The sequence below is a fragment of the Macaca fascicularis genome, chromosome 6 (assembly GCF_037993035.2).
Source record: "Macaca fascicularis isolate 582-1 chromosome 6, T2T-MFA8v1.1".
NCBI classification, from domain to species: domain Eukaryota; kingdom Metazoa; phylum Chordata; class Mammalia; order Primates; family Cercopithecidae; genus Macaca; species Macaca fascicularis.
This window is the reverse complement of record NC_088380.1, coordinates 181,139,879-181,211,967: the sequence shown is the minus strand read 5'-3', so window position 1 is coordinate 181,211,967 and position 72,089 is coordinate 181,139,879. Positions and strand designations below refer to the sequence as shown.

The 72,089-nt window shown below is 47.3% G+C and overlaps 1 long non-coding RNA gene across 1 annotated transcript; it reads left to right on the top strand.

Annotated features, from left to right (window-relative positions):
* Nucleotides 1–38,665: 38,665 nt before the first annotated feature.
* On the top strand, nucleotides 38,666–44,161 carry LOC123573907 (uncharacterized). Its single transcript, XR_006698613.2, has 3 exons — nucleotides 38,666–39,481; nucleotides 41,625–41,845; nucleotides 43,367–44,161. It is a non-coding gene; the product is annotated as an uncharacterized lncRNA (long non-coding RNA).
* The last annotated feature ends 27,928 nt before the right edge of the window (nucleotides 44,162–72,089 follow it).

Below are 72,089 nucleotides of genomic sequence, written 5' to 3'. Positions count from 1 at the left end.
TCCCAAGTAGCTGGGACTACAGGCGCCCGCCACCACACATGGCTAACTTTTTTGTATTTTTAAAGTAGAGACAGGGTTTCACCATGTTAGCCAGGATGGTCTCAATCTCCTGACCTCATGATCCGCCCGCCTCGGCCTCCCAAAGTGCTGGGATTACAGGCATGACCCACCGCGCCGGCTAAGCTCCCCTTTCAATGTTTCCCCAAGTGATCTCAGGAAGCTCAGGGTGGGGGAGTCTCACGTGCACTCACAAGAGGCCCCGCCTGTTCTGTGCCCACCACGCTGTCTCCTACTTAGGAAACATCTCCCGGCCTCGGTCGATGCTGTCCGTGTCAGTGCCCACTACGACAGTGGTGACATCTGAAGCTTGCTTTCTGGCACCACGGAGGGAACGACAGTGATCCTGTGTCCTCAGAACCCCCACTTAACTCCATACTACACAAAGACATGGAAAATGCTCCTAATCTTTATTCAACATCCCTGCGTGCCCTCTGAGCCTGCTGCTGTGCTGCTTGGGCCCTGGTCACACTGAGTCCTTGAGCACAGCTCCTTCAGTTTCTGCCTGAGGCCCCTTTTTATTGTTCAGGTATGTGCTCACGGAGCTGGCTGGGGGGCTACAGGTATTTTGCCGTCCTCTCCACATCCCTTTCCCATTTCTCTGTCAAATGTCCTCTTTGATGTTTTCTTACCCCCATTAAGAAAAACTCATGCAATTAAACACTTGCTTAATGAGTTTCTCTAACATGGAAAGACAGGTCTAAATCCCAGAGGTTCAGGCTCAGCTGGGATACAGGCTATTTTTATAAAATTGGAATCTTATTTTATCTGTGCTCTGGCATCATGTGCAAGTCAGCCTGTAATCAAAGATTCTCCTAAAATATAATTTTAAAATTTGCTACTAAGTAGTACTACATATAATTTTTCTACTCTGTTTTATTTGAGCAATACCATATTCTTGGACTTTTAGAGCCTTTTTTGGTGTTTATGAAAAGGGTTGCAATAAATGTTTTTGCATATTCATGCTACCGTGTGAGTATTTAACTAAGTTCCAATGGTTCCTCCGGTTTTCTCTGTGACTGGAGAGACACAACCCCTCCTAGAGGGTTTACTTTCTCATTCCTAATGGATTTTTTCCAAGCTCCCTTCTACTTCTCCAGCTCTTAAGCTGAAAAGCAGGCGTTTTTCAAGCTCTTGGAACAGAAAGTCTTATTTAAGGAGGAAAGGCATGTCCTCAATGGAGTGCGAAGGTCAAGCCTTTAGAATAAGGATTACAAACTGGCAGCCCCTGGGCTGAATCTGGCTCACAAATTGGTTTTGTTGGGTCTGTACCACCCTTTCAGTATTGAACTTGAATCCTTTAGCCACATACTCTCTACTCATTTGCCACCTCCATACCTCCATGCTTCACAGTCAGCCTTTCCATTACAGAGCCTGGCTGGCTCCCAGCGTCATTTGACTTGACTGCCCTGCTTTATAGTTCAGTCAATTACTCTTGTCTTGCCTGCATAGGCTTCCAATTAATTAGTCAATTTATCAAATGAATCAAATACTTATTGAGCCCTTTCTGTGTTGGTTTCTGTGCTTGGTGCTGGGGACGTGACTATAAACAGCAGGTCTGTGCTTTCAGAGAGTTTACTGACGGGTAGAAAAGACTGACAACACACAGACAGACATATGCCTCAACAAGCAGGAAAATATTGGGTAATGGTAAGAGCCACGATGAAAATAAAGCTGGGTGACATGGTACAGAGTCGTGGGGAGGATGAGGTTAGGGAGGGACTCTGAAGATGTGATGAGTAACCTGGAACCTGAATGACAAAGAGCATCCTGCTCGTGAAAACCTAGAGTAGCCATTCTCAAACTCAGGTGAATCACACACACCTGGAGTGCTAAGTAAAACCCACATCTCAGGGTCCCACCTTCAGGGTTTCAGATTCAGTAGATTTGGGGTGAGACCTGAAAACTGAATTTCTAACAAGGTCCCAGGTGATGCTGCTCCTGCTGGCCTAGGGACCATACTTTGGGAGCAACTGGACTAGAGGAAGAGTGCTTTCAGTAGAGAAAATAACTGGTGCACAAGATCTGATAGACTTAAGTTTGGTGAGTTGAAGGAATAGATGGAAGAAACATGATGAGCAGGAGAAGGAGTGGGGGACTCAGAGTAGCAGGCAGGGGACAGATCTAAGAGGTCACTGGAGGTCAGGGTAAAGGGCTAGGTTTTGGACTAGTCTAAGTGGAATGAAAAGTCTTCAGGGAGGTTTAAACAGTGAGTGTTGTGATCTGTAATATGAGGATAATAACAGTATCAACCTAATAGTTTGGCTGTGAGAATTAAGAGAGTCAATAGACGTAAGGTGTTTACAACAATGCTTAAGAAATAAGAGAGTACTCAGTAAATGTCAGGTATCATCACTATCACTGTCACCATCACCACCACCACCATCATCACCATTACCATCATCATCACCATCACCACTACCATCATCATCACCACCACCATCATCATCACCACCATCATCATCACCACCATCATCACCATCACCATCATCATCACCATCACCATCACCATCACCACCACCATCATCACCATCACCATCATGATCACGACCACCACCATCACCACCACCACCATCACCATCACCATCATCATCACCATCATTATCACCATCACCACCACCACCATCATCACCATCACCATCATCATCACCATTACCACCCTCAGCACCACCATCATCATTACCATTACCACCCTCACCACCACCATCATCATCACCATCACCATCACCACCACCACCATCATCATCACCACCACCACCATCAGCATCATCATTACCGCCACCATTATCATTACCACCACTACCTCTTTGCTCTTACCAGTAATGCCTCAGGAACATCTTTGTACCTGTTTAATTGAGCATGTGGGCTGGTGTTTCTCTAAGGTACATGCCTGAAAATGTCATTGCCAAACTTCAAAATGTGCTCAAGTTTTATTTTCTACCTCTGACTGTTTTCCACAATCCCTGGCTGTTCTTACTTTAACAACACCTCAGACTCCAATAGCACAAGAAGAATTCTGGAAGACAACAGCCTGGATGACCTCCTTTCCTGCAAAGGATGGAAAGTCTTATTTCAAAGCTTCCATTGACAAGATGATGGGTATGTTGTGGGCTCCTGATAATGCCAGGTAGGCATTTTAGGTAAGACTGCACTTGCTCCTGGGTTTTCCCCTGCTCTAATCTCTGAAAGCTTGGTTCTCTCACTTGTGCTCCCGATTATATTTTCATGAATGTGTGACTTTAAATGAACTCTGAAGGCTATTTATACAAAATTCTGTCATTGCAGAATAAAATTAATTTGACATATTTGGCATTTTCTATTTCCTAAATATTTTTTTGCTCTCATAATGACAAACCTAAAAATATATATTTTTTTCTGATACAGTTTTTCTTTCTCTACAATCCCTCTGGAACTGTTAGGGTCATCATTCTTCCAGTCTGTCAACTGATCATGATAATAATTGTCACCTTCATTGAGCATGTACTCTGGGCCAGGCATGGTATTCAGTGCTTTTTATGCATTCTCTCATCCACCCCCATTTTACAGAGAAGGAAACTGAAGCCCTAAGAAGTTAAGTAACTGGTTCTGGGTCTCAGGAAACTCCAGCAGGCTGCTTTTGAACCTTTGCTCTTAGCCATTATACCCTACCATCTTCTGGATGTAACACAAGATACATAAGAGTTCTTATTTTATTTTATTTTTGAAAGCATTATTGCTTTTTTATTTATTATTTTAAAAATGCATGGTAGGTATTATAATTCATATGCCACACAATTCACACACTCAAAGTGTAGTATACAATTCAATGGCCTTTATTATATTCACAGAGTTGTGTACCCTTTGCCACAATCAATTTAGAAACATTTTCATTACCTCAAAACAGAAACCGTACCCCTTGGCTGTCATACACTTTCATTTGCTCATCATCCTCTGCCCCTGGCAGCCACTAAACTTCTTTCTGTCTCTTTGGATTTGCCTATTGTGAACATTTTATAGAAATGGAATCAAATGCTATGTGGTTCTTGGTGTCTGCCTTCTTTTACTGAGTATAATATCTTTGAGGTTCATCCATGTTGTAGCATGTATCAGCACTTCATTCCTTTTCATGGCTGAATAATATTCCATTGTATGGACATACCACATTGTGTTTCTCCACTTGTCTTGTTGATGCACTTTTGAGTTGTTTCCACATGCTTGTTATTATGAATAATGTTGCTGTAAACATTAGTGTACAAGTTTTTGTGTGCACATATGTTTTCAATTCTCTTGGCTATATAGGACTGGAATTGTGGGTCATATGGTAACTCTATGTTTAACTTTTTGAGACACTGGCAGACTGTTTTCTAAAGTGGCTGTGCCATCTTACATTCTTCCAAGCAGTGTTCAAGGATTCCAATTTCTCCACATCATCACCAACACTTCTTATCTATCCTTTGATGATAGCCATATGAGTAGGTAGAGAGTGGTATTTCATTGCAGCTTTAATTTACATTTCTCTGATGGCTAGTGATGTGAAGCATCATTTCATGTGCTTTTAAGCTGTTAGTATATTGTATTTCTGGAAACGCCCATTCTGATCCTTTGACCATTTTTGGTTATTTCTCTTTTTAAATAATTGAATTATAATAGTTCCTTATGCTCCAGATTAAATTCCCTTATCAGATACATGATTGGCAAAAGGTTTCCCCCATTACATGGGTTGTCTTTTCACTTTTTTGATGGTGCCTGTTGTCCATTATGATTCTGTTGTCCAGTTTATGTTTTCTTCTGCTGCTTGTGTGTGTGGTATCATCTCTATCTTCTTTCTCTCTCCCTCTGTCTGTCTCTCTCCTCTTTGCTTTTATGCACACTTTCCTCTTCCTGTTTTCATCTCCTACTCATCCGCGGGAAGTCAGTTTAAAATCTCCTCCCGGCCGGGCGTGGTGGCTCAAGCCTGTAATCCCAGCACTTTGGGAGGCCGAGGCGGGTGGATCACGAGGTCAGGAGATCGAGACTATCCTGGCTAACACGGTGAAACCCCGTCTCTACTAAGAAATACAAAAAAAAACTAGCCGGGCGAGGTGGCGGGCGCCTGTAGTCCCAGCTACTGGGGAGGCTGAGGCGGGAGAATGGCGTGAACCTGGGAGGCGGAGCTTGCAGTGAGCCGAGATCATGCCACTGCACTCCAGCCTGGGAGACACAGCGAGACTCCGTCTCAAAAAAAAAAAAAAAAAAAAAAAAAAATCTCCTCCCTTCAGCAAACTTCTCTGGTTTCCAAGACAGCTGGGATCCTGCTGGTAATCCCACAACCTCCTGCCCTGCCCCTGTTGGATCTGATTGTTTACTCACCCCTCTCTCCTGGCAGACTATGTTCTCCTTTAGAAAAGGACTGGGCCTTCTTTACCACTGAGTTAGATCACCAGGCCGGGGACAGAGTAGCTCTCTATAATGCCAAAAGAAAGAAGGAAGGAAAGAAGACAGAGCACCCTGGGAGAGGGTGAGAGAGGACAGGACGGCAGGTGCCTGGGACAAGGAAGGGGCCTTTGTGGCTGGACAGCAGGTTTTACGTAGAAGAAAAAGCCAGCAGGTCTTTATCTTTGTGGGAGATAAAGCTGGAGACATGGGAGGTGATTATGTCATGAAGGCCTTGAATGCCAGCTTTCATGTCTACAGATTTCAGACCCAAAATGAAGCTACTCACGTTTTGAACGAGAATTTCATTTGCTTCTATAAAGTGGACGGGAAATCCAAGAGGATGAGAAAAGGGCAGAAATCAAGGTGTATTCCTAGAACTCCCTATTTTAAAAAAAATCTCTAGGTGCTGTGCAAAGAGTTCTGAACTTGGAATTAATTGACTCTACACCCAGATCCAACAAATTTGCTGTGTGACCTTGTCCAGGTCACTTAATTTCTCTGGCTTCAATTTTTTCACTGTGGTGTTAATTAGTATGCCTTGGCTGTAAGCTAGCTATTAAAATGGGATTATATTGGAAGGCTTTCAGGGACCAGCAGACTCAAGGGGTAGTTGTACAGCATGCTGGAACCATGGAAGGGATTCAGGGTTCCTCCTTCCAGAGGCTGGAAAGCAGACACTCAGGTAGGGCCCAACAGCAGAACAACCTGCCCAAGAGCCTGTGCCGGCGTGGAGCCCCCGCCTTCCCCACCCTGCCATTCTATATCAGCCTTTTCATTTTTCTGTTTGGGATTCCACTTCCAGGAAGGGAAGGCTCACTTCACTGGCTTGGGAGTTGTCCTTGCCACTTGACTAGGGCAGGATGCACACCCCAAGTAGCCCCATCAGACTGTACCTAATGAGGAAGATGTAATTCCTCAAAAGGAGACTGAAGTGAAGGGAAATAGGTATTGGGACCACAGAAAACAATGAATACCCATTATAGCTACAAAAATGAGCAGGGGGCTGGCGTTACCACCTTCAAAGTCCCTTCCACATCTAATAATTTGTGGTTCTATAATTCCAGGGGTAAAGTAAACATCTTTCCTTTTTTCTTTAACCTGAGAAAAGCCAATATTAGAATGAGTGGTCTCAAATTTTGAGGATTTTGCTGAACTCAATATCCTCACCCCCAAAGAAGCAAGGTGATAGCAAAGCCCACTCCTGTTATCAAAGGTGAGAAACGCCATCAGTTTCACTTATCTCAAGCCAACATGTTGTGAGCATATGTTACGTATCAGCCACTGTATTACGTAATATTAAGTATTGCTGTACATATTTTCTCATTGACTCTCCCAAATGACCTTGCATAGTAGGAATTACATATTTTACAGAAGAGGAACCTGAGGCTCAAAGCATGAAGAAACTTGCCAGCCGGGCGCGGTGGCTCACGCCTGTAATCCCAGCACTTTGGGAGGCCGAGGTGGGCGGATCACAAGGTCAGGAGATCGAGACCACGGTGAAACCCCGCCTCTACTAAAAATACAAAAAATTAGCCGGGCGCGGTTGTGGGCGCCTGTAGTCCCAGCTACTCGGGAGGCTGAGGCAGGAGAATGGCGTGAACCCGGGAGGCGGAGCTTGCAGTGAGCCGAGATCGCGCCACTGCACTCCAGCCTGGGCGACAGAGCGAGACTCCGTCTCAAAAAAAAAAAAAAAAAAAACTTGCCTAAAGTCACAGAATGAGTAGGTGCTGGGACCAGATTTTGACCTGAGATGCATTTGTCTTCCAGCTGGGACTTGTGTCATACTTACGAGCTTTCAATAGCCTCACATGAGAGTAGAAATCCTTAACTGATCCATGTGACCCTATTTGACTCGATCATTGCCTCATCTTATATTGCAGGAGTCTTTACCCTCTGCCCTCAAATCGCACTGGCCTTCTGTGAGTTTATTAGACATGACCTACTGGCTCCCATGATGAATTTTGGCCTATGCTGTTCTCTCTGCTGCAGACACTGTTCTCAAGTTTCTCCCTCTGGCTTCCTCTTTGTATCTTAGCCAGATTACTTCCTTTCCTGATTTGCCAACTAGATCAACAGTTCACTTGTAAGTTCTTATCATCATCTTTGCTGTGTGTGTGTGTGTGTGTGTGTGTGTGTGTGTGTAAAAAGAGAGAGAGATTATTTTATTAATATGTTTTCCCAGGAATCTGTGAGGTCTGGAGGGAAGATGCCATGTAGTATTTGCTCTCAAATATGCCTCTAGTGCCTACCAGGTGCCCAGAGCAGAGTAGGTACTCAAGAAACAAACTGAATGCATGGACTAGGCTACTACAGTTGGTCCACATTGCAGTTGGCTGAGCTCTCCCAGAAAAAAATAAGAGTAACTAGGAGAAAGTTGCTTTCCATATCCTTTCAATGTTCAGCCCCAACACATTCTGAGATTGTGTCTGAAGAGTGTCAGGCATCATTTTTCTGTTAAAATTAGGCTGAAAAGTCACCCTCTACCCCCAAGAGAGAGTACAAGTATATGTCATATTGGCCCAGATTCTTGACTGGGTTCATTAAGAATCAAGCAGTTGACAGTTATTAATTCCTTTTGTTCTGCTCTGTCTTTCTCTCCCCAGTCCCATAAACATTTTCAAAATCTATGAACAATTAAAGAAGAACGAATAAAGTGACTAGCTGCATAATCCCAGCCTTTGAACCCCCTCTGGGCCAGCACTGAGATCCTGCTAGCTGTTCATTTGCAAGCGGTTTAGAAATTGGAGTCCCAGGAGAAGTTGTTGTGTCAGATGCGACATTTTGATCAGAGACAGTTGTTGGCCACCCATTGCTTGTGGTACAGTTTTATGTATACTCTAGACTTCTTTGGCATCTGTGCTTTTTAAAATATTTTGCTCTGAAAATTTGATTAAACAAAGTGAGTTAAAAACAAATCAGCTACTGTTTGCATATCCAGTGCCTACGATTCCACAAGTGATTGGTGAAAAAAAAAAATTACTGAATAATTTTACAAAAGAGTGAACAATAAAATTAGTGAATTCCTTAAACAAATTAAACTTTTACAACACCGAGGCACACTCACAGATCAGACCAACAGACTAGGGTGCTAAGCAGACACAAGCTCCTTGAGCCAAACTGCTTTCAAAGAAAACCATCCATGCCTTTGTAAAACTGAAACTGCCTTTAAACTGTCCTCTAGCCTGTGTTTCTTTTATGTATCTTAGCCATTTCAGTTGACAATAAATCTGTTTGGGCCAATTAAATAAATGTCAGCTATTAACTGAAAGCACTATTTTTTTTAAACAAAAGTAATGTTCTGTGAGAATATTCTCAGCAAAATCTATTTGCTCTGGTCAAACTTGCAGAGTGTTAACCCCGAAGTTCCTGACACCGTTGTAGAAATGAGCATAACTTTTTGCTACAGAGGTGGGGTTGCTGCAATTACATGGAAGGCCCACTTGCACTTTCCCATAATTGCAACACAATCACCATCAATCCCTGCTTTTTGTAAAGGTCTTTCATTGTTCAAAGTCATTTCCCTTTAGATGACCTCATTTCACAGAATGGTCTTTTAAAACTAAAAATAAGCTCTGAAATTATCCTCTCTAAAACATCCTCTCCCCATCCAAACATTTTGTAGATGTGAAGCTGGGATTCAGGGCAGTTGAGGGGGATGATCAAGGCCACACAGGCACAAAGCTCATAACTAGAACAATGTCCTCCTAGTTCACGCCCTCCCACAACCTCTCTATATGACCTTGGCACATGCATTACTCTGTTTTGTTTTGTTTTGTTTTGTTTTGTTTTGAGGCAAGGTCCCTACATGACCTTGGCACATACATTACTCTGTTTTGTTGTTGTTGTTGTTGTTTTGTTTTTTTGGGGGGGTAAGGCTCTTGCTCTGTCACCCATGCTGGGCTGCAGTAAGTGGCACAATCATGGCTCACTGCAGCCTCAACCTCCTGGGCTCAAGCCATCCTCCCACCTCAGCCTACTGGGTAGCTGGAACAACAGGCATATGCCACCACACCTGGCTAATTTTTGTATTTTTTATAGAGACAGGGTCTCCCTATGTTGCCCAGGCTGCTCTCGAACTCCTGAGTTCAAGTGATCCTCCTACCTTGGCCTCCCAAAGTGCTGGAATTACAGGCATGAGCCACTGCTCCTGGTCTGCTCTTCCTTAAGGCAGTCACATCCTCAACAAAATGAGCACAAAGCCATCTTTCCCCGTGAAAATGAAAGACAGTAACTGTGGGGGTGTCTCTGCAGAACAGAGACTCAAAATATGTTGATTTTAGGGCCCATGCCTTGGGGAGGAACTCCCAACAACCAACTCTTTGCAACCTGCAAAATATCCTCATTATCTATCAAGAATCGTAGCAGATATTTTTTATCAGGCTCCCCCCTATAATAACAGCACCTGCATTTATTCAAAACTTACAGTGTGCCAAGTGGTGCCTGGGGTGGAAAATTCCCATGCCAATCAGTGTCTTCGTTGTCTCCTTCTCTCAATGCCCACAACTAAACCCCATTTTGAGCCACTCTTCTGGGTTAGCTGTGGCCACTGGACGATGATGTTTATCCCCTTATATCTAGGACTGGCCATTCCTTCCATGACCCTTGCTCCTTCCCTATCTGCCAGCTCTAGGGAGAGAAATCTCAGGACCCTGAGGAAGCTGAGTACCAAGATGGAAAGAGCCTGGATCCCTGAAAGACTCTGTGGAGGGGATGCACTGAAATGTGACCATGAGTCACTGGGACTAGGAGTTGACTTGTTACAGTAGCTAATGTTGCTCATGCTGTCTAAATCGTAGTTGCATTTGTAAATGACTGTCATGTACTGACTTATTCATCCTCACAAGTATTTTCATTCTCAGTTTGCAGGTGAGGAAGTTGAATACAGGGAGTTTAAGCAACCTCCCCAAATTCTCATAGTTAGTAACAGAGCAGGGGTTCAGCAGACAGTCTGCTCCCAGCATATATATTCTTGGCAACACTCTGGAGACTTTGACAATAAGGAACAACAGATGCTTTCTCTATTTCTTTTAGAGAATTCACCCTTCCTAGCCCCCCCTCACATGCTCACTTCATTCTTCCCTTACTAATTTTCTTTCACATTTCTGTATATCTACTATGTGCAAAGAGTTGAGACATGCAATAGCCTGGGGCTGTTATGAGAATAGGCCATGGTCTCTGCCCTTCTGATATTTACTGCCTAGCAGAGAGAGAGACTTGAGAACAGATAATCATCACTGATGTGACAGGTGCTCTGATGGGACAAACAAATAGTACCAGGAGGTCACTAATAGGGGACATAGTGGTGCTGTTGGGGCCATGTAGAGGTCGTAGGCTAGAGAAAGGCAGATGCTTAAACTGGATCTTGAGGGCAAAGAGAAGTTTATAAGGCCAAAGAGCTGGGGAAGGTCATTCCAAGTGGAGGGTATAGCTTGAGCAAGGGCATAAAGGCACCAAATGCTGTGCCATGCATGTAGACTTGCCAGCCTGGAGAGAAGGGACAGGAAGAAGAGGAAGGGAGGACAAAGATGATGAAGGGGTTGGAAGGGGCTGATCATGAGGGACTTGCATGACTAAGTTAAGGACTTTTGACTTAATCATGGAGGCAAGGGGTGTTGGGGTCAGATTCACATTTCAGAGAGATTGCTCCTGCAATGACACAGGATATTCAGGGCTGGAACTGCCTGGTGCTGGTGCAGAGCCAGGAGTGTCACCAACATCCCTGCCAGCTTCCCCTGCCATCCAGCCCAAGCTGCTAGGCTCCTCCCATCCATTATCATGAACAGGGTTGCCAAGCAGTTTATCTCCTCTCTTCAAGAGCCTTCTAAAAACAGACTGAGGGGATGTAACAACTTCAGACGGCAGCCTGCCATTAAGGCAGCCCATCTCCCTTGCTAGATGAGACCAGAAAGCCAACAGTGCTCAAGTAACTGCTATCAGAAAACATTTAAAAACTTTTAAAAAGCTTCTCCAAGAACAGGAGGATGTTTCTCAAGTCCAAGAGCCTAGTCGTTGAGATCCAAACCACCTCAAGTAACTCCCACTTCAGTTTAGAGCTGACAGCCAAAGTCAAATGTTTGAGGACTGACTTTTAAGCTCACAGAATAAATAGAGGTTGTGCAGTCACCGCTGAAGATTCCACTCAAGGACAACACTAGGGGAGCCTGGTGGCTTTAAGAAAGCAGTATTCCCTGGCCGGGCGCAGGGGCTCACGCCTGTAATCCCAGCACTTTGGGAGGCCGAGGCGGGTGGATCACGAGGTCAAGAGATTGAGCTCATCCTGGCCAACATGGTAAAACCCCGTGTCTACTAAAAATACAAAAAATTAGCCAGGCATGGTGGCGGGCACCTGTAATCCTAGCTACTAGGGAGACTGAGACAGGATAATTGCTTGAACCTGGGAGGCGGAGGTTGCAGTGAGTCGAGATTGCACTACTGCACTCCAGCCTGGGCAAAAAGAGTGAAACTCTGTCTCAAACAACAACAACAACAACAACAAAAAGGCAGTATTCCCTGATCAGCCCAGAAAGGAATCCTTTTCTATAATCCTTGGAATCCATAAATGTCAGATTTGGAAGGAGGTCCAAAATCAGCTGGATTCTACTGGAAGTGACATCATGATGCTCAGGGCCTGCCCTTCCTGGACTCTTCTGAGGATGGCCACTGGGATTTCTGCCTTGTGCAACAGGGTCTATCTCTGATTAATTTTGGTCTCACAGATGTGGAGCAGAGGTGGGAAGCAGAGACCCTGGACCTGAGTCACCAGAGTTTGCCTCCCAGCTTAGACTCTTATTGTCTTATTGGGCTGTAAAATTTTGAGGGTTACGTAAGCTCCCTGAACCTCTCCTTCTTCTGTAACATAGAGAAAATAGCATTGCCTCACCATACTACCATTGTGAGGATGACGTGAGATATTAGCTATGAAATGACTCAGCTGAATGCCTGACACATAAATGTTAGTTCCTTTCTCTCATTTGTGAAATTCAAGTGTATCTTACAGGCTTTATTGTTAATTATGATGAAAATTTTTTTAATGTCCCAACATTTACATTTGCATGGTACCATGCAGTATTTGGACTGCATTCCCATTCCACGTGGATCTCATGTGCAGCTTACTTACCTGCAGCTCTACAAAGCTGAGAGGGCAGGTGCAGTCTTTATTTTACAGACCAAGGGACTGAGAGTCTTACAGGGCATTTGACTTGCCAAAGTCCATTGTTTGGGCTGGGCCTGCTGTTGCTATTGTTGTTTATTTCCGTTCCGTTTTGAATCGTGGTGGATAGAAAGAGCTGTGTGTTGGAGAATGTTCCCTCTCGGGGAAATGCTAGGCTCTGGCTACCAGGCTCACACACATCATCAGGTGGCCCTCATGTCTGGGCATCTGTGGAAATCTAAACCCACAACCCCATGATGCCACAAATTCGTCATTGCTTCCATGGCCACTTTGGGCTGAGTCTCAGTTCTCAGCAGGGCTCTCCTGTTTCCTCCATGTCTGGAAGAAGAGAATCATCCCATCTGTCTCCACAGACAGAAACCAAGGCCAGCGTGGCCCTTGGCCAGGAATATAATCAAGTTCTTCCCAGAATGGCCTGCTCACATCAACTTTAGCATAGGGCAGGAGTCTTTAAGAGGCTATAAAACAAGCTCTTTTCTTCCTTCTAGCAGGCCCAACGGGGCCCAATTTGAAAGTAGGATGATGTTCAATGCATGAAGAAAAGTAATCAAATGCTATTCAAAATAATAACATAGAGTCTGACTGTGTCAAGAAAGAGGCATCACACACATTATTTAATGGTTAGGAAAAACTTTATTTCCCTCCTTTTAACTTGGGACTCCATTTTCTCTGAGAATTCATGAGTTTGTTCATGAGTACACATGATGCATTGTACACATGATGCGTGTGTACAAGTGTATGTGTTTGCATGTGTGTATGTGTGCACAGGTGAGTATGCCATGTTTAAGACAACAGTTGCCCTCTGTGCAACTGGGCAAATGAGAAGGCAGACCTGCAGCTCATGGGGAAGAAGAGTACCAGGGCTCTAAGTACTAGGGTTCCAAGTGGTGACCTCATGCCCAAGCTGACCTGTGTTTTGAGACTTAGAGAACCAGAGTAGTGCTTTCCCAACTGAACCCTCACATCCACTTCCACACAGGTAGCCATGAAAATGGAAGTTTCTCCTAAGGAGGAGATGCTATCCAGGAGTACCAACTGGTGACCACTGCCACATGAGCCTGCTGATTTGGGGAAACACACAATGATGTGCTAAAGAGGAGACAAAAGAAAATAGGATCCTTCTTAAGAAAAAGTAGAGGCCGGGTGTGGTGGCTCACGCCTGTAATCCCAGCTCTTTGGGAGGCCGAGGTAGGCAGATCATGAGTTCAGGAGATCAACACCATCCTGGCTAACACGGTGAAACTGCATCTCTACTAAAATGCAAAAATTAGCTGGGCGTGGTGGTGGGTGCCTGTAGTTCCAACTGCTCAGGAGGCTGAGGCAGGAGAATGGCGTGAACCCGGGAAGTGGAGCTTGCAGTAAGCCAAGATCACGCCACTGCACTCCAGCCTGGGTGACAGAGTGAGACTCCATCTCAAAAAAAAAAAAAAAAAAGAAAAGAAAAAAAAGGTAAAACTGGAGCAGGCCAGGTGCAATGGCTCATGCCTATAATCCCAGCACTTTGGGAGGCTGAGGCAGGTGGATCACAAGGTTAGGAGTTTAAGACCAGCCTGTCCAATATGATGAAATCCCCGTCTCTACTGAAAAATACAAAAATTAGCCAAGTGTGGTGGCACACACCTGTAGTCTCAGCTACTCGGGAGGCTGAGGCAGGAGAATTGTTTGAACCAGGGAGGCGGAGGTTGCAGTGAGCCAAGATCACACCACCGCACCCCAGCCTGCGTGACAGAGTAAGACTCTGTCTCAAAAATAAATAAATAAATAAAATAAAATAAAAAATAAGAAAGAAGAGCAACTTTTTCAAACTGGAGAAATAACATACGAGTAGGGACATCCATTTAGTTGTTTATGATGAGCTTTCAATTTAAAACAATACTTAAAGAAAGAAACAGAATAAACTAGAATGTATTGGATGAAGTGATGGTAACTTTTGTTCTTGAAACTTTTGTTTGATGTAGACTATAACTTGAAAGCCCATGGCTAAAAGACACTAACCTTTGAACGGAAGTAAGGTAGAGATATGAGTAATATAAAAACCAATGTGTTCAGTGCTATTTTTATTTTGGAAAGTTATGGGCCATTTAAACTTTTACATTTTTTTTTTAAAGTCGTTGACTCAATAATTGAGCATCTACATGTTCTGTAATCTGCGCAGGTTCTGGAATCACCAAGCTAAATAAAATACAGCCTGTGACATGGAAGAGCTCACCATTTGCTAAGAAAGACTGATGCAAAAACAGATGTAACAGAGACAACAGTAATTAATGAACTAATATTCATGATCTTCTACCTTCTCCCACGGCTGTTGGGAGAGAGATATTTGCTTGTTGAGCCAGCATCCAGAAACTGGCTAAGGGAGAAAAAGTCAGAGATACTAAGTTGATATACGCAGAACAGAGCTGAGAGAGGAATGAGAGCAGATCTGCTGTGTTGCAGGGAACACCATTCATATGGTATTCTATGGAAACAGCATCCTTGGAAGCTCCACTCCAAAGACCATAGTGGGAATGGTGTCCGTCATGTGTATAAGTCAGTGGCCTTGATGAGAAGGCAGAAATAAACAAACATGCAAGGTAGATGTCAGAGGTAGCTTTAGAAAGTTAGGATTTGGGAGAGAGAAAATGAATGAGTTAGTTTAGAGAACAACTGTTGACTGAGAAGGATATTGAAAGAGTCAATCATTGGGAGATAATTTTTTTTATTATTATACTTTAAGTTCTAGGGTACATGTGCACAACGTGCAGGTTTGATACACAGGTATACATGTGCCATGTTGGTTTGCTGCACTCATCAACTTATCATTTACATTAGGTATTTCTCCTAATGCTATCCTTCACCCAGCCCCCATCTGCCAACAGGCCCCAGTGTGTGATGTTCCCCGCACTGTGTCCAAGTGATCTCATTGTTCAATTCCCATCTATGAGTGAAAACATGCAGTGTTTGATTTTCTGTCCTCGTGATAGTTTGCTGAGAATGATGGTTTCCAGCTTCATCCATGTCCCTGCAAAGGACATGAACTCATCCTTTTTTATGACTGCATTTATCATTGGGAGGTAATTTTAAAGATGTGTAGTATTAATTGGAAATTCATTCCCCTCTTGGTCATTTCCATGGCAGGGCCCAGCAAAGATTTTAACTACTTTTCACTACTTGTGGGTTGCATAGTTGTGCTTTTTGGAACTTAAGACTGGGCTGACAGTGGACCACCGTGTTGTCTGAAATTTGCTTGAGTTACAGAACCATGGTAAACTGATGGTATAGTGTATTAAAGTGACAATAGTGCCTGAGAACACAGATGGAGCACCAATTATTTTATTCTTCCTGGATGGGAGGAACAGGATGGGCTAGCTAAAGGAGAAGCTTTTTGAGCTAGGGCTTCAAAGAAAAAATAAAAACTTACCTGGTAGCATACGGAAGTAAAAATTCCAAGCAGAAATAATACGATGGGGCAGACATGGAAATGTGAAAGTTATGACATGTTGAGAAAATGGGATGGCTTGATAAGGTTGGGTTCCGGGATGATATGGTTAGGCTTTGTGTCCCCACCCAAATCTCATCTTGAATTGTAATCTCCATAGTCCCCATAATCCCCATGTGTCAAGGGAGAGGCCAGGTGGAAGCAACTGGATCATGGGGGCAGTTTCTCCCATACCGCTTTCATGATACTGAGTGAGTTCTCACAAGATCTGATGGTTTTACAAGGGGTGCTTCCCCCTTTGCTGAGCATTGCTCCTTCCTGTTGCCTTGTGAAGAAGTGAAGAAAGTGCCTTGCTTCCCCTTCACCTTCCGCCATGATTATAAGTTTCCTGAGGCCTCCCCAGCCATGCTGAACTGTGAGTCAATTCAGCCTCTTTCGTTTATAAACTACCCAGTCGGGAGGCCGAGACGGGCAGATCACGAGGTCAGGAGATCGAGACCATCCTGGCTAACCCGGTGAAACCCTGTCTCTACTAAAAAATACAAAAAACTAGCCGGGCGAGGTGGCGGGCGCCTGTAGTCCCAGCTACTCGGGAAGCTGAGGCAGGAGAATGGCGTGAACCCGGGAGGCGGAGCTTGCAGTGAGCTGAGATCCGGCCACTGTACTCCAGCCTGGGTGACACAGTGAGACTCTGTCTCAAAAAATAAAATAAAATAAAATAAAAAACTACCCAGTCTCAGGTAGTTCTTTATAGCAGTACAAAAATGGACTAAGACATGGGGTAAGTGAAGGAGAGTGGAGATTATTCCAGAAAGTTCATTTATTAACAGATCTGCAGATCAGAGATGTTGAAAACTCTTTATCCTGAGGAAAATGGGAATCAGTGAATGACTAGTGCATGGTCAGATTTCCATTTTGGAATGGCCGCCCTGCAGTGTGGGGAAGGTCAGAAGCAGCAACAAAGAAGGGAGAGGACAATTCTGGGGCTGGCACAGCTCCCCTGAAAAAGCTGAGGTGGTTCAATTAGAGTGATAGCAGTTGTGATGGGGATGAGAGATTGGACGAGAGGGTCATCAAGGATGGCTTTAAATATGGGATTGAAGGACAGGGAATAATCACCTGGGTGAGGTTGTTGGGCCATTCTGAGAACACTGGATGGGGAGAAGGCTTTGTAGAGAAGATGGCCAATTGGATTTTTGACATATTTTAAAATCTGTTTTGGTGGCTAGAAAGGAGTTGGTTGGGCTGGTCCATCTGATTCTCCAGCTAATGTTCCTCTACTTAACCCTGCACCATCATGCAACACGGCCCCATGAATCTGCCATTTCATCTGCCACCCTGACCCCTTTAACGCATAGCTCTCTCTGCCTAGAGGGTACTTCTCTCCTTCCCTCACCTAGCAAACTCCTCCTAATCTTGGACATTCCAGGTGTTTATTGCCTTCCCTGGCTTACCACTTCCCATAGTTCCACTCGAGGTTGGGCTTCACTCCCTTCCCGAAGGAATTCTTGGTTGTCCTCTTTTGTGCGTGCCATGTTAGCCCAGTGCCCATGATTTGCCTGTCTGTCTCATTCATAAGACTGTAAACTCTTTGAAAGAAGAAATCAGGCATTTGCTGAATCCAGAAAAAGGCCTGCGGCAGAGTTGATGCTGAATCCTTACAGAATAAATGAGTTATAGTATTTTTGATTATCTTAGTTGAGTCCAGACTAGCTAACGTATTTTCTCTTTCCATAGCTACTCTGCCTCAGTGCCTTTTCCAAGTGACTATTTACACATACTCATATGGATGACAGTTTTGGGACACTGAGAAATGGACATCTTTGTTAGAAGACATACAAGGAGAGCTGGATGGATTAGGAAAAGGCAATGTTTGCCTTCCTCGGGGTTCTTTGAACTGGCTTGGAGACCCTTGAGTGGAAGAGTAGAAAAGGAATAGGAGTTTCCATGACACCATACTATCATTAGAATAGGTATGGTCTTTGTTTGTAGACAAAGGTTGATAAGGCGTGGAACATTAAAATTAATTCCACCGGTTTCTTTGTACTTTTTTCTAATGTGGCTACTAGAAAACTGACTGGCATTATATTTCTACTGGACGGCACTTCTATAAACTAGAATATAACCATTAAATGAATGAGGTACCTCTATAGATACCAGCAAGGATGATCTCCAATATAAATTCACTATTAAGGGAAGAAGGAGAGTTGTGTTGCTCTAGATGCTAAAGTGACTCCATCTTGGAAGATAATCTGCCATGTTGATCTCTGATTAATGCAGGTTCTGGGAATCTCTAAGATTTCCAGTTTCTCTATTGTTCCCTGTAAATCTGCCTTTAGATCAAATCAACCTTGATAAACTTATACTTAGCATAAATTCTGCCCTTAGGTTACATTAAAAAGGTACACCCTTTCCCTATAGTATGTAATTCCTGGGTCTGGGAGCAACGGTGTCCATAGGTTTCCCCATAAAATCACGCTATAAAGACAAGCTGGACTTGTTTGCCTCATTCTCTGGTTTCTTGATCCATTTTGTGTTTGGGGGCAGCTTTGCATATATGGCCCTTTCATGGAACAGTGGCTAATTATATTGCCCAATTAAAAAAAGAACAAGTATATACACATTTCAAAGAGAGAGAGGAAAGATGAAGAGAGAGTATCTGAAAGGGCCCAGAAGGGACCCGATAGTGTTCCCAAAGCTGGCAAGTGAGCAGTAGTTAACAAGAAGACTCTTGACAAGCTTTAGCAGAATTAGGAAAAGTCAGTAGAATGGTGAACCATCCTGGGGAAAGGTACAGGTTTGAGGAAGAGAGATATGTGGGAATTTGATATTTTACTAGATTTTATGATAATGACATGTACGCATTCTGTAACTTCTGAAATAAAAATTGATCATAAGACAGGCAGATCATCATTGTTCAGCTGACGCTGGTTCTCGAGGTTGTATCAGGACTCTTCAGAGGCTGGCCTGTTTCACCTGGCTCCCACGCACTGCCTCCTCTAGTACTAATTCCACGGAGGCAGCTGCATGCCCCATTTGATAAATGCCTTGTCGATAGCTCAAGCCAACTGAAATAATAATGGAAGAAACTTCTGCTTCTGCCAAGAACTGAGAAGTGGAATGATGCTAGTGAGTGTTTCCTGAAGCCAAAGGCAGGTTTCCTATAATTAGAAGCAATTTGCTGGCAAGTTTACTAGGCTCTTCCAAAGCATACAATATGGCAGATTGTTAAAGGTTTCTTTATTTTTCCTTTCCTCTTCATGACACATTGCAGATGGAGAGTGTGAAATACTCCCTTTTCTTGGGCTGGGGTTGTTATTTTAGAGGATCACATCTTTGCCGAGTCAGTGGAGTGGGAAGAATGAACCAATTTTTTTTTTGTATCATTGTGGGAAATGGGAGCAAATTCAGAGTCATATTCTAAATATTTTGAAGCTCAAGCCTTTCCAACTCTGTCCACTGAGAGACCTCAGCTTTAGCCAAGCAGGATCTAGAAAGTGAAATATAAACCAAGACCAAGCCCATCAAATTTCCATTCCAGTGTATAAGAAAATAGGAAACTCAGCATGTATTTACTCAAAGAGATATTCCCATTTTTGTATTCCGAAGTCCGTCTCAAAGGCCAGAGGTGCAGAAATGGATAGACTGACATCTTCTGAGCACCTAGGATTTTTCCAGCTCTGTGCCAGGAACCTGGCCCATTACTATGTAGTGTAGTCCCCACTATTGTCCCCACCCCCATAGCCCCTCAGCCCTGTTGTAGGTAATAACACTATTCTCAATTTATGGACAAAGAAACCGAGACCCAGCAAAGCTAAGAAATTTTCCCAGGGTCAGAGGCAAAGCTAAGACTCAACCCCAAGTCTGATTGACTCCTAAACCAGTGCTCTTCCCCCTGCACCTGTCTGCCCTGCTCTTGGCGTCAGTCTTAAAAAATGGAGGGTTGGTTCCCAATGTCAGAACTGACTATAGGATTCTCAGACCCTCCTAGTCTGTAGCATCTAAGAGAGGGAGTCAGAGTAGGAGTCATAAGACTTAAGAAACCCCCTCCCTGGCCCAGGAGTCGTGGCTTTACAGGATTTGTAACAGTCACATTTCTAGGAGTCTTTTGGTCTGGATTTCGCTGACCACTTTACTCAACAATGGAAGCAAGTGTTCAGCCAAGCAGTCCTGGAAAACCCATGACTCAGGATGCCATTGTTCTCAGTCCTGCATTCTAATCTTGGTCATGTTGATGTCCTTAAACACCAGGAAGATGGTCTCCTCAATCTTGCTTTCCCATTTCTCTAGTGAAGAGAGAAAGGCAGTGACTGCTGGGGGTTATGCAGTGTGTACGTACAGCATGACTCAGAATGAGAGGGGCATTATTCCAGGAGAAGTCCTCCATGCAAAGGAAAAGAAACTGGTTAATTGATTAGCCCAACATCCCATCTGCTACCTACACACCCATCCATCCATCCATTGACATTCTTCCATTCATCCACCCACTCATCCATTCACATGTTTATCCATCCATCCACTCATCCATCCATCCATCCATCCATGTATCCATCCACCCATCCATCCGTCCATCCATCCATCCATCCATCCATCCATCCATCCATCCATCTACTCACCCCCCCATCCATCCACACCCATCCATCCACTCACTTGCCCATCTATCGATCTACCCATTCATTCATCTATTCAGCCAGTGCAATGTCTGAAAGAGAGCAGGCAATAATTGAGGTAATAGTCCCAAATGAAAAGAGATTAGGGTGATAAGATAGTAGACTCTTGATTTTCATTTAAAAAATTTTTGATGATTTTTAAAAATCTAGAGCCTTAAAGAAACTGAGGAAGATCATCAGGACAGAAATATGGGTTTTGGCAATAGAGAGGCATGAAGTCAAACTCTGACTCTGCCCTTTACTGGCTGGGTGAAGCTTGAACACTTTTCTCGGTTTTTGTTTCCTCGTCTACCTTACAGAGGCAGCAACATCCACCTGGTGGTGGTGAAGGATGATTGAGATACCTGGATTGGAAAGATTATAGCCAAGGCTAACACATAAGGAAGATTTTAGGATGCATTTGTTGAATGGATAGAGGAGGAAGAGCATGGTATATGGGGTCTCTGTTACCCTGAATGATGAATTTCAATTGATGTTGTAACCAGATGCCACCTTCTCTTTTTCATGAGTAGATAACACATAGATTACCCACCTACAGGATGGAAGCTGTTAGAAGTTGGCCTTTAGGAGAGCAAGTGGGGAGGCAGGTGACAGTGTTTCAACACCTCGCTCTAAGCCTCTTTATCAAAGTGGTTACATATTCCGCCCAAATTGCCTTTGAAACTTGGCAAGTTCACTTGACCTGAGAGGTTAAGTGCTACTGGAGCCCCAGCTGACCACATTGTCCTGGGAATGGAAAAGTTTTGCCAGTTATGCCTTCCTGCATAGGAAGGTTTAATCTGCTTATAGCTCTCCCACCCTTAAACCGGTTGGAGTGTGGCTTCTCTGGGTACCTAGAGAATAAAGAGTGTGGCTTCTCTGGGTACCTAGAGAAGAAAGCCACTCCAGGATTTTGGTGAACCTCTTGACTGAGTAGCACATGTCTTACATTTTGGGAAATTCATGGTAGAATCAATTTAGCAGGTGAGGAAAGAAACAAACAAGAGAGGATGGTGGCCTGGTGGTGGCGGTGATCAAGGTTATCACTCATGAATTCATGTCATCAGCTGTACTATAATGGTATCACTTTTGGATTTGCCCAACTGTGTTGCACAGGCCTTTGGAGAATACCAGCAGCTCAGAGTCCCAGGTTACCCCTGAAAGCAGCCTCTGGGAAGCCAAGCTGCATCTCATTAATCAAGATTCTAATTATTCAGAGGTTCCAGCTGTCTTTTTTCATAACATAGGAGGCTTAAAGCTTCTGCAGGCCTGGGGTGGGTGTGTGTGTGTGTGTGTGTGTGTGTGTGTGTGTGTGTGTGTCATTGGAGCACAGGTGAGTCACGCTTGCATCAGGAGGCTCCTGCAGGTGTGTTCTTGTAATGGTAAGAAACTAGAGGTAATCAAAATGTCCCCAAATTGGGAGTGGTTAATTTTTTCTAATTCTAGCCATCTTATGGAACACTATGTAGCTATTAAAAATGAATGAAATTTTCCTTTTCCAGACATTTTGTATAAATATATTTCATATCATATTTGTTTCCCTTTACAACTATGTATTCTTGTGTCATGAAAAAATAAATGCCTTTTGTTAAAAAAGGCAAGGGCAAAGTGGGTCACTGAGATGTTTCTGGGGACACTGAGATGAAGCATAACAAAAATGCATCCACACAACTTCCAGAATGAAAGCTCCCAGGGGTCAGGTGCTGGGCTGGCCGTTTGGCATAAGCACTTGTTTAACCTTTAAAAAAACGATACATTGAATTTGGAAATAGGGTCTTTGAAGATGTAATCAAGTTAAGAAGAGGCAATTGCAGGAAGTGGGGAGGCTCAACGCAGTATAATTGGTGTTCTTTTAAGAAGAAGGGGCACAGAGACCCATGCAGGGAGAATGCCTTGTGGCCACAGAGGCCGAGAGGGGAGTGATGTGTCCACAAGCCAAGGAATGCCAGGAGAGAAGCCCAGAACAGATTCTCCCCTAAAGCCTCAAAAGGGACATGGCCCTGCCAACACCTTGATTTTACACTGCCAGCCTCCAGACCTGCGAGGGAATACGTTTCTGTTGTTGTAAACCACTCCATTTGTGGTACTTTATTGTGGTGGCCTAGGATACTAGCACAATTGTTGCTCCCATTTTACAGAAAAAGAAACTGGGGCTTGGACAGGAAGAGAGGCAGGTCCAATGTGACACAGGCTGGAGGTGGCTGAGCTGGGATTCTAACCCAGCTGTGTGGTGAGCCGGTGGTCTGTCTGGCTCCACAGGGCTCCCTCCCACTTCCCTCGCAGGCACTATGGGCAGTGTTATCCTTCCTACCCTACTCTGTTAGATAGTATTGAGAATGTATTTCAGTCCCTTACATGGAATATATGAGGGGGATACATTTCAGACCAGATAACTAAGCCTAAGAGACACAATCAAAGCAACAGCTTACCTCCCAAATCCAAATGGCATTTTAGGAAAAAGCTCCTTCTACTTAGTTCTTAGGAACATTCAATGGAGACACACTTTTCACCTCCCTCACCTCCCAACGACATTTTCCTAGGGATCAGGTCTCCCAAATCTTGCCAGAGGAGGAAGAATTCTTTTTCTGTGGCCACCATTGCAGAAACGGGCTGTGTTGTAGGCAGGTAACAAGGAAACAAAATTTCACCCAGCTCTGGCCTCCTCTGGTAGAACTGTACTCCACTCCAAAGGGGCAGGCTCAGAGTCCACGGCAGACATTCCCAGGTGTGTCCCTTTTTCCCGTGCTCAGAGTGGATCTAATGAATATGCAGATATGACACCTGGAATGACCAGAAGGCACTCCCACTGACGCTAGGTGTTCAGCCGCAGTCCTGCAGCCGTGCACAGGCCTGGAGCCCAGAGGTTCAGCCGCAGTCCTCCGGCTGTGCGCAGGCCTGGAGCCCAGGGGTTCAGCCGCAGTCCTCCGGCCGTGCGCAGGCCTGGAGCCCGGGTGGTCAGCCGCAGTCCTCCGGCCGTGCGCAGGCCTGGAGCCCAGGGGTTCAGCCGCAGTCCTCCGGCCGTGCGCAGGCCTGGAGCCCAGGGGTTCAGCCGCAGTCCTCCGGCCGTGCGCAGGCCTGGAGCCCAGGGGTTCAGCCGCAGTCCTCCGGCCGTGCACAGGCCTGGAGCCCGGGTGTTCAGCCGCAGTCCTCCGGCCGTGCGCAGGCTTGGAGCCCGGGTGTTCAGCCGCAGTCCTCCAGCCGTGCACAGGCACGGAGCCCAGGGGGCGCTCAGGGCTCTGCTTGTGCTTTCCCAGTGACTCCTCACAATGCTGCTTTGAGTTCATTACTGGTGTCATCCTCATTTTACAGCCCTGGAAATGGAGGCCCAGAGAGGGGAATTACTTGCCCAAGCACACACAGCTCATCACTGCATGGTGCTAGGCAGTGAGACCCCAGGGCTGAGCTACATGACTGTCTTCAGTGATTAGGAGCTTGTGCTGTGGAATCACGCAGACTTTGCCCAAATCTTCTGCTTTGGGCTGTAAATGAGGATAATATTTGCACTTATCTCCAGATTGTCAGGAGGATGGATTGCATGTTTCAGCAGTGAGTGTCTGGGAGTGTCTGGCACGGCTTTACAAAGGCGGCAGTTGTCATTCGGGCTGGTCCTCATCCTGGAATGCCTCCCTTTGTTCTCGCTCCTCACCAATATGAGGGTCCAGGTTGGGGGGGGGGTGGTCCATATCTCCCCTTTCTTAGTATCCGACTGAGAGGTACAGGCCAGGCCCTCAGGACAGTCTCGGGAGGTAGCATGGCATGATGGCCTTGGGGTCGAAAAGCCTTGGGGTCTGATTCCAGATAAGAGGGACCTGGAGTCACATAGGGGCCTTGCTGATTTCCGATGGGCTACTTCTCCTCTCCGAGCCTCAGTTTTCTTAGGTATAAAGTAGGGCCCATACCTCCTTCCGGGGTTGTTCAGAGGATGTGATTCAGTCTCCGATGTGAAAGGTACCTGCCATGGCAAGTGCCCATGGAGTCTCTCTCTTTCTTTGCCCTTCTTTCTTCTGTCCTTTCTTTTCCACTTCAGTCCTCATCTGTAAAAGGGGCTGAACTGGAAGGTGCATCTCCCTGGGTCACATAAAGGACGAGTGAAAGCCTTCTATCAACCCTGCGGCACTGGACACGTTCATCAGAAGTGAATTGAAAAGAAACATCTAGAAACACAGAAATCATTTGCTTTTCCTGCCAGAGAGGACTGGGTCCATTCCCATCTACCACAGCTCATGGAAGCCAGAGGCCAAGGGATAGAATGGTTTCTTGGCAAGAAAAGAACGAAGCCCTGCAGAATGAAGAAAATCCTAACACACCTTTCCAGAATATTATATCAAGCGAGAAATGGTTGTAGCTGAAGCTGTCTGAATAAATTACTGGCAGTTGGAGGGTGAGGAAGTGGAGCTGTGAATGTATTTCTATGAAGTATTTCTATGTCAAACTTAGATCCTGCTCTGTATATTTTTGTGACTTTTAGACAAAGGATATTTTACCAGCTTCTTTTTTCCTCAAAAAGCAGCTGTGCAAGTTAGGAGAAGGTCCACAGATCTCCAAGAGGGATATAAAACTCTTCCTTTCTTCAAAAAGTTTTATAAGAAAAAAGAGACCTTTTACTGAGAGGTACACATTCAGAGACATAATTCTTAAAGTTGAGTTGGTAAATCTTTGAATGCAGCCTTAAGATACTCTACTTGGTAAACTCCTACACATATGTCAAAACCCAGATAAAAGTTGTCCAGCTCTGTGACCCTTCCTGACATGCTCCTAAAGCCAATGGGCCCCCTCCTTTTGTGCTTGAACTACCTACTGTAGAGGCCTCTGTCATAGCACAAGATACCCTGTTGATTTCTGATAGAAGCAGGTACCCTTGTCTGTGTCTCACCAGAGGCTTTGACCTCCTTGGTCACATATTGACCATATTGATCTATATTGCATCATATTGATGTATATTGGATCACTTTTGATCCATATGGTTATGAAAGAACTCAGCACAGGGCCTTCTACAGAGCACGTGCTTAGCTAATGGATTAATGAGTGAAGTACATGCATGCATTTATAATAAGCAAGGGAAGAACACAAGGCTGTGAAGAAACATGGCACAGAAGATTCTTCCAAAGGCGGGTAGCTGGGCAGAGGGATGGCTTGTAACATTTTCTGAAAAGTCACCAGCACCTCATTTTGCCAGACCAACAATATTAAGAACAACCTATTACGCACTGTTGAGGTTGATCTTATTGGGTGTGAGGTCAGCACTTAAGAGAAGAGCAGAAATAGTCAAGATTTACCCCTGAAATTCTTTAAATCGCTCATAAATAACAATAAAAAATGGCCTTATATATCCAACCTCACAGATGATCTTCTCAATTTATCCTTTTTTTTTTTTTTTCTCTTTTGGTGGCTCTTAAGTTTTCCTTCAGTTTTCTCTCTAGAAAAGTAAGATTCCATCATCCCTCAATTTCCTATCTTCAGAAAACTGAACTCAACTTTACTTTGGTGGCTGAGAAAACCTTAAAATCATCCCCACACCACCCATTTTGGGTATGGGAATTAATGGCACCAGGCCAAAGTCCTGGCCCAAGGGCCTGTGCCCACAGAGGGAAGGGCAGGCAGGGCCCTGGGCATGAGCTACACTGCATCTCATCATGCCATGAGGTCAAGCTAGAAGCAGTATCTCCATGTTTATTTATTTATTTTTCTGTACAAAATATCATTTAATGCTATTATTTTAAAAATCTGTACATATACCATAATGTATACGTACACACCACACATCACACACAAACATTTGCAAGGGACAGGAAACCCTCGCAAAGTAGCTTAAGAAAAAGTTGGAGGGAGTTCCTTGCCTCAAACCTCAAACGGTTAGGACTCAAGCAGGCCTTGGGGATGGCTGAACCTGTTCCCTCTTTTCTTTCTCTCATGAAAGATAAGCTTCTTCATGTGTCAGGGAACAGGGCTGCTGCCAGGCATAGATTCACATTATTCCAACTCCATGGCTGGAAACACAAAGAAAACTCTCTCCCATGATTCCAACAAAAAATTCAAGGAAGAACTCTGACTGGTTAAGCTTTGAGACACTCCTGCCTCTGTGGTGGTGGTGGAGGGAGCTGTTTATCAAAGAGGGTGGGTGCCTGGGTCTTGGACAGACATGGATTAGCCCTGACAGTATATAATTTGGTAGGCTTCAGGTGGAACCTTGGAATCTATATTTTTAAAAATTCCATAGGTGATTCTGATGTATAATCCCAATTGGGAAATACTGATCTATCTATACTTTAAATATATATGGATATAATGTATCAGGGAATACATTCTAAGACCCAAGGAAGCTGAAAGAAATTACCTAATCTCTACATTCCATAACTATTAGGTGTCTACTCCATGCTAAGTTTAAAGACGTGCAGACAAATAAGATTTGTATCCCATCAGTAAGGAGCTGCTGTTTAGCGAGAGAGACATATACAAATAAGAAGTGACAACTGGGAATACAGTCTTGGGAACCTAATGCATCAAGAAAGATCCTGAAGTCACCAGGGAAGTCTTTCCCAAGGAAGGAACATTTGAACGTGGTCTTGAGGGATTAAGTAGAAGCTTGGTCAGGCCAAGGAAGGGCATTTAGGTCATGCCAAAGAAGTACATTTAGCCTCAAGGGAACAGGATGTTGGAGGATCTGGTGAAGCTTTAGTGTCTAGTCCTTGGGTATGCCCCTTTCTCATTAGGCTTCATGAGTTCAAATCCCACCTTTACCACTTACCAGCCATGTGACCTCAGAAGAGGTGCCCGAGTTACATACTATGTCTGGTACCTTAATCTTCTCATTTATAAAATGGAATTACTAATCCCATCCTCATGGGATGTTACGAAGATCACATTAGATGATATTATAAAATAGGTTAGTATACCAGGCTTTTGAGTCACGCAGGACTCGGTTTGTGTGCCTATACCATTGCTTGTTTACTGTGGTCCTGGGAAAGTTGTTCTACCCTCTGTTTCCTCACCTAAAAAATATGGAAAGCAATAGCACACCTCTCAAGGGTGATTATGAAACTTAAGTAAGAAATAGTGTATGCAGAGTATTTGACTCAAAGTCTGATATATGATAAGCGCTAAATACACATTATAAATTATTATGTAATAACTACTTTGCAAAGTCCTTAGTGAAGTGCTAGGCACACAGTAGGTGTTCTGTGTCCTCCCATTACAGCGGAGACTGGCCTGTGCCTGGAAATCACTCTTGAAAATCTAACTGGACAGATACCAAGAGGGAATGTGGATGCGGGATGGGGGGCCCAAATCCACCCTTGTTGAGGTTGCATGTCGGGCAGGGAGGTTGTCTCCGTGCAATCCAGCTCAGTTTTCTTAGGCAGAGACCCAGAGTCTAATGAATGGAAAGCTGACATGCCAAGGAGTTCATTCTGGAAGAGAATTCGGCCCATTTGAAGAAAATACTTCGGTCGACTCACCCATTCCACAGGGAGGGGTATCCTGGCACATGTCATGAAATCACTAAATCATGGGATGGTACAGTCTCTCTTTCCTCGGGAATGTGTGAGAAGCACAAAGGGGGTTCAGATGGCCGTACACACAGGCAGCTAGGATACGCTCCTGAGCAGCTGAGCCTGCCGGGAGTGGGTAGGGATGACGTCATGAAGAGATCAGAGCTTGGCATCCACATGCCCACAGGCCTGAGCAATGTCTTCCACCTTCATCAGACCTAACCAGGGCCTGGAAAATCCCAGAACAGGCAATCCATGCCCCTGGAGCCAAACTTCATCAGAAGAAGGGCGGTAATGCCTATGGAGTGCCTTCAGTTAGACAGGCTCTAGGCTGCTTTTCCAAACCCAGAAACACTGATATGAGCAGGGAAGTGACATGCCCAAGGTCACAGTCCGTTTCCAATGAGGGTCTGCTAGGTGCCAAGGCCTGGAATGTTCCATTGGCAAATTCCCATGAAGCTCTCTGTGGTGGTGACATCTGTTCCAGAGTCATCCAATCACCTAGATGCTGGTGATGCACTTAGCAGCTGTGTGGTCTTAGAGGCACGTTCCTCCCTCAGAGCCTCGATGATCCCCATCTGTGAAATGGGAACAGCAATGCTGTCTCAGAGGATCATGGTGGGGACTCTACTGCAATGAAGGCTGTGTAAATACTACGAGAATGATACATTCTCTGTACACATGCACAGAGCTTATTTTATTCCGAGTTCCCAAAGGGATTCAGAAACCAAGAGAAGGCAGGGGGAATGGCAGGTAGGGCGGAGAATTAACTCTTCAGGGTGGCCAGGCTGGAAATTCCCCAGGGAGCAGCCGGTCCTTATTGGGCATCTATGAAAGGCTTCGCGAAATCTTGGCACGTGGGAATACAAACGAAATGCAAGACAGGGGACTTCTAAGGCTACATTTTGAACCCTTTGAACACGGCGCCCCAACCAGCACCTCTTTGATTTCCAGGCTCCTGGAACAGGATAGTGATGCTGTAATGTGTGCGCTGCGTGAGCAGAGAAAGGGGCTCAGGTTTCAAACTGAAGCCACGAACCTGCAGTGTGGAGTCTGGCTGGTGAGCTTCTCCCCACTGCAACACGGTTAGAGGCAGCACAAGGGTTGTTGTTTTTGTTTGTTTGCTTTAAACCAACCTGTTCTTTTGAGGCTTTGCTTAAACGTGCTCCATCTTCAGGCAGTCCTAAGCCATTCTCCTTTGCTAGGGATTTTTCATTCTCATCTCTAAGTGCCTTGATTCTCTTTCAGTTTTCAAACCAGATACGAAGCGCACTATTTAAAAACTGGAAACCTTTCCTTGTGCAGTCAGTTGATAAGAAAGTTCCAAGGCCTCAGGGCACTGAGAGCAGGGAGAGGCTGAGTCCTGGACAACCTCACACCGGGCGACGCCCGTCCTGGGCTTCGGGAGAGTGGAAAGAGGAGTGTGGGTTGGGAGGCCTGCAGGGGTGTGGGCATGGCCAAGACGTAATTGCCAATTGCTGGCTGGAGGTGGGAGAGTTTAATCTTCTTCAGGAAATCCTCAGGGTGTGAAAAGTCGGGCCTGATATTATAAAAACCCTGCTGAGAGGTTTTAATGGAAGCGGACACGGTGGGCACATTCTCCAGCTCCAATTTTCTCATTCTGAAATGAACCGAAGGAGTGTAGAAAACACCCAAAGCACATCATCTAATATCTCTAATATGCAGCCGCCTTTTAGCCTCCGGAGAAGGACAGGTATTCATTTTCATAAATTACTTTTTAACCATTTTTTTTTTCAAAGTTGGGGGGGAGTGGTGAAAGGAAACAGAGACAAAACAGATGCCTTCAGCCCTTTGATCAGCCTCCCTGCAGACAACCCGGCTGCCCGATAGCACCTCTTAACTACAGCTTGCCAGGAAGAAAATGAGTGGTTTTAACTCTGCAATTACAGTGCCTGCTGAAGGCCTGTCATCGCAGCCAGAGGGACCTGATCCCACCAGTTTGGCTGCCCCCAGAATTACAACCATCGGGCAGAAAGTTAAATACCCCCTGCGGCCAGGCGGCTTCCACAGGCCCTGAAGCTCTGGGCCAGCCACCCCCAACCCCCTGCCCCCTACCATGGTTCCCCCATCCTTGTCTCTATAAATATAGAAAACTAAGACCATATACGCCAGCTCAGCCAGGCCAGACAGAAGAGAAGGGAACAGGAGACAGCGGCCTTATCTCACGCCCAGGAGTCGGGGAATGTGGCCGAGGCAGAGGTCAGATTTCTGGAAACAGAAGGGGGGAGGCCTGTCCCACCCCCCACCCCCACCCCCTGCCGCCCCACCGACTACAGCCTCTTTCCTAATCATCTGAGAGCACTCGGGCTGACTTTCTGAACACTGAACATCAAACATCTATTGGCTTATCTCAAGAGGAGAGAGAGGGAGGGTAATATTGACTCGATACTCTCCTCAGGCTCAGCCCCAGGTGGTTTCCATGGGTCCTCATGTCCCCTGCAGCTGGTATCTGCAGGAGATGTTATTACCTAACCCCCTATCATGGCCCAGGGCCACACACAGTGGAGCCTCCAAGTTCTCTCTGCCGAATCTTCCTTTACACTTGGTGCAAATCTACTTGGAATGCCTGCAAACAGGCCTAGCTTTCTTGCCTCTAGGCTTTGGCAGACGCTGTTTCTTCTGCCCAGAGCCCCCTCCTTTGCTGATTTCCCAGCGGACTCTCCCTGGGGAGACTCTTGCCTTTGAGGGATCTCTCTGAGAAGTCTTGGGGGAGCCCCCTGCTTTGGCCCCAGCATCCTGTGGCGTTCCCGGGGCCCCGTCCACATGAGGCTGCAGTGGTCTGACACTGGAGGTCTTCCTCACTGACTGTGAGCTGCTTAGGGCATTGATGGGTAACAGTCACGCCACACACACTGTCCCTGGCACATGGTAGAACCCTGCGAAGAACTGGTTAGATAAATGAGGGACTGGGAAACTTCCAGAAGAGAACATTAATGCTCATAGAAGTTGAGTTACTAGGATGGGGATGCTAGAAGTGGGGTTAAAACCTGGGTCAGCCCGAACACAAAGCCAGTTCTTCCCAGAAGGGTGTTCTGCCTATCTGGGGAAGGACAGAACATGTGCCAACAAGGGAATGTGGATCCAACACAGTGCCCTGGCTCTCAGGGCTGGGACTAGCCTCGGAAGCAGAACTGAAAGAGGTATCTGGAAAACTCCATTATCAAAATGAATCATATTTTAACCTGATATTTTCCAGCATCCAAATGAACACAAAACCCCACTCTGAACAAAATACCAAATTTTAAAATACAGACAAGCTCAGCTTCACTGACCTCTTCTCTTACCTCAGATTCAAATATGACTCAGGGTGATGCTGTTGACTTTAAGTTGCTGATGACCTTAGGCATCCTTTATTGTTCCCTCTCTAGGACTCAGTTTCCCCATCTGTAAAAAGAGTCCAGGCTGGAGGCTCCTGGAGGCTCTTCTGACTGCAGGCTGGTGTAGGGTCAGTCCCAGGCCAGCCTGCCTGCGGTTTGTCCCTCTGTGGCCCTGAAGCTGGGGAAGGTGTATGGGTGGGCACTCACTTCCAGACCACGGCCCAGCCTCCTGATCCTGGGCAGCACCTGGGCTGAGTTTCACAAGTGCCTCCCAAAGAATGCTCAGGAAGGTGCTGGGAACCGAGGTCAGCTACAGACGCGATGTTGCTACGTTTTTGGCTCCAAGGGGCTAGGATGACTCAAGGGTAGTGCTTTTGGCTTCTTATGGCCTCAGCGATGACAGACCATCGTGAAGTCACCCTGGGATGCCAGCTCTGGAGACTCACTGCTCTTCCTTTATATGGCTTTTTCACTTATTTCCCTGACTCATTAGCAGAAATGCTTTTATTTTAAGAACAATGAGAGGGACAACTGGGGGAAATGTTGCAGTTATTTGCTTAAATTCTTCTGATGTTTGCTCATTGTTTTGTAATTACATTCTGATTCTGTCTTCTCTCACAAATTAGTTCTATACATCCATTCCAGCCACTCTCTAACTCATTCATCAGTTGATCTGCTTAAATAAATGGTGGTGGTAGCTGTCGAGTGTCCTCAGTGAGCCATGCCAGGCAACCATCCATTTGTCTGTGTAGTCCCGGCATGCATCATGCATCTACCCCATGCCAGGCACTGGGCTAAGTTCTGCGTTTACATGTTGGAGCAAACCAGCCACATCTGTACCTTGCAGTGCTGACAAGAGGCTGCAGAACACTGGCATTAGACTAAAAGTAATCAACAAATCTGTAGCTACCACTTCTGAGAAGAGCTGGAAAGAAAAGGCACATGGCGCTGTAAAAGCTTAAGACAGGAGGATCCAGTCTGGTCTAGAGGTCTGAGGAAGCTTCTCCAAAGAAGTGCTAATGGGGGTAAGATATTTGATGAACTGAGGTGCGGTGGCTCACACCTGTAATCCCAGGCGGGCAGACCATTGAGGTCAGGAGTTGGAGACCAGCCTGGCCAACATGGTGAAGTCTGTCTCTACCAAAAATACAAAAATAGCTGGGTATGGTGGCATGCACCTGTAATTGCAGCTACTCAGGAGGCTGAGGCACAAGAATCACTTGAACCAGGGAGGCAGAGGTTGCAGTGAGCTGAGATCGTGCCACTGCACTCTAGCCCGGGCAACAGAGAGAGACTCTGTCTCCAAAAATAAAAATAAAAAAAGCTATTTGATGAACTAGGTGAACTAAGGGAGGGAAGTGCATCTAGCACTGAGAATAGCATTTTCAAAGGCCCTGAGACAAGACGGTGATGAGTTTGAGAAACCGGAGCAAGCCTCAGGTGGCTGGATTGCAGAGAGCCATGGGCCTCTGTGTGAAATGCAGCTGATGAGGTATCAATACATTGAGGCCAGCACGTAGGGCATCATAGGCTGTATGAGTTGGAGCTTGACATTATCATCCTGACTGCGGTAGTTGTTACTGTTACGGTTGTTATCACTATTTTTCAGATGAGGAAAATAAGGCCCAGAGAGGTTCATTCATTCATCCAGCAAACATTTATTGGGCAACTACTATGTGCCAGGCATGGTTCTGGGTGCTAGGACATAGCTATGCCTGGAGCAGGCTGGGCCTTATTGCTGTGGAGCTTTTATCCATACATGCAGCAAAGGCAGGATGGAGACCTGGGTCTGCCCGTTCCAAAGCTTTTGCTGTTTGCTGACCTCCTGGTGTCTTGGGCCCAGTCCTGGGACACAACATACTCAGGGTCCTCCTCAAGAGCTACCGTCTGGTGTGAGCTGCCACTGTGGTTTGTCCACTGGACCCAGACTCAGCATCCTGCCCCCGCCAGGTATTACAGTTGCTTCCTAAATCTCCAAAGAAAGGGGCTGAAACAGGAACAGGGCCGTGGCCCTGGCGAGGGAAGTGGCAGAGCAAAGCTCTCTAGCCCTGCAGTTGCTGGGCCAAATTCAGACCCACCTCTTAATCTCATTTCCACTTTTGTGGATTAAAGATGGTCACAAATTCTTCACCGATCTTTTCTTTGAGATACAGACTGCTTCCCTATCCTTTTGATTCTGGGTTGTCCTAGTGACATGCTTTGACTAATGCACTAATGAGGCTGGGGTGCCGGCCTCAGCCTCTGTGCTCCGGGAAGCAGCACCCTGGAAGTAATGCTGCTCAAGCTCGTTACTGAATGAAGAGCAAGCATGCAGAGAGGGTAGCAGGTAACCCTCCACCCCCAGAACGAAGCATGAGAGAGAAGCCTTCTTGGACCCTCTAGCCCAGCTCAAGGGCCTACTGAATCATCTCAGATCAACTGGAAGCCAGACCAGCAGAGGGACTGCCCAAGAAACCCAAGGACTCATGGGAAATAATAAACCACTGGGTTTCAAGCCACTAAGTGTTGGGGTGTTTTATTGCTCATCAAGAGAAAACTGAACGCCTGTGGGATGTGCCTCAGGAGAAAACGTAAAGGGGGATCTATGACCTGAATAGGGGTTTCTCCAAAGAAGACATACATGTGGCCAGCAGGTATAAGAAAAAGTGCTCAACATTTCTAAAACCCAGAACCACAATGAGATATCGCCTCATGCCTGTCACAATGACTGTTATCAAAGAAATACGATGTAAGTGTTGGTAAGCATGTGGAGAAATTGGTCCGCTGTTTGTAAGAACGTAGAATGGTGTAGCCACTATGGAAAATAGCATGGAGGTGCCTGAAACATCTAAAAATAGAACCACCACATGGTTCAGCAATCCCGCTTCTTGGTGTTTATCTAAAGGAAATGAAATCAGGATCTTGAAGAGATATGTGAACTATTGACAAATAGTCAAGATGTGGGAACAGCCTAAATGTCCATCGACAGATGAACAGATAAAGAAAATGTGACATACACAAACAATGGGCTATTATTTGGCCTTTAAAAGGAAGGAAACTCTGCAACATGTGACAACATGGATGATCCCAGATGACATTATGCTTGGTGAAATAAGCCAGGCATAGAGGGACAGATGCTGCAGGATTACACTTACAGGAGGAATCAAAAATAGCCAAACTCACAGAAGAACAGAGTAGAATCCTGATGGCAGGGGGCTGCAGTGGGGCAGGGAAATGGTGAGTATGTGTTCAATGGGTATAAAGTTTTGGTCATGCAAGGTGAATAAGGATTCATTGCACAACATCGTGTCTGTAGTTAGCAATACCGTGTTGAGCACTTAAAAATCTGTTAAGAGGGTGGATCTCATGAAGTATTCTTACCACAGTTTAAAAACTAAAAGAATGATTTATGGAGAGGAGACATCTGCTGTCGTCAGACGTATCCATTTCCCTTTCCCCTGTTAACAGAGGATCCAGCCTGGTCTGCCCCGTTTTTCCCCAGGGTTGCTTGGGACACCCACTCAGACCATGTGGTGATGGGGGGTCATGTGGCAGGTAAAGCTGATCCTCCTCCGGCTCAAGGAGTGGGCAGTTAACTCAGGACTAGCCAATGAGAGCATGGCACCATCCTGGCCACAGGGATTGGTTCAGAGATGGGCACATGATCCAGTCTGAGCCAATCAGAGCTATTCCTGGGAAATTTGCTCTAATGATTAGGAAAGAAGGAGGAGGGCTCTTTTCAGCTGGATTTTAACCTGGGAAGAGGTGGCTCCGGAGCTGGTGATGGCATCTTACCTCCACGTGGAGAGAGCTTTTGCAAGAATGGAGCCCATATCAAAGAAAGCAGAGCCATATTGTGAGGAATATTGTGGAGATGTCATCTGAAAACCTGGGCTTAGCCATACCGGAAGCAGCTCTGATTCTGGACTTTCTGGTTGTGCAAGCCCACACGTGTTTCCCTGTGGCAGCCATGACAATGTGCCACTAAGACCTCCTGCCGTGGGACAATGGTTGACTGACAGCCCCGCTGCATGCTCCCCTGCATTTGCCCAGGCCATGTTCCCCACAGTAACCTTCGGTTGCTCCCAACCAATGCCTGACATCTGGGGGTCCTAGTACTATTCCATTCCTGTGGGTCCCCTCCACCTGGTGACTTAAACTCTAGGACTCCCCATTGGCCTGGCCAAAAGGTTTTGGAAATAGCGTGGCCGTCTGAGATTCCTACCCAATGCTCCTCCCTCCCCTCTCCCTTCCACAGGGTCAGCCCTGAGTCACCCTGCCTCCGCGCCTCCTCCAGCTGCCTGGCGACAATTCTTCACCGGTGAACCCCCCAGTAAATCTCCTGTATGTCTAATACCATCTTGGCACATGCTTCTTAGAGGACCTCCAACCCCTTTCTAGTACTTTTTAAAGCCAGTGTGACTGGGCTTTCTGTCCGTTTCAATGGAATGATTTCTGATAAGCACGATTCTCCTGCTAAGGCACTGTGGTCTTGTCTGGAAGGTGACAAAAACCACAAGATGAATTTAAGTGGAGGATATCGTCAGATCTGTGGCAGACCTTCTGGTCGCTCTGTGAGGGATAGACAAGACGGGAGTGGAGAAAGGAGACCAGTCGGGGTCACTGACAACTCCAGGTGGCATCCGTGTGAATGAACCCAGGTGGTGGGAGAGTGGATGGAAAGGAGGGGATGGATTTGAAAGATATTTTCAAATAAGTCTCTCTCTCTCTCTTTTTTTTTGAGCCATAGTCTCACTCTGTTGCCCAGGTTGGAATGCAGTGGTGCAATCGTGGCTCACTGCAGCCTCAACCTCCCAGGTCCCCTCCCGACTCAGCCTCCCAAGTAGCTGGGACCACAGGCACTTGCCACCATGCTCAACGTTTCTTCTCCTTCTCCTTCTCCTTCTTCCTCTTCTTTTTGTAGAGTTTGGGTCTCTCTGTGTTGCCCAGGTTGGTCTTAAGCTCCTGGATTTAAGTGATTCTCCTGCCTCAGCCTCCCAAAGTACTGGCATTACAGGCATGAGCCACCATGCCTGGTCTCAAGGAAGTCTTAATAGGATTTGATGACTGGTTGGAAAGAAGGACCGGTGGAGTGGGCACGGAGTAACAGAAAGAGCCTCCCCTCACCAACTCCGAATTCCCGTACTGTAAATGATCACAATGATGACTCCGCAGTACTGGACACTCCCTGTAGCTGTTAGCTTACATAACACCACAACTGACCCAAGAAGGAGTGAACATTACCCCATTTTGCAGATGGGAAAACTGAGGCTTGGACAAGTTTAAAAAGCTTGCCTAAAATCTGACAGCTAGTAAATGGTGATGCTGGGATCGGAACCCAGGTCCCACTGGCTCTAAACACCAGGGTGCTCAGCTACCACCCCATGCTACCGTGTGCCTCAAGGGCTGTTCTGAGGGAGGAATAAGGTGAGGATAGGGAAGCCCTGGCTGGCTGCCCAGTTCAGGACTCCCTCACCATCAGTGGGGGCCCCTTCTCCTGCCTCCTCCTAAACTGCCATCTCTCAGGCCATCTTCAGATTCACTCTCTGAATGGACAGAGGGATAGCCCGGAGTTACCACCTTCCATCCTCTTTCATCTTATTTCTAGATCATCAACTGTACTTCTAAAATAGCTTGTTCATTGGCTGGAGAAAGAAGGAATAGCAAATAGACCTTGACGAAATGTGACTTCCTTCACTACACTATGATTGGTTTTCTGTATTGCACACACGGTATCAGAACAAGAGGAAGCAACATTTTGAAATGAACACCAGCCCCTCAATCCCAGGGATCCACCGTATCTTATCCTTATGCAGACATGGATGATATTATGTGGCAGAGGCTCCTGGTGGTTTAAATGAACCACTACATGATTTTATTGTCTTCTTGGAAAGGAAAGGGATTTTGCAGGGAACCGCATCTTACTCTTGTCCTTTGACAGTGGCGGATGTCATATTTTGGTAAACGTGGAAGCCTAGCTCCTCCTACCTTGCACCATCTTCCCCAGTGGATTCCTCATTGATGGTGTTCTGTGCACCATCCTCCTAATCTCCCACTAGCAAACATATACCACACGGTGGCCTTTTTCAGCAGGAGACTGATTTCTCTTAAGTTCTGATCTTCAACTGGCCTCTCCAGGAAAGGGGGATGTAAAAGCTCTCGCTTGGAAAGAGCAAGTTACTGTGGTCAATGATGGTAACTAAATGGAGCAAAAATCTGGTTTCATGGGGGAACTAATGAAAACCAGATGGGTCCAGAGAGGTTCCTGGCCTATCTTGTTTTTGTAAGGGAACAGACCAGCTGCATTGAAACTGTGCCTACCAGATGCACTGAGATGATTATTTCTTGAATGCACATTTGCTTCTAATTGTCACAATGACTGTGAATTGGCTTAACAAAGAGTAAGTCTACTCTGGCTACCAGCACAGCCAAAATGACCACATAGGGCATTACAGGTTATTCTGAATGAATAAAGTGGGAAGGGATGGGAAGGGGTGCGGGAAGGGAAGGAAGAAAGAGTAAAATGAGACAACATGAGCAAGTACCACCTGCTCTGGGGGGCACATCCATGCAATATCTCATGAAGTAGCCCAACAAGTTGGGACTGGTGCACTTTGACCTCTATTTTGCAGGTGAGAGAAGCAGAGGCTCTGAAAATCGAGATCCCCTTGTGTGCATAGGTGGGATCGAACTTGAAGGCAGAACTACAAATACAGTAACTACAAATCTAACACTCTGATTTTCCCCTGCAACAGGGGCAAAGCCGTTCACCTCATTCATACTCAGTCTCTACAGATTCAGTCAGAAAATGGCCCCCTCTTTTGTATTTACTCCTTGGAATGAAAAGCAAGCCCAGACATTGCCATGGCCCTTTAAAGGGGATCCTCAGCTTTCTCCAGACCTGACCATGGCGTCAACTCGATAGCAGTAACCGTCTTTCGTTTCAGCTGTGCCTCCACCTGTACCGGCCCCATGCCCTGGCCCTGCCCCCTCCAGGTACAGGCACATCTTTAGGAGTCCCAGAGGAGGGTATCCCCGCAGGAGCTCTCCCCACAGTCCCCTTGCCTGCTCCAGTTGCCTCATGAGGCACGCTGTCACTAAGTAACTTTATGCCCTGGTTCCACACACGTTCTGGGAGTGCTGTCACCCCAGGGATCCCCTGGACCTCCTTGCCATCCACAGGTTCACAGGGCTGAGCCAGCAGGACGCTGTGCAAGACAGACCCAGGGGATCCTGTCCCCCATCTTCCTTAGACTCAGTGTGCAAAACCACTTCCGCATTCTCCTTCAATCAAAGACAACCAAAAATCTCACTAGGTGGACTCTTGGAGGGCCTGCCCAGACACATCCCAAACAGGCCCAGGCTTGCCCAAATTCCTGAGTGGGCTCAAGCTAAAGTTCCTGCCTTCCAATTTGGTTTAGGAAACAATTTTCTACAGAGTCTCTCAAATGAGCTTCTGAATAATCTTATGAAGTTGGCAAGAAAAATAGTTCTTCTTTGCAAATGGGGAGGCGGAAGCTCAGAGCGTCACGCAGAGGGTCCGGTTAGACCCCTGTCTCCTGAGGAGCAAGGCCCCCCACTCCTCTCGGTCACCCGCTTCTCATGGTCTGGTGCCCAAGAGCAGGAGACTGGATTTCCACCCCTGCTTCTTCACCGGTTTCTTGACTCCCTTCAGCCTCAGTTTCCTCATCTGTAAAATAAAAACAGAAATCATCTGGACCCCATAAGCCTGCTGTGAGGATTGCATGGAAGGATGTCTGGAAAAAGCCATGCGGCGCTCTAGACACCCAGAAACTACCAGCTGGCCGCCAGCTACCCACACTGATGGGCCAGAGGGGAGGTCCGTGAGCAGAAGCCTGCAACTTTGAAAGGCATTCACCATTCATTTGAAGAGATGCTCTCACCCCAACGCGACTCGACGCTTTTGCTGTACAACGGGTATACAATTCCATCTCATTACACAGAGTTCTTGTAAGGATAAAGCAACAGTAAGTGTGACCATTTCTTTGGAAACGATGATTGATTAATGCGTTATTATTGTCACCAGCAGCCTGTCACCAGGTGTGGCCAGGCCCCCTCCAGCCTTCCCTGCAGAAACCGTAATGGATGGGTCTCTGACTCTGGGCAAGGAACTGAGACATGGCTCACTGACTCAGCCCCCAGGGTGTGAGCAGCACCTTCTCTTACCCCGACTCCTCCAGCTCAGATGAAGCGATCCCATTTTTTCAGATAAGGAAACTGCGGCTCAGAAGGGTGGCCCACATGCCCAGGGTGGCACAGCAGGGGAGTGGAGAACCAGGGATTCCAGCTCAGTGCCACCTGACTCTGCCAGGCTGAACCAGCCTGGAGAAAGGGACCAGCAGGCCTAGGGACAGCAGATAAGCAGAGACTCCTCTACTCATTTCCCTGGGGGCTTTTATGAAAAAACGGGGGTGTGGCCTGATAAGGGGTGAAAACAGCAGATGGTGCAAAGACCGTGGCATTATGAGAAAAAGCCCCAAACCGCCATGCAGGCCCAGGCTCCTTGGACAGGACTGTACCAGTAAGGAGGGCAGCCGTGGGCTGAGACCTGACAAACTGAGTTATGACCTGAGGCCCAGAGGCTCCCGCAGTGCCCCCGGGCCAGGCTGAGAAACCTGATCCCAGAGGTATTATTAAGTGACTGCAGCCTGGCTGAAGGTGGTTGGAAGCCACTGGGCTTCTTTGTCAGACAATGGCGCCCTCTGCTGGCAGCATAAAGAGAAGCCGCTTCAAGGGAGAGGCCTTAGCTGCAGGCTAATAATAAAAACAGCAGTTATGATGACAATAATAGTAATAATACATAATGACATCACAAAGAAGAGAAGGAGGAGAAAGACGCTTTTATGGAGCATGTCCTGCAGTAACTGTGCTAACCATTTTACGGATATTATCTCATTTTTTTCTTTTTCTTTTCTTTTTTTCTTTTTCTTTTTTTTGAGACAGAGTCTTGCTCTGTCGCCCAGGCTGGAGTGCAGTGGCTCCATCTTGGCTCACTGCAACCTCCGCCTCCTAGGTTCAAGCGATTCACCTGCCTCAGCCTCCCAAGTAGCTGGGATTACAGGCGCCCACCTGTAATGCCCGGCTAATTTTTGTATTTGTAGTAGAGATGGGGTTTCACCATGTTGGCCAGGCTGGTCTCGAACTCCTGACCTCAGGTGATCCGCCCGCGTTGGCCTCCCAGAGTGCTGCGATTACAAGCACAAACCACTGTGCCCGGTCATTTTATTTTTAAGTACTAATATTTTTGTCAGCTTGAGGAAGAGTGAGGTTCCAAAGTTAATGAACTTATCCTGGTGAAGCTGTGGCATGAACTGATATGCCTGTCACTTCTCTGTCCCCTCTAGCTTGGGGAAAGACACTCTTGCCCACCACATGGTCCATTTCTGTCCCTTGATGTGCACGTGGCTGTCATGCTGGGGGGATTCAGGGCAGCTCTGCAGTGTGACAGAAAAGCAGGGTCCTCACTCTGTAAGATTGCCAGACTTAGCAAATAAAAATAAATGGAAATTTAAAGCCAAATTCAAATGAGTATTCTATATTTATCTGGCCCATCTCCCCAGACCTGGAGACCCAGATTGAAATCTCATGCCACCACTTTCAAGCTGTCTGGCCTTGGGCAAATGGTACAACCTCCCAGCTTTCACTGTGACATCATAGCCAGGAGCCAGGTGAACCCAGGCTCGGTTAATTCATCAGACTGGCCCTGCCAGGACCTGGGTCGGCTTCCCTGTGACTCTCTTGGCCTCCCATGGTGGGCAGAAGACCCACGTCTTGGGACCTGTTCCCTGCCCCCAACACCATGTCCTCACAAAACTATGACCAAAGGCAAGAAAGACAGGGGGTTTCCATCCAGTGGACTCCCGCTCAGGTCTCGTTGTCCAAACATGGAAAAAGGGAGGCTGGGAAGATAAATCTCTGGCATTTCAGCCTCGTGGTGGCAGATAGTCTTTGCCCACGAGGCAGGGGTGGCTGGGGAGCCATGGAAAGACAGAAAAAACAATTGTCAGTCAAGAGCAAACACATCATGCTCTTTTCATGCCAGGCATTGCCCTAAGGGGATTTGCTATGTATGTTAATGCATTTAACCCTCACCATTATCCCATTTTACAGATAAGGAAAGTGAAGCCCAGAGAAGATAAGCAACCTGTTGAGGTTCACAGAGTAGCAGGTGGCAGAACAGGGATACGCACCCAGGCAGCTGGCATCATCACGTAGGGAGCCAGCCCCCAGCCCTTCTGCTTCTCTGGAGATAGCCGCAGAGAGGCCCCGCCCTCTCCAACTCATCTCTCCCTGGTTACTGCCAGCACAGCACAGCACAAGACTGGTATTGAGTAAGTCCTTACCTAAGTACCTGATAAACGCCTTATGAGGACAAACAGGCTGTTTCCTGGTAGGCACCTGATAAGTGTCAGCAATTCTTAGTGACTGGCACTGCCTTCCACCTGCCCCTCTCCTCTCTGTGCGGATGGTGACATTGCTCTTCACCTGTGCAAACACCTAACTCCATGGGCAGAGCTCGGGGCACTGCCTGTGCCGGTGGAATGAGTTCTCACTGTGTGACCTGGGCCCGGTCCCTGCGTGATTAGTCCCCATCAGTTCCTGGAATGTGAGTTGCTGATGAGACAATGCAACTGCCGTCCCAATTAGAAAGCAGGCAGGCAAGCTGGAAAACGCCAAGTGTTGTTTTATTCATAGCTCTTAAACTTTTCGGTCTCATTCCTAACAAATTCTTGTTCCTATTATTTCTTATTTTTACATATTTATGTTTATTATTTATTATATTTATCAATTTAGAGTTTGAATTATCATTATTGTTGATGTGGGTTGTTTATCCATATTTACTGGGTTATAAATTGAACTTGGTAAATGTATAAAATACTCATTTTAACTCATCTTTAAACCCATTACATATTTTTATTAAAAAATAACTTTTTTTATAAAACAAAGTACAAAAATGCCATTGTTTTTGTTTATGCAAATCTCTTTAATGTCTGTCTTAATAGAAGACAGCTAGATTCTCACGTGGTCTCCTCTTTCAATCTACTGAGATACATTGGTTGTAGTATATGAAGAAAATATGGTCTCATACAAATATGTAGTTGGAAAAGAAGGGAGTATTTTAATTGTCTTTTTCAGATAATTGTGCCTATTCTTCTTTCATATGAGACCCAAAATTGACAAATGGTTTTAGATTTCAGATTTGCTGCAACCTGGAATCCGAAATCATATCATGGAATTATTTTTTACTCTGTTACATAAACTCCTTTGTTCTCTCTTGGATGGATCTTTCCTCATGCGTGATTTTGTACCATCATGCACCAGTCATTTGGAAAACATTGGTTTACTGAGTCATGCCAAGCTTCCAAATGTTAGCACATTTCTCTTAAATATCAAAAGATCCTGACCACTAACGTTACCATAGGTTTTATCAGAAGAATGTTTAATTATTAGGAAATGGCCAAACTCATAGTAGTGGATATAGATTTTCCCAAATTCTAATTTTCACTGGAAAGATCAAATTTTTATTGTTGGTAACAAATGTCATTTTTTTCCCCTTGAAGTGACAAGCTTACTTCACCTGCTTTCAAGAAAATGTCTACTAAATAAAGTCTGAATCGTTTGCCACTTGTACTTTCAAGTGAAATGGCTGTCCATAAAAAAGTGACGAGTTCAGCTGAAGAAATTGCTCAAGGGTTTTTCCTCAAGACAACTATGAAGCAAAAGTGCTTCATGCACAGCTTCCATTTTGTCACAAAAAGTTGTGTATGCAAGAGTTGAGGCTGAATAAAATTAATTCATACAGCTTTGTCAGGGACATCCTTAAGTGAAACTGGCATCTGTATTTTTTAAAGCAACAAGTCCACCGTAACACTGTGAAGAATCCAACGATGGCCACGGCAGCGTGCCGCCACTTCCCTCCATCCCTGCCAAAGCTCCAGCGGGTTCCCCTCTGCTGCTTCTGCACCCTCAGTGCACGCATCATTTGGGAGCCAGGCACGCTTCTAAGCTCTCTGCACACATGACCTCATGCACCAGCCTCCACAAGTGGCCTTGTTTCCATGGAGACAGTTGCCCAGCTGAGGACTACATTTCCCAGCGTGCCTTGCTTCCAGAACCAGCCACCTGACTGGTCCTCACCCTTGAAACAAATACAGGCTGAAGTGCCTCCTGCCAGCTCCTCTGACTCAGATGTGCCTTCCTGGCACTCTCTTCCCCTTCCACCACAAGATGCATGTGATTGGCGGATTAGAGATGAAAGGAAATAGACATAGTCTGGACATCAATAGGCAGTGGAATGAGAGGAGTGTGGAAGGAGGGGTGTGAGGGAGAAAAGCGTAGAGGAAGATGCTCAAATGCATTGCCTTCCCAACCATGTGGACGTTGGTGTTGCTCCCAGCATAAAGATCACCGAAGGAGAACCAGGATATCAGTTAAGGTCTAGGCAGAAATTCTGGGCTGTTTTATCAGTATGAATTTCTATTACATAAGGACTTTTAAAAAATGTAAAGCTATAATCATATTCAATGAAATAAACCATATTTATGTAATATTAGTAGCATCCAATGCCCAGTCTATGTTCATTTTTTTCCCCCATAATGTCATTTAACAATTGGTTTGTTAGAATCCAAATAAAGGATCCAACAGGTTTTTTTTGTTTGTTTGTTTGTTTGTTTTGAGATGGAGTCTCACTCTTATTGCCCAGGCTGGAGTGCAGTGGTGCGATCTCAGTTCACCGAAACCTCTGCCTCCCAGGTTCAAGTGATTCTCCTGCTTCGGCCTCAGGAGTAGCTGGGATTACAGGCATGCACCACTACGCCTGGCTAATTTTTTTGTTTTTTTTTTTTTTTTTTTTTTTTTTTGAGACGGAGTCTCGGTCTGTTGCCCGGGCTGGCGTGATCTCAGCTCACTGCAAGCTCCGCCTCCCGGGTTCACGCCATTCTCCTGCCTCAGCCTCCGAGTAGCTGGGACTACAGGTGCCCGCCACCTCGCCCGGCTAGTTTTTTGTAGTTTTTAGTAGAGACGGGGTTTCACCGTGTTAGCCAGGCTGGTCTCGAACTCCTGACCTCAGGTGATTCGCTTGCCTCAGCCTCCCAAAGTGCTGGGATTACAGGTGTGAGCCACTGTGCCTGGCCTCAACACTGCATTTTTTTTTTGGATGTTGCTTAATTCTCTTTTAATCCCTAGTGATTCTCTCCACCTGACACCTGACCGCCATTAATTTCTCTAAGAAACTGGGTAATATTTTTCTTGTAGAATTTCCCAAATTATAGCTCTGACTGATTGATGTTGCTTACACGTTCATCTCTCCCACATATATCCTGGAAACTTAGTTCTAGAAGCTTGATTAAATTCCAGTCACGTTATTTTTGGTGAGAACACCTGCCAGGTGGTGCCTGGGTACTTCCTACTATGTCAGGGGTGCACCGTGCCTGGGCGTCCCCCTTTGGTGATGTTAAAATTCTTCAGTATAAGGTTGCATCTGCCTGGTCTGTCCAGTGTAGGTGACCACATCAGTCTGTCCCTTGCAAGTCTTAGCAGACATTCACGATCATTGCCGAGATAGAGTGTTTCATTTGGTATTACAAAAGGTTAACTTTTCCATTTTATCATTCCTCCTGCACTTGTTAGCTTTGACCTTCTAAAAAGAACTTCTTCTCATCACCCCTTTTATTATCCTGAGCTATGGTCTTTAGATGGAAGGCAAGATAAATATTGCATTCTTTCCCTTTATTTATCAATTTTCAGAATAATGAACTGGTACACTAGCCACCTCCAAAAAGAACTAGTAGTGCCATTATGAACTCATAGCTTTTACACATTTGCTGCATTTCAATCCACTGCAGCCAGTATTCTTTCTGATACTAAAGTTATCCCATCCTAGGATAGTGCAGGGGCCCTTCAAATTGGCCCCTCTCTCCTAGAAGTCTTTGATCATGTTTTAATTCCAGCAAGACAAGAGATTCCAGACTCCTCTTGTACATTTGCTGCTCAGGACCTGGAGTTGGACAATCCAACTTTACTCCAAGAAGCTCTGGTGCCTCTTAGTGGGGAATGGTACTTACACTTTCCACACTCTTCCAAAATCTAAGCAAAATGATAATGGATATAAAAATTAAGAAAAATCCACAGCAAGTGAAAACCAGAAAGAGGATCCATGATGCCAGGAATAACAGGACTATCTGCACATAAAATGCAGAGAGGGTCTTACCAACCCCAGAGAAAGAAAACATACCTGTCTGGGGAGGAAGCAGAAGGAACCCTGGCAGCTGCAGGGTTGCCCTCAGAAACTCAGCTGGGAAGAGCGAGAGGAAAGCCATGCTTATTCATACCTGTGCTGTGGGAAAGCATGTCAGTGGTTCGTCTCCACCCACAATGCAGTCCTGAACCAGGCCCCTTTCACACAGCCTTGCCTGACTGTACAGATAACAAAACAGAGACGCAAGGAAGCAAAGTTACCTGCCCGAGGTCACACAGCCAGTGATAAACTGAACCCTCAGCTCCGACTCCCACACCTGCCACTCTGCCTCCATCAGCACCTTCATTCTCACTATTGCCCTCACCTCCTCCCCCACGGGCTTGGCTCACCCTCAGCTTCTCCCCAACCAGTGACATGGGAGGTCTGATTTCCATCCCCCCAGCTCTGCTGTGCTTCCCTGGAGGGTAAGAACCTTGATGTTCATTCCTTCGGTTGACAAACATCTATTGTGATGAACCGTCCAAGGTTCCACCCCCGTGATGATGAATTTTACGTGTCAACTCGACTGAGCCCAGGGATGCCCAGATAGCTGGGATGCATTATTCCTGTCTGAGAGGGTGTCTCTGAGGGAGATTAGCATTTGAATCAATGGGCTGAATAATGTGGTAAGGTACCATCCACTCTGTTGAAGGACCAAAGAGAAAAAAGTTCGAAGGGTACATTTGCTCTCTTTGTGTGAGTGGGGACATCTGTCTTCTCCTGCCCTCGGACATCAGTGCTCCTGGCTCTCAGGCTTGCAGATTCAGACCAAGGCTGATCCCCGTCAGCCCCCAGATTCTCAAGCTTTCAGACTCAGGCTGAATGACCCCGCCAGCTTTCTTGGTTATCCACTTGTGGATCACAGATAGTGGGATTTCTTGACCTCCATAGCCTCGTGAGTAATTCCTATTTTTTAAAAAACACCTTTATCTATCTATCTATCTATCTATCTATCTATCTATCTATCCATTTCTCCTATTGGTTCTGTTTTTCTGAAGAAACCTGACTAATACAATCCCTTTGTGTCTCATCCAGGGCTTAGAATACTTGGCAGTGCTCCCTAAATAGCTGGCAAATGAAAGACTGAATCAGTAAGCTCACGAGGGAAAGAAGGAAGGAAGGAAGGAAGGAATGATGGAAGGAAGGAAGGAATGATGGAAGGAAGGAAGGAATGATGGAAGGAAGGAAGGAAGGAATGACGGAAGGAAGGAAGGACGGAAGGAAGGAAGGACGGAAGGAAGGAAGGAAGGAATGATGGAAGGAAGGAAGGAAGGAAGGAAGGAAAGAAGGAAGGAAGGAAGGAAGGAAGGAAGGAAGGAATGATGGAAGGAAGGAAGGAAGGAAGGACGGAAGGAATGATGGAAGGAAGGAAGGAAGGAAGGACGGAAGGAAGGAAGGACGGAAGGAAGGAAGGAAGGAAGGAAGGAAGGACGGAAGGAAGGAAGGACGGAAGGAAGGAAGGAAGGACGGAAGGAAGGAAGGAAGGAAGGAATGATGGAAGGAAGGAAGGAAGGAAGGAAGGAAGGAAGGAAGGAAGGAAAGAATGAATCACAGTAGTAGCAGCCACCATGGTTAAGACCCCTGAGTCGTTCCAGCCTCTTCCAGCAGGCAGGGAGACAATCCACTCTCCTGAAGCCACCGTAAACTTTATCTGGGCCCCACAAGGGCAAGGAGAGAAGCCAAAATCATTTCCAGGAACGTGGATTGACAAGACCAGCAGCCGGATGCAGGTAGTGTCCTCTCTCATCTGTCCGTCAGGGGCCTGCAAACAAGAGGCATCGTCAGGAGAAACCTGCTGTTGTGAGGAAGTCAGGAGGTCCACTGTCCTGGAAACCAACTCTGCACTTGCTCAGTTTCAGAGGGCAGCCCTGCGGCTGATGAGTAGGAGACAGTGATTCTGAGAACTCCAATTCCATTCTGATGCCAGCAGCGGGAGCAGAGGGAAGGCATCTTCCCTTTCAACACAGGGACCTCTGAATGTGCCCCAAGGACTTGCCAATTTACAGGGATGGTGAACTGCAGAAGGGTAGATATGGGTGCTAGTGAATGATTAGATTTAGTCTGATTAAGGGAGGTGAAAGAGAAAGGGAACTTTATTGGGTTCCTGTGCTGTGTGAAGCTCTTGGAGTCCAGGTTTATGATCCCTGGTTTATAGATGGAAAAACAGGTGGAGTGAGTCAGAGTACTTGGCTGCAGGAACCCAGCACACAGGGAGCAGTCAGCTGGATGCTTCACCCACGCAGCCAAGCTGACCCTTGATCATGCTGCCTCCTGAGCAGGCCATGCGAGGACCCTGAAGAGGGGCCGGCTGGGAGGAGGCTGCCCGCTGCCCAAGGGGCCGTGGGAGCCAGCCAGTGATCTCTACTCTCATCACCAGCTGGACCAGATTGAAGCCCAGTTCTCCTCATATTGACTTGAGCTAAGATTTGGGAAACAAATCTCCTCAGTTATGCCTTTCTTTGAAGGTCCTGATGAAATCAATGGCTTTTCTCTGCATCAGCACTAACCGTTTAGAAGTAAAATAAAAAAGAAAACACAGAAATGAAATTATTTACTTCAGAGACAAATTATAAAATATCTAACCACAGAGTTAACAGAACAAATACAGCACCTGTATGAATAAAGCTACCTGTGTTATTGAGAATAAGCCAAGAGAAATTTTAGACTCCTGAACAGAAACATGGAAAACCACAAAAATGTTCATTCTTGACAAATTAACACATACATTCAATCCAATTTTAGTTAGGATCCCAACAGTTTTGGAAAAAAAATACATTTTTTGAGTTCTTAATGGAAGAACAAATGTCAAAACAATGCAATATATTCTTGAGGAGGGAAATTATCTAAACTTACTGTAAAGCTACCATAATAAAAACCGTGTGGCATTACCACAGAAGCAAACAAACAACAACAACAAACAACAACACAACAGACAACAAAGATGAAACAGGGCAATGAACCACAAGAGAACAATGATACAGGATAGAATACTGAGAAACATACCCAAGTTTACAAGGAAATGTAATACTTATAGTGCCATTTTATTTTAGTGAGAAATAAATGGTATTATATATCTGGAAGAAAATCTAAACTGGACTATATTAATCACACCATTTTTAAAAATATTCAAAGTGAATTAAGAATCAAAATGTAAAAAGCAAAGTGAAAAATAACAGAAGGCATTTTAGGAAAACAATATTGGATGGAGAGAATCTTCTTAGGCAAGACAGGAAACCTAGCTGCCTTAAGAAATAGGAGAAATGGCTGACTTTGCAATATACTTAAATTTTTGTATAGCAAAGAAACCATAAATAGAGTCAAAAGATTTGAGGGGAAACATTGCACATAAGACCAACAGAGTTAATATTTTTCAATATATGAAGAGCTCCTATAAATTGATAAGTAAAAGGCAAAAACTGTCATCTAAAATGGACAAAGGATATTCAAAGACAGATTCATCTTGTCACAGGGAAATGCAACATTTTAAAAATGCAATATTGTTTTCACTCATTAGACTCACAATGCTCAAAAAGAGTGGGACATCTCTGATGTGGGGAAAACGTCATTCTCATACACTGGTGTGGGAGTGTTGATTGCTACAACCATCTTGCAAGGAATTCTGGAAATATTTATTATACATTCACAAACACCTTTCAGTACAGTAACCTCACTCTTTAAAATCTGTTCCTTAGATTTTAAAATATGAGTATGAAGATGTTCAGCACTGAATAAGGAAATGGAAAAGATAGAAGTTGCCCTAGTGGTCTTGAGTGGGATGTGGTTGAGCACATCGAAGTACTCCCTTGAGTGCACAGTCATGCACCTGTTACAGAGCATGCACCTTCTGCCTGGGCTGACCTAAAGAGATGGCCATGATCCTTAAGCAGAAACAGCAAGTTACAGAGAAAAGGATGGGGCACCATCTTGCCTTTTGTCAAAAAGGCAAAACAAACAAAAAAACCAAATAGATGTCAATGTATGTATGAGCACACACACAAAAAATATTTAGGAACTTAACCTCAAGACTGATGAGATCTGAGGCCCAAGAACAGTGAGTTCCTCAGACAGACTCTCAATGTGGGTGGTGCTGGGGCTGGAGCTGTGAGCTAACTGTGAGCATCTCTTGTGAACTCTGTGCTCAGTGACCTCGCGTTGGTTCTTTGAAATTGGCCATGTTGGTAGCATTTGCACCCCTGAAGTTGGCAAATGCCACACACCAGGGTTTCCTCCCTTCAAGAACCCGTTGTTAAACCTTTATCAGCATGTCGCTGCCACAGGACTGAAAATGCCGCTTTCGCTTCGTCTCCAGAAGCCTACGCTCACATCCCTGCTTACTCTTTGTACCGGGAAATGCATGGGCATAGATAACTTGAGCGCACACAGGAGACCCTTCAGTTCTAATGTTCCAGGGGTCTCTGGCCCCTGGCGGGGAAATGACATCCTTTCCTGAGGACACTGTCGTCTGTGCAGCCTGAGACGGCGCTACGTTGCATCTTCGCCACTGGAGAGCAGTGTTGCCCCAGGCAAGCCGTCTGCCCAGCCAGGAACAGTTGGGAAGAGCTTCCAGTCTCAGCAGTGAGCAGGCAGCCTCTCAGCCCTCAGGGCCCTGGGACCCCTCTCTCGGGGGTGGAGATGGGGGAGAGGGAGGAATCAAACCTTAGCATCCTTACATACAAAGAGCATGGATTTCAAGAGTGGGAGTAACAATGAGACATTCAGCACATTACCATTCAGGCCAACGGGCTCTGATACCTACAAGCAGTGTGAGAAGTTAATACCCCACTAGCCTCAGTTTCCTTATCTGTAAAACGGGGCACACAGCAGTATCGACTTCACAGGGATTTGCAATGATTAACTGACATGGTGCCCTTATGCATTTGACAGGGCTTAGAAAGGTTCCTGGCGCCTGGAGACCCCCAGGAACGGCAGCTCCTATTATGATTGCTAACACAGTGTGTTTAGGGTCTCGTTAATATTTGTGCCCATCCTCTGAGGTATGAACTATAATTTTCCATTTTAGAGTGAACACTGAAGACACAGGGGGAAGAGGCTGTCCCAAGGCTACGCAGTGACTGGGGGACAAGCAGGGCCTTGAATCCTGGCCTCAATGATGCCATGAGGCTCCCCTTCCTCATTTGGCACAGCAGCGACAATGCAGAGGGTCTGGAGCCTGCAGTGGGGTCTGAGCTCTCTCCCCAGCCCGGCCCGTATACCTGTGCAGGCTGCTGAAGCTCAGCATCCCCTCTCTGAGCTCCTGTAAAATGCGACTTGCACTCACTACCGCAGAGTTACTGTGAGACCCAGTAACACAGCGAATACGAAATTCTTCAAAGAAAATAAACCACCCATTGATGTCTTCATTCAACTCATGCTTGTCGCACTCCAAAAGTATGCCAGGCCCTGGGCAAGGCTGTTTCGTGAAGCCCCAGGCTTTGCCCAGATGGGCTCACAGCCTGTGAAGGGAGGGCTGATGCAGCCTCAGTTTTCTCCTCTGGCTACAAACAGTTTTACCCGGCAGGATCTGGCATTAGAGAGGGTAGGCAGGGCACCCTTCCAATGTCCCACCACCACCACACACACAGGCACACACTCACAAAGGAGGTATTGGGTCTTCACTTGTGGGCTCCATGTTGGGGAGCAACAGAGGTGTCTGCTTGTTGACAGGCAGCGACTCAGCATGGCAAGGACTTGTCCGGGGAGAGGCTGGAGTCCGTCCCATGTCCAGCTGCAGCAGGAGCGCTCTGAGATTTCCCCATACTTAGGCGGTGTTCGTTCCCCAGCAAAGTTCTTGGTGTCCATTGCTGTCCCCTGGAAAGAGGCCACCGGCACAGGAGGCCACAGTCAGGCAGCCATGTCCAGTTCCTGATCCTGGCTTTCCCACCTTTGAGTTGGGGACAGCACCAGCCCCTACACCAGTATCGAGGACTGACTGAGGTTCTGCAAGCAGCAGGCCTGGAGCCCAGGGAGTGCTGGCAGGACAGCGGATGCCCACATGGTCACTGCTCGTCTACGAGACTCCGCTCCCAGCTCCCGCCCGAAGCCCAGTGCCGCTTCTCCTTTGCAATGTCTTATAAGGTAAACAGGTGCTAGTGATCTCCACCTGTAGAGCTGTCTGAGGACTGAATAAGGCAGACGTGAGTGCCAGGCACATGGTCTGGCAACACAGAAGCCAGACAAGACCCAACCTCTGAAGCTGGCACCTCCACCCTTCCTGGTGCTCAGGCCGAAGCCACACTTCCACCTCAATGCCCTCGCTCCTGTCCCACGCCAGTTGGTCTGCAAAGGCAGCTGCCTCACCTCCAGCCTGACTGCTACTCCCCTACATGCCCTTCCAGTGCCAGCCATGTTATCATCATGCCTGGGCCACGCCAGTGGCTCCCGGGCCTCCTGGCTTCACTCTCCACGAGGTGGACAGAGTGGTTCTTTTAAAGTCGAAATTTGATCCTGTCTGTCCCCTGCTCCGAGCCCTCCAGTGGCTTCCATCTCACTCACATGGAATAAAATCCAAAGCCCTCACCTGGCCCTACAAAGGCCTCACCACTTGCTTCTTACCCACACCTCGGAGACTCTACACCTTCTGTTTCCTGTGCCCAGCACACCCTTCCCCATGCAGCCACAGATGGTTCCTCCATTCACCCCGGTCTCTGCCACGGCCACCAGGACAGAGCTGCCCCTTCCTTCCCTGTTAGGTGGAGGCTGCTCTCCCCTGCACTTCCTTGGGACTTCCCATCTCTTCACCTTGCTGTCTGGTTCCTTTTAGCACCCAATGCCACATGACGGGTTTAGCACCGTCACCATGCCCCTTGTCACCATGCCCCCCGTCACCATGCCCCCGTCACCATGCCCCCCGTCACCATGCCCCCCGTCACCATGCCCCCGTCACCATGCCCCCCGTCACCATGCCCCCCGTCACCATGCCCCCATCACCATGCCTCCATCACCATGCCCCCCGTCACCATGCCCCCGTCACCATGCCTCCGTCACCATGCCCCCCGTCACCATGCCCCCTCACCCGTGAAGCTCCAAAAAGGCAGGGGCTTGGTTTTGTTTTGTTTTCTCCAAGCCTCCGCCTGGCACTATTCACTAGCCCTCCGCCTGGCACTACTAGTAGGCACTCAATAAGTACCTCTTGAATGAATAAATGAATCAGTAAATGCAGGATTGAGTGAGTGAATGAATGAAAAGCGCCCCATTAACCCATGGATGTGCTCTGAAGGACTGGTTCAGAATCAAAGGATTTTGGTCAATTACCCCATAGGTACCAGTGTCCTCTCCAGACCCAAATTCCTCCAAAGACAGACTCACCTCTCCTTAGGGACACACAGAATGTTTACTCCTAAACTCATTCCAGAAACTCTGGTGGTTGGGTCAAAGAAAATCAACCTGGAAGGGCCCAACCGACCTCCCGTAAATGGAGCCCCTGGTGACCCTGCCCTTCCTCTCGGTAGGTGGCCTTGTGGAGGGAGAGTTAAAGACTCTACTGACACAGTCCTGGGTCATAGTCCTTCTTTCTCCAATCAGTGTGACTCGGGCCTGTCGGAGCCTCAGCTTCCCTCTACGGATAAGGGGCATGAGCCCACTCCACATGCCTAGCTTGCGGTGATGTTGAAGCAGGAACGGGGCCGTTTTGGTGACAACCTGCCATATGCTGGGTGCACGCAGAGCACTTAGCCTCTGGGGACGTTCAGCAAATCTCAGCTCCCCTTCTCCACTGTGGCCCCAGCCATGGCGTTCCCTAAAAGGGGAAGCGAGGGCAGGAAAAGAAATCGCTTGCCTAAGGTTATGGCGATATTTTGCAAAGCTGGGGCTGGATGAATCTCAAATTCCTGAGTCTGAGCCCAGAACTCACCCACTGCCACCCACTGAATGTGTTGACTTTTAAAGGCTGTCTGAAGATGTGTTTCCCCTGCTGAGCACTGAGGAGGGGAAAGGATGAGGAAAAAAACAGTGCCCAAGTGAGCTCCTTGCCTGAAGAAATCTACTGAGGCTGCAGTGGACTTGGGGACTGGCATCAACTTGCCCCTTGGCATCAACTACTTCACTTGACTCAATTCTAACACAGCTCTGGGCAGTAGGCATCACTGTGCCCATTTCACAGAGGTAAAGCTGAGGCTCCAGGAGGGGTAACCACATGCCCAGAGTCATACACAACTTGCAGATGGCAGAGATTAGATTCAAGCCCAAGTCTGCCTAAGTCCCAGCTTCCCTGCATTGTGCTGTCCACATCCCCAAGTCCTCTGATCACTGCCTTTCCAGCCAAACCAGCCAGGACTGAGACACATGCTTTCTTCCCACAGCTGGGTCTCCAGCTCAGCTCCCTGAAGGTCCTGGGCAGGTGACAATGGTGTGAGAGGGAGCCAGCAGTCAGTGTGGGGGACCGCAGAGTGAACACCCTCTGAAAATAGGCTCCACCCAGTCTGAATGTTAACCCAGGGTTCTGTTGTAAGAGGAAAGGCAAATCCAAGGTTTCATGGAAAATCTCCCGACTTTTCCATGTTGTCAGTTACGTTGGTGCTTGGTTTTGGGTCCTTGAGCCTCCGTCCAGTCACTACGGCACCCAACACTGGCAAGACCAACCCTGGCACCAGCCAGTGAGGATTCTCTGTTTCTGTTTCATGCTTTCCGTTATGGGCTGAGTCATGTCCCCCCCCAAATTCCTATGTTGAATTCCTAACCCCTGGTACCTCAGCATGTGGCTGTATTTAGAGACAGGAAGTTTAAAGAGGTGATTAAGTTAAAATAAGGCCATCAGTGTGGGCCCTAATCCAAAATGACTGTTGTCCTTATAAGAGGAGATTAGGACACAGACAGGTACAAAAGGAAAGACGGCGTGAGGATGCGGTGAGAAGGCAGCCATCTGCAAGCCAAGGAGAGAGGTCTCTGCAGAAACTAACCCTGCTGACGCCTTCATGGCAGACTTTTAGACTCCAGAACTGTGAGGAAATGAAGTTCTGTTGTTTAAGCATTCAGTCAGTTTTGTCATGATAGCCCTAGCAAACTTTCCTTCCTTCCTTCCTTCCTCTCTCTCTTTTTTTTTTTTTTTTTGAGACAGAGGCTCGCTCTGTCGCCCAGGCTGGAGTGCAGTGGTGAGATCTCAGCTCACTGCAAGTTCCAGCCCCCGAATTCATGCCATTCTCCTGCCTCAGCCTCCCGAGTAGCTGGGACTACAGGCGCCTGCCACCACGCCCCGCTAATTTTTTTTTTTTTTTTTGTACTTTTAGTAGAAACGGGGTTTCACCGTGTTAGCCAGGATAGTCTTGATCTCCTGACCTCGTGATCCACCCGTATCGGCCTCCCAAAGTGCTGGGATTCCAGGCGTGAGCCACTGCACCTGGCCCTTTCTCTCTTTCTTTCCCTGTCTCCCCTCCCCTCCCCTCCCTTCTCTTCACTTCCCCTCCCTTCCCCTTCCCTCTCCGCCCTCTCCTTCCCTCCCCTCCCCTTCCCTTCCTCTCCCTCCTTTCTTCCTTCTTCCTTCCACGCCTCCTCTCTCTCCCTCTCTCTTCCTCCTATACCTGGTGGGACATAATGTGATCAAATTAAAGAAAGAAACGATGGCTGCAGGCTACATTGGGGCAGACCCGTCTGGAAAAACCGGTCCGAAGCACGGATCCACCCTCACGCGCTTCCATGAGACATTCCACTCAGCTTCCTTCAGGGACCAGGGTGGACTGTGCTTGGGAACAGTGCAGGGGTGAAGGGCGAGGCCCGAGGGCATGTTCTCTACAATGATGGCTGCAGGGCAAGGTGGTGGGGCTCCGGAGGGCTCTTGTGAGCAGGGCTGAGGAGAGAATGGAAAAGAGAAAGAAGGGTGGGGAAGGAGAGGCAGGAGATGCCTGCCTCCCACCCCCAAATCTCTAAAATTCTACTCAGTGTCACAAAAGGGTGCGTGTGAGTGGATTTCTTAATGGTGCTTACATAGGGGCTGCCATCAGGGTCAGGGGGAGACAAAGACCCCGCCAGCTGGTGCAGGAGGTGAGGAGCGGGTCTGCGGGGAAACTGGATGGGGCAAGCCGCTAGGAGGCCTCCACCGGCGCCCGAGCCACGTGTGCACAAATACCACCACAATCAGCGCCCCCACACCCAGTGAACCGGTGCGCGCTTCCTCCCATTGCAGCAGCGGGAGACTCAGGCTCTGAGCAGGATGGGGAGCCGGGCCTTGCCGCCAGCGAGCTGCAGGGCTGGGACTCGACCCGCGTTCCCCGCGCAGCCCTGACATCGCGGCCACCCTCTCTGGAAACCAGGGCTTCAGACTCTAGCAAGCTTGGGCCGCAGAAGCCGGGACCGCAAAACAAAGCAGCTCGCGTTTGCGGGGAGCGGCCTGGCCACCAGGGGGCAGCGTGCGCCCTCCGATGCCGCCGCTGGGCCGCCTTTGTCGCGGTGCAGCCCGGCCCGCACCCCGCAGCCGCCCGCCCAGGGACCCTCACAGGCCCCCGCGCCCCCGCGCCCCCGCGCCCCCGCGCCCCCGGGTCTGCCGCCTGCGCTGCTCCTGCCGCCAGCGCCTTCTCTCCTTTGACTGGCGGGTTGAATGTCGGCCGTCCCTCTGGGCCTAACTGGAAGATCTGCCCACGCAGCCTTCCTTCGGCTTCCGCATGCAGAGTCGGGCATCCTCCGCCGCCCGGCCGCAGCCCACGCGCCCCTCCGGCAGCCCCCGCTCTGCGGTGAAAGTCTTCCCAGCGTCCAGTCCAGCACGAATGCAGATTCTAGCATCCCAGTGCCGTCTAGATGGAGCCCAGACGCCTGCAGAAATACGGGGGCTGCCGGGCCTCCTGGGTCAGGAGAGCTGTCAGGGCCGTGTCTGTCCCATGCTGGCCACACCGGGCTGGGGGCTGGGAAGGTCCCTTTAGTTTATGGATCTTTCTCCACCAGCCCACGGCAACCTCCTCGGGCCAGGACCACGTCTGAGTCGCCCCTGCCCCCCAGGCCCAGCTTGGTGCTTGCTGGTCGAGACCTCTGTGGGTTCCCAGGGGTGCCCTGGGGGCCCCTCTCAGGCATGCCCGCCCTCCCGTGTTTCTCCTGGTCTGGGGCGCCTGTGCTTCGAGTCCTCTATGCACCCAAGGAACCCTCCCCTGAGACAACATGGCAATCAGCAGAGCTGGGATCTCAACCCAGGCTGGCTGTTCCCATGGGTGCTGTGAACCCCAGCCTCCTGTCCCCGCCCACGGGCCTCCTCACACACAGAGGGAAGAGTGTGCTGCTGCTCTGCACTGAAGCTTACACCCAGCCGGAAGATGTCCTTCGTGTGCATTTCCTCATTTCACCCTCAAAAAGCCCCACAAAGTCTAAATGCTGCCACGCCCATTCCACAGATGAGGAAGCTGAGGCCCAGAGCTGGGGAGAAACCTGCGCAAGCTCAGCCTCCTGGAGGGGCCTCCCAGAGCTCTGCCCCCTTCCTGGAGCCTGCCCACCCCCATTTGCTGTCCCCTGCCCTCTGATTCTGAAACATTCTCCTGCCCTCTCTCCTAGCCCCCAGCCTGTTTCCTGAGAGGGTGACACAATATGTTCTTGTATAGTTTTTCATGACTGCTACTGCCTGTCTCTCCTCAATTCTGAGCGCCATCCAGGCAGGAACCATGCTAATTTTGTTCACCATCCTATTCCTGCTCATAGCAGTTTGCCTGACACATAGTAGCTATTCAATGAAATGTGTTGAACGAATGACTGAAAATTCAAAACATCCTTGAGGGAGTATGTTATATCATCCTCATCACCATCCTATGTTACAGATAAGGAAGGAATCTGAGCTCGGAATTAGAGCTAGAATTAAAAAGAAGGAAAATTTCTGATACAAATTAATCAAGAAGTCTATCCAAGTATTGTATTTGGTTAAAGAGTTTATAAATATGAAATTACACATATGTATATTGCAAATACCTGGCATGTGTTAATAACAGAAATAGAACGGACAAAAATCATCAACTTTATGAAATGCACCACATGAAGACAGAGGTGATGGACGGAGGAGGCTTCGGAGCATTTACGTTGCTGTTACAGTAGGTGTGCTGTGAGCCAAGAACACAGTTGGAATTTGACCAAGTAGAGCAGAGAGCCAGGCTGAGGCTAAAATGTCCCAGCACTGTGCAGGCTTCCCTGGTCATGCCCCACCTCCCTCCTCCTGCTAATGGATTTATGAAAATAATAACACAAGCTACGGGTAAATAAAGTAATCAGGAGGGCCCTGCCAGCCTTAGCCTTGCTAGCTACACCTAGAGGAGAGGTTGGGAGAGTTTGCAGTGAATCTGAGTTGCTCATGAAATGCCTGTATTCAAAGGTAGGTTTGGAGCCCTTAAGAGACCCCATGCCTGCTGGGCATGGTGGCTCACACCTGTAATCCCAGCAGTTTGGGAGGCTGAGGTGGGCAGATCACGAGGTCAAGAGATGGAGACCATCCTGGTCAACATGGTGAAACCCCGTCGCTACTAAAAAAAATACGAAAATTAGCTGGGCATGGTGGTGCACACTGTAGTCCCAGCTACTCGGGAGGTTGAAGCAGGAGAATCCGGGAGGTGGAGACTGCAGTGAGCCAAGATTGCGCCACTGCACTCCAGCCTGGCGACAGAGCGAGACTCTGCCAAAAAAAAAAAAAAAAAGAGAGAGAGAGAGACAGAGAGAAACCCCATGCCTGTTGGGGCACCCTCTTATACATTGCCCTGTGGAAAGAGTTCAGATTGTCTCCATTTATGAGTGAGAGGAGGTCATGGAGGGAGAGGGGTCAGCAAAGAGGGGCCTCCGCTGGCCTTAGCCTCACAGCAGGTGGCAGGGAGAGGGCACCCACCCAGCTCTGCACAGCCGCCTGGGCTGAAAACTGTTTCCGGGGCAGGGCAGGAGCTGAATCCTAGCAGGCTTTGCCGTCTCCAGCTCCAGTCGTGTGCCATTAATTATTCGTCCAGCATCAGGGACACCGTCCAAGCCTGGCGACATCACCGGTTTTTAAATTATGATGCTTCCCAACAGGAGGCTGCTGGAGACCGAACTGTGAGCCACCTGGGAGAGCACGGCGTCCTCACACCCTCTGCCCATTTGTCAACCCCGCAGCACAGGCCAGGCCCTGGGCTCAGAGCCCCGTGAGCAGCCTCAGGGGAGACAAAAGAGCTGAATTCAGACCTCTGATTTGCCTCTTACTAGCTGTGTGATGTGGGGGAAGCTACTTGGCCTCTCTGGGCACTTTTCCTCATTTGAGAAACGGGCCAACTACTCACAAGGCTTGGGTGTCATGTAGATGAGAAATTGTATGTAATCTGGAAATATGCCTGATGTCATCAAGGCAAAAGGACCACTAGGCTCCTGGCCCGCAAGCCAAGGCTTTCTACAGATCAAAAAGCAGAGATAGTAGCGGTGTGGGGAGGGGTGGGTGACAAGCCTTGTGGCCTTTGAATGCTGGGCACTGAACTTGGATTCGATCCTAGGGGCCAGGGAGTGTTTGAAAGGAAGTGGTCAGATTAGCATTTCAGGAAAGGCTCATGGGAGGCTGGAGTCTGGGAGAGGCAGGCACGGGAGATATGCAGGTAGGTGTCTGCCAGGGTGATGGGGGAAGCTGGGGAACACAGGAGCAGGGCCAAGAGCCTCAGAGCTGCTCTGTTTCCATTCATGTCCCTTTTATGGGTCACATTTGTGCTGCGCCCGTGAAGACCCATATCCCCTGGCTCTCTGCAATTTGGAGGCCTCCCCACTTGGCTTTTATCCTAATCTTTGAACCTGCCTCTTTCTGCCCATTCCCAATGAAACATCAGAATTCAAACATTTTCTTTTGAAGGAGACTGTGTGGTATCCAGAAGGGGAACTGAGGAAAATGTTGTCCTGAGTTTCACTCCCTGCCATTCCTACTACTCACACTGTACCTTGGGCAAGCACCTCGAGTTGGGAGAGTATCCAGGTTAGCCAGGGCACCCAGTGGCCTCACAAAGGCCCTCCTGAAAGGCAGGCAGGAGAGAGAGATGAAGATGCTGTGCCGCTGGGCTTTGGAGATGAAGGGAAAAGCCACGAGCGGAGGAATGTAGGCGACCTCCAGAAGCTAGAAAAAGACGATGGAAAGCATTCTCTCCTAGAGCTTCCAAAAGGAACGTGGCCCTGCTGATACCTTAATTTTAGCCAGTGAGACCCATTTTGTACTCCTGATGTCCAGAATTATAAGAGAATAAACGGATGTTGTTTTTAGGCAGTACATTCATATGTTACAGCAACAGTAAGAACATAATGCCTCCTATCTCTCTGGGCCTCAGTTTCCCCACTGGGGTTGTGGACACAGGGCATGCTTCATGCTCAGGCTCTGTTGAGTGGGACCCAAGGCTGTGTGGAGACCAAACAGACCTTTCCCATTTGGGAGACCCGGACTGTCCCAGTGTCCACCATGGTAAAGGCCGATGCCTGTCCCATGGGTTGTGGGTGAGAGGGACAATAGGGACTGGCAGGGCCTGTGGAAAAGCACAGAGCAAAGGCTTTGGCTACCGGGTCAGCCCCATGCATGTGGCCAGGTGAGAAGTCAGGCCTCAGGTGACCGGATGGCCCAGCTCTGCTTAGAGAAGCCAGAATGATTGGTTTTCATGTGAAATCTCTAGCCCTTAGATGTTGCCAACCAATGAGAAAGAATTCAACACTGAGCGAGCCAAGCCAAACACATCTGCAGCCCAACCTGGCCTTGGGGCTGCAGCAACACTGCCTCCAGCCTGTCCATGCAAACTCTGGGCTTTGGAACCAGCCAGACTCGGGCTGGGATTCCGGCTCTGCCACAGCCCTGTGTCCTTGGGCAATGTACCCACCTCTTTGAGCCTCAGTTTCCTTATCTGTAGAAAAAGGGTAAAACTGCCCACCTCACTAGGTCGGATGAAGAATAAATTGTGGAGTGCATGTGAAGTGCGTGCAGTAGGCCCCAGCTGGGAATTCACTGGCTGTGACATGTGCGTCATTGTCACTATGATTATTTTATTGTGTGGGTGGGAGGACAGCTGCCCATGCCTCTGTACCCTGTGCTGGTCCTTCTGGTAAGAAGGGCCTCTGTGTCAATTCATGACGGCAACTTAGAGACCGGGCCCTACAGGAAAGAGCCCTGCAGCCCGCTGTCTCTGAGTTCATACCTCGGGGGACGTGGGGAGTGTAGTGAGCTCACAGCACACCCAGCCGAGTGCGGGAATACTGTGCGGGAAGGTGCTACAGACAGCAAGGCAAGTTCACTGCTGCATTGAATCCCAATAGCATCCATCGGCATCCCTATCTGTTCCTTTACAAAGCAGCACTTTCCCGCCCCCTCAGATTGCCTCTGCCCCACCAGGCAGACTGATGGACAGCTCTGTGGCTGCCACGCCCCCTCACCCCAGGAGGTAGCGTTCTCAGTGCTTCCCAGATTTTATCCATTACACTATAGCCAATGTCGTCTTCTCCAATCTTTTACTTACTATTTTACTTTAGGTTGACTCATTTCTTATATACATTTAGCTCTATCTTAGCAACGCCACATGTAAAATAATGAGTTGGATGAGTACTTTTTTCTTATGCATGTTGAGACCAATGCATCTCTGTTAAAATTTACAATTTTGTCATTGGAAGATCAGCCCGCCTGCCCCCATGACAGTGGGGGCACTTGCTTTGGGTTGGGTGTGATGTCACCCTCCCTGTTTCTCCCTGTGGGGTTTTCTCCCATCCTTGGTTGCTGCCGCGGCCCCTGCCTTGGGGACTGAGACATCAGAGGGAGCAAGTAGAGACAGTGATCATGACAATGTTCCTTCCGGCATCCTCATCTGTTCTCGATTCTTTAAAGATGGATTTTACAGTGCGTTTGACTCATTCATTCATGCCTTCCGCCTGTAAAATACTTTCCAGTCCTTTCATTGCAATTAAATGTGTGAACTAAGTATGTGGCTTCTAGAGCTCCCACTGCCTGTGAGACAGTGCTTGAGCTCTGCGCATGGTATTAGAGGCTCTCCACGGCCCCCTTCCCAGCTCTCTCTCCTCCCATCATGTCCCCGTTTACTGGTTGTGTTCCAGCACCATCCAGCCACTCAGAGTCACCCTTGTGGAATCTCACACATGCTGGCCTCATCGTCAGGAGAGGCCCCTTAGCCTTCGCTTGCTGAGCAAACTCCTACTCAGTTTTGAAAACCCTACCAGCACCACCTCCCTTGTGGAGCCTTCCATGACTCACTGTTTCTCCAAAAATACTTTGGCTTTTTGGCATCTCCTTTGCCAGTACTGTGGGCTGAACCTACAATATTTGTTACCCGGCTAATGATAGTCACCTTCCCTCCACCCCTCCAACTTCCCCTGCAATCTGATCTCCACTGCCAGAGGAACCCTAGAAAGACATCAGTTGGAGCATGTCATTCCCCTGTTTAAAATCTTCCAGCAGCTCCCATTGTACACAGAATGAAATTCAAGCTCTTGATAAAGGCCCCCAAAGCCTCGTGTCACCCGGCCTCTGCCTCCTCTCTGGCCTTACCTCCAACCTCTCTCCACCAGCTCCCTGGCCCAGTCTTTCTGAATTAGAGAGAGTCTGCAACTGCTCTCTAATCTAGAATGTTCCATTCCTCCCTGACCTCCACTTGTGTACTTTCCAAGCCCTGTCCTACACACACCCTCTTTACCCGCTGGTCATCACTCGGTCTCCCCTGGACTACCACCCCTCCTCGGTGACTTCTCCAGTCTGCCTCCCCCACCTGGATGGGCCCTCCTGAAGGGAAGGGGTTGCATTGCATTCATCTGCATGTCCTCAGGCTGAGGACCAGGTAAGACTCATTTACCTGTGGAGACAGGCTCTGCCCCACTAGTCCCAGAAGCAAGACCAGCTCCTCTAGTGACGTGGTCCTCAGCCAGCCTTCCTGAGGGCTGGTGGAAGTGAGCATGAGCACCCCTGACCGCATACAATGTCCCTTCTCTATAGTGGTCATTGGGGGTTTGACGCAGCCTACCTGGAGATCAGGTAGTGGATGTACCAAGAGAGCGGCCAGCATGCTGATCTGGGTGGTGGAGACACATCCCTTTGAGATCAGCCAGATGTGAGCAGAACAGTCACAAGATAGGGAGCCAGGAGAGCCAGGCTGCAGACCCAGCTCCACTCTGAGTTTAGCGCAGCCCCGCAGGTGCCCTGCCTTGCTGGGTCCATTTCCTGGAGGCCAGGTTGGAGTGTGCCAAAGGCCCTCCCAGCGTGGGGCTGGTACATCTCAAATTTTCTAGACCCTTCCTTCACCCAAAAAATGGGGACTGTATGCCAACCACACCACCAATGAATAAACAGGGGCAACACACACAAAAGCCTCACTCAGGGCCATCCCAAGGAGCCAGGACCCCTCCTGGGACTTCCATGGGCCCCAAGCATTCTTGCCTTCATAGGCCCCTTCCTCGAAAAAAATTTAAAATGTATATTTTACAGCTGCACTGGTATAAAGACAAATATAATTCAGGCTGGATGAGAGTCACTATTCTCTTCTTGTTTTAAGTAAACGGAAACATTTTTGTGGGCCCCTAAGAGTACCTACTTCTCCTCCCCGCCCCCCTGCATTTCATTTCCCCCCTAACCCCCACAGCACAGGGTCCTGGGCTTTGTCAGGGGGCTCTGACTTCAGCATGGCAGATGAGGGGTCAGCCTTGCTCACTGCCTAGCAGGTGGGAGAAGGCAGCCCTGTGGCAGGTCTGTAAATGAGCTCAGTGTTTATTGAGCACCTGTGCTCTCTGGTACAGCCGGTGTTCATTTCTCAGTGCTATTCACTCCCTTTGTTTTGGCTTCATTCATGTCTGCCTGAGAAATTGGCCTTATTTGAAATAGGGCTTTTGAAGCTGTAACTAGTCAAGGACTGTAAGATGAAATAATCCTGGCTTTAGGGTAAGGCCCTAAATGCCATGATTGGTGTCCTTATAAGAAGAGGAGAGGGCCAGGCACAGTGGCTCACTCCTGTAATCCCCAGAACTTTGAGAGGCTGAGGCCTCAGGTGGATCACCTGAGGTCAGGAGTTCGAGACCAGCCTGCCCAACATGATGAAACCCCGTCTCTACTAAAAATACAAAAAATTAGCCAGGCATGGTGGCAGGCGCCATGTAATCCCGCTACTTGGGAGGCTGAGGAGGCAGAATCGCTTGAACCTGGGAGACGGAGGTTGCAGGGAGCCGAGATCGCGCCACTGCACTCCAGCCTGGGTGACAAGAGCGAAACTCCATCTCAAAAAAAAAGAAAGAAAGAAAGAAAAAAGAAGAAGAGAGGACACAGAGAGACACAGAGATAAAGAGGATACAAGGATGGAGGCAGAGGTTGGAATGACACCTCCACAAGCCAAGGAACCCCCAGGATTTCAGCAGCCCAGAAGCTGGGAGAGAGGCCAGAACAGTTTCTTCCCTGGAGCCTCCAGAAGTAAGCAACCCCGCCGCCACCTCGGTTTCTCACGCCTGGCCTCTTGAGCTGAGTGAGAATACATTTCTGTTGTTTTAAGCCACCCAGTTTGTGGCCATGTGTTATGGGAGCCACAGGCAGCAAATCCGCTCAGCTAATCCTTACCGAAGCCCTGTCTCTGAGGGGCTGTCCTGAAGGTGCTCTAGTTTAGAGATGGGGAAAGAGGCTCACAAAGGTTTGGTAGCTTGTCCAGAGCTACCCAACATATCAGACGCTGGCCAGAACAGGACCAACACGCAGGGACTTGAGGAGCTCAGGGCAGCAGATCTGGAAGTGGTGGGAGCTGAGACTGGGAGGTGGGACAGAGCAAGGCCACCAAGAGGGAGCCACATTCTGAAGCCAATGACACTGGTCATTGGAAGCACCACTCGAGAAATGTTCACACATGACCTCGAGTGAAAAAAGAAATGTGAAAGCAAAACGGCTTCTGCACCAGGACCTCAGCTATGCAAAACCAGAGCTGCCTGTGCACAAAGCCTGCAAAATATGCCATGTTGCACCCATAGGGCACTAGATTGGTGAGAGATTTTTTTTCATTTCTTTTCCAAAATTTCCGTGATGTGATAATATGTTTTGTTTTATTTTGAAAAAGGGCAACACACAGAGGGACCCTTTGCCCTGCTCCTAAAGGTGACAAAAACCTGAAGCCCCCGGCACATAGCTCCCTCCACTTGCTCCGTCAGTTCTGCTGCCAAAATTCCAATTCTCTCCTATAGTGTCTGCACCGCGGGGGCTGCAGCTCTGCTGGAAGCTTGGCCCTCAGCTAACAGAACCCACCAGCTCAGGCTCACTTGTCAGGGAAAGCACAAAGAGAAGACTCCTTATCTCCTGGGCTGATGTCAGAGGGCCCTGCTAGAACCCAGGACCCTGTGCCTGTGGGGAAGTGCGAGTGGAGATGGGAGAAGCCTTGCAGGGTGGGGGCGGGGGGAGCAGAAATGGCCTTGGGTCTCCACTGTTGAGGCGCTGCCTTTGCACAAGCTGTATTTTTCCGAAGAACCTGCGGCTTATTAATTAATGATTCCTTCCACTTGCCAGGCGAGCTCATGTGCAGGGTGCTGGGAGCACGTGGTAGAGGCTCAGGGCCGTCTCCTGGAGTTGGGGGCAGCTGAGCCCTTTTGTGTCAGAAGTCCCAGCTGAGAGATGGGGTAATCTGCAAGACCATCCTGATTCCCTTCAGAGGGCACGAGGATAGGTTCAGTTCGCTATTCAGTCATTTATTTCTGTATATTGACTACTACATATGGAACCCCTGCTGTGGCCAGGCATAGTTCTAGGCCTCAGGATCCAACAGTGGATAAGATGTGTGAGACCTCCGCTCTTGAGGGGTTCACAGGCTCATGTGAGGGACAGCTGTCATCATCCGTCCACACATATTTAATGACATGTTTAACTACAAAGGTAAGAGGTGGAAGGAGACAGGAGAAGTACTTCTGGGGCCCTAGGAGGCTGGCTTTTCCATGGAAGAGAAGCTTAAACAGAGCGCTGAGGGATGCGGAGGCTCCGGGCACAATGTGGGAGAAGGGAGGGGGCCTTGCATCCCGGGAGAGGGAACAACAGCAGGTGCAAAGGCCCCGAGGCAGGAGGGAGCACAGCACATCAAGGAATTGAAAGCAAGCAGTGTAACTGGGGAAAGAAAGTGATCAAAGAAAAAAGTGAGAGATGGGGTTTCAGGGAGAAGGGCTCAGGGAGGAAGAACTGAGACACAGGAGAGGGGCCTGGTGGGTTCCACAATGGTTTTGGTCTCTAGCTTAAAAAATGGGAAACACCAAAGAAGTGCAAACATCTGAGTGATGTGGTCAGATTTTAACAAGACTGGGGACCTGCAAGCCAGGCTGGAGCCCCTAACACCCGCCATGGCTGTAGAAGTCACTGAGATGCTCCCAGCGTCTTTTCTCCTTTGTAAAGTGGGAGTCAGCAGGACCACCTTGCTGGACCACTACCATTTAATCAGCTGTCAACTTAATGCCATAAGGGTGTATTCTTCTCCACCTCTAGGTGAGAAAACTGAAGCTCAGAGAGGTGAAGTGACTTGCCCAGGGACACACAGCAAGTGAGAAAGTGGCAGAGGCTGGTTTGAAGTCCAGTCTCTCACTATTCAAAAGTCTATCATTACATGGACCCGAATGTAATTCAGTTAAGACAAAGGACAGAAAACAGACGTGGAACTGACAGTCTCTTCATCTCTTCCCTCTCCCTTCCAATCCAACCTCATCAGATGCACAGAGAGAAAGAATAGGGGCGCCTCTGTGTGTGGGGAGACAGGAGGGGGGTGGGTGGGGGCCTGGTTATTTTTTGGCAGCAAGGGAACTTAATTAAGAATTGAGTTCACAGCTTTCCTGCTGAGAGTTAGCCGAGGGGTGCAGGATGAAGAAAAGGCGTGGAAGCCAGAGCAGCCTGCAGACAGTGACTCCAAAATAAAGAAACTCACACAGAGCCTTCCAGCAGGACAAGGGAGGGGGCGTGGATACTATTTTGGGACCTGGTCATGCATCACAAACCCAATTTGATGATGCTCTGTTTTCACAGGCAGAGTTCTTTCTGAGCCTGAGCTAGAACAATCTGGGGACTGTTGTCCTTGGTAGCAGCAGAGACTGTCATTGGACAGAGGGTGTTTAGGCAGAGCCTTTCATTCGGTGAAGAGCCTTGCCCAGGGAGTCAAGATTCCCTGGAACCCTCCCCAGTCCTCCAGCAACTCCTTATCTCTACTACCAACTTTCTCCTCAACCAGGCCTTTCCCTGTGGTCTCCTGAGCTCTGGAGGCCGTAGGTCCTTGCCCCCACTTTCAGATTTCAGAAAGCTTCCTGGAACATCTATCCAAAACAGGCAGCTCTGCAATGAATGCAGCTTAGAGAGAAGTTTTGTTTGGCCTGCACTGCTTTAAAATAATGTGAACCAATATTCTGAAAATGTGAGATTGTATGTAGAAAGGACAGCTGTGTGGCAGGCCCTGCGCTAAGTGCTGAGGGTACAGTGAGACCGAATAGAAGCCCGGGCAGACTCATGGCAAACACGTGTGTACGCACACCAGTGACTGTATTTGGATGCTGATAAGGGCCACACAGGGTGATTAATAAGACAGGAAGAAGTGGCTACAGTACACTGGGTGGTCAGAGAGTCTTCAAGTTGAGGAGGAGGCAGACAGGTAAAGGAGAGAGGAAGGCATTTGTTACAAGTAAGAGCTGGTACCAATGGAGAAAGAAAAAGGAGGATATCAATTTCAGGTAAGGGCATGCAATCTGTGGGGCTGGAGCTTTGCATTCAGAGGGAGACCAGTGAGAGAGGAGGACAGATAGACGGGTGAGGTCAGAGGACTGTTGTCATCAAAGTCACAGGCTTTATGGTCAGGGCTAGGAGTGCAAAAGATGGAGGGACTACTCTGGTGCCATAAAGAGGTCATTGTTGTGAATTTCTTGTCATTGTTATCACTGTAACTGTTATATTAAACAAGAATGCCTTTCAGAAGGTGGTCAAAAACCACCTTTCTCTGTGTCTCCTGAATTAGAAGGAAAGTCCCCATGCCTCTCCTGCCACTCGCTCCTGTGTGGCAGAGGCAGACCTAAGCCACTTAAGTCCCTAGCCACAGCCTCAATCCAGGAACTAACAGTGTCCATCCATGATATTAATCAACCTCTCCCTCTCCTCTCAAAGGTAGAGCTGCTGCCCCTCTACCCCTTCCTCAGCTAAAGCCAACCTCAGTGGAAGGGACAGGTGGGGTCAACCAGTAATCTTCTCTGCTGACTGCACCTGCACCTCCTCTGCACTTGCCAGCTGCTCTTTCATAACCCACTTAGGATGGAAAGGAGGAGAGGGAAGGGGAAGCGACATTTCCTACGCAACTAGGCAGCTTTGCATTCTCTGGTTGGGGAAGGTGTTAAAGCTGAGATTGTCCACCGAGGGTGTTTCCATGGGTTCTCTGGGGGCTCCTCTGCTGGGATCCTCTGCTGGAACTCATATGATAGAGATGCCTTTCCTTTTGCTGTCTCCAGTCTCCTTTTAGGCCCTTGTCCCTTAGCCATCCCTTTATTTAGTGCTAGCTGCCCCTTCCAGTAGGTCCTCCCAGCAGAAGTTAAAGCCGTGCCCAGCTGCCCTCCACATCTGGTTCAAGGAAGTACTCACACATTTCTTGGCATGCCTTAAGGTAAATCAGTTACATCATTATCATCATCACTGTCATTGTCACCACCATCATTATCATTGTCATGATTGTCATCATCATCATCATCGTCATCAGTCTAAACCACATTTGTCTAATAGACAAACATTTTCTTAAAAGTCCAGATAGCAAATATCTTAGGACTGGCTGTCCATTACGTCTCTGTCATAACTACTCAGCTCTGCCTTCACAGATCTGCTTACTAATCACAGACACTAAATGAATGATTAAATGAATGAGTGTGGCTGTGCTCCAATAAAACTTTATTTCTAGCCAGGCGTGGTGGCTCATGCCTGTAATCCCAGCACTTTGGGAGGCCAAGCGGGGTGGATCACTAGGTCAGGAGATCAAGACCATCGTGGCCAACATGATGAAACTCCATCTCTAATAAAAAATACAAAAAATTTGCCAGACGTGGTGGCACACACCTGTAGTCCCAGCTACTCAGGAGGCTGAGGCAGGAGAATGCTTGAACCCTGGAGGCAGGGGCTGCAGTGAGCTCAGATTGCACCACTACACTCCAGCCTGGGTGACAGAGTGAGACTCTGTCTCCCAGCATGGTGTTTGAGCATGGTGTTTAAGCTCTGAGGACAGACTGCCTCCTCAAGTGGGTCCCTGACCCTCGTGCAGCCTAAATGGGCGACACCTCCCGTTAGGAGCTGACTGACACCTCACATAGGCGGGTGCCCCTCTGGGATGAAGCTTCCAGAGGAAGGATCAGGCAGCAATATTTACCATTCTGCAATATTTGCTGTTCTGCAGCCTCCACTGGTGATACCCAGGCAAACAGGGTCTGGAGTGGACCTCCAGCAAACTCCAACAGACCTGCAGCTGAGGGACCTGACTGTTAGAAGGAAAACCAACAAACAGAAAGGAATAGCATCAACATCAACAAAAAGGACATCCACACCGAAACCCCATCTGTAGGTCACCAACATCAAAGACCAAAGGTAGATAAAACCACTAAGCTAGGGAGAAACCAGAGGAGAAAAGCTGAAGATTCTAAAAACCAGAGTGCCTCTTCTCCAAAGGATCGCAGTTCCTCACCAGCAACAGAAAAAAGCTAGATGAAGAATGACTTTGACAAGCTGAGAGAAGTAGGCTTCAGAAGGTTGGTAATAACAAACTTCTCCGAGCTGAAAGAGGATGTTTGAACCCATCGCAAGGAAGCTAAAAAAACTTGAAAAAAGATTAGACAACTGGCTAACTAGAATAAACAGTGTAGAGAAGACATTAACAGACCTGATGGAGCTGAAAACCATGGCACGAGAACTACATGACGCATGCACAAGCTTCAATAGCTGATTCAATCAAGTGGAAGAAAGGGTATCAGTGATCAAATTAATGAAATAAAGTGAGAAGAGAAGTATAGAGAAAAAAGAATAAAAAGAAATGAGCAAAGCCTCCAAGAAATATGGGACTATGTGAAAAGACCAAATCTATTTTTGATTGGTGTACCTGAAAGTGACGGGGAGAATGGAACCAAGTAGGAAAAAACTCTTCAGGATATTATCCAAGAGAACTTACCCAACCTAGCAAGGCAGGCCAGCATTCAATCAGGAAATACAGAGAATACCACAAAGATATTCCTAAAGAAGAGCAACCCCAAGACACGTAATTGTCAGATTCACCAAGGTTGAAATGAAGGAAAAAATTTTAAGGGCAGCCAGAGAGAAAAGTCGGGTTACCCTCAAAGGGAAGCCCATCAGACTAACAGCAGATCTCTTGGCAGAACCTCTACAAGCCAGAAGAGAGTGGGGGCCAATATTCAACATTCTTAAGGAAAAGAATTTTCAACCCAGAATTTCATATCCAGTCAAAGTAAGCTTCATAAGTAAAGGATAAATAAAATCCTTTATAGACAAGCAAATGCTGAGAGATTTTGTCACCACCAGGCCTGCCTTACAAGAGCTCCTGAAAGAAGCACTAAACATGGAAAGGAACAACTGGTACCAGCCACTGCAAAAGCATGCTAAATTGTAAGGACCATTGATGCTAGGAAGAAACTGTATCAACTAACAGGCAAAATAACCAGTGAACATCATAATGACAGGATCAAATTCACACATAACAATATTAACCTTAAATGTAAATGGGCTAAATGCCCCAATTAAAAGACATAGACTGGCAAATTGGATAAAGAGTCAAGACCCATCAGTGTGCTGTATTCAGGAGACCCATCTCACATGCAGAGACACACATAGGCTCAAAATAAAGGGATAGAAGAAGATCTACCAAATAAATGGAAAGAAGGAAAAAAAGCAGGGGTTGCAATCCTAGTCTCTGATAAAACAGACTTTAAACCAACAACAATCAAAAGAGACAAAGAAGGCCATTACATAATCGTTAAGGGATCAATTCAACAAGGAGAGCTAACAATCCTAAACACATATATGCACCCAATACAGGAGCACCCAGATTCTAAGCAAGTCCTTAGAGACCTACAAAGAGACTTAGACTCCCACACAATAATAATGGGAGACTTTAACCCCCCACTGTCAATATTAGATCAATGAGACACAAGGTTAACAAGGATATCCAGGACTTGAACTCAGCTCTACGACAAGCAGACCTAATAGACATCTACGTAACTCTCCACCCCAAATCAACAGAATATATATTCTTCTCAGCACCACATCACACTTATTCCAAAATTGACCACATAGTTGGAAGTAAAGCACTCCTCAGCAAATGTAAAAGAACAGAAATCACAACAAAGTGTCTCTCAGACCACAGTGCAATCAAATTAGAACTCAGGATTAAGAAACTCACTCAAAACCACTCAACTACATGGAAACTGAACAACCTGCTCCTGAATGACTACTGGGTACATAACGAAATGAAGGCAGAAATACAGATGTTCTTTGAAACCAATGAGAACAAAGACACAACATATCAGAATCTCTGGGACACATTTAAAGCAGTGTGTACAGAGAAATTTATAGCACTAAATGCCCACAAGAGAAAGCAGGAAAGATCTACAATTGACACCCTAACATCACAATTAAAAGAACTAGAGAAGCAAGAGCAAACAAATTCAAAAGCTAGCAGAAGGCAAGAAATAACTAAGATCAGAGCAGAGCTGAAGGAGATAGAGACACAAAAATCCCTTCAAAAAATCAATGAATCCAGGAGCTGGTTTTTTGAAAAGATCAACAAAATTGATAGACCACTAGCAAGACTAATGAAGAAGAAAAGAGAGAAGAATCAAATAGACACAATAAAAAATGATAAAGGGGATATCACCACCAATCCCACAGAAATACAAACTACCATCAGAGAATACTATAAACACCTCTACACAAATAAACTAGAAAATAAAAAAAAATGGATACATTCCTGGACACGCACACCCTCTAAAGACTAAACCAGGAAGAAATTGAATCTCTGAATAGACCAATAACAGGCTCTGAAATTGAGTAATTAATAGCCTACAAACCAAAAAAAGTCCAGGACCAGACGGATTCACAGCTAAATTCTACCAGAGGTACAAAGAAGAGCTGGTACCATTCTTTCTGAAACTATGCCAATCAATAGAAAAAGAGGGAATCCTCCCTAACTCGTTTTATGAGGCCAGCATCATCCTGATACCAAAGCCTGGCAGAAACACAACAAAAAAAGAGAATTTAGCCCAAAATCCCTGATGAACATCGATGCAAAAATCCTAAATAAAATACTGGCAAACCGAATCCAGCAGCACATCAAAAATCTTATCCAACATGATCAAGTGGGCTTCATCCCTGGGATGCAAGGCTGGTTCAACACATGCAAGTTAATAAACATAATCCATTACATAAACAGAACCATCGACAAAAACCA